General features: G+C 41.6%; 1 protein-coding gene across 1 annotated transcript; it reads left to right on the top strand.

The window, feature by feature from the left end:
* The first annotated feature begins 34,333 nt into the window (after positions 1–34,333).
* tmem74 (transmembrane protein 74) lies at positions 34,334–39,163 on the top strand. The gene is made up of 2 exons (XM_072570994.1): positions 34,334–34,520; positions 35,270–39,163. Exon 2 carries the CDS (start codon positions 35,612–35,614, stop codon positions 36,407–36,409), a length of 798 nt encoding a protein of 265 aa, XP_072427095.1. The 5' UTR covers positions 34,334–34,520; positions 35,270–35,611; the 3' UTR covers positions 36,410–39,163.
* The last annotated feature ends 32,926 nt before the right edge of the window (positions 39,164–72,089 follow it).

The raw sequence follows: 72,089 nt of genomic DNA, 5'->3' as shown, positions 1-72,089 counted from the left end.
CCTGACTCCCCAAAGCCTGCTGCCCATCTACAAGGCACAAGTCAGGAGTGTGTTGGAATACTCGCCACTTGTCTGATTAAGTACACCTCCAATGACTCTCCAGGAGTTTGACACAATCCAGGATAAAGAGGCCTGCTTGATTGGCACCACATCCAGAAGCAATCATTCCTTCTCCCACGGACGATCAGTAACTGCAGTGTGTACTCTCTGTAAGATGCACTGCAGAAATTCACCAAAGCTCCTTACATAACACCTTCTAAACACAGGACCACTCCCATCTAAAAGGTTAAAAATCACATGACACCAAGTTATAGTCCATCAGAATTTATTTGGAAGTACAAGCTTTCGGAGCACTGCTCCTTCATCAGGTAGCTATTGGGGCAGGATCATAGGACACAGAATTTATAGTGAAAGATCAAAGTGTCAAACAACGGAAGCAATGTATTGAACAAACCTAGATTGCTCTTAAGTCTTTAATAATTTAGAAATGTGCAACCCGTCTGAGCTGAGATGTCACTCTTTTTTAATAAAACCTTATGTTATCTCGGGAATGTGACTTAAAAGATGTTCCGGGATTTACATATTAATGAATCAAAACTTGCAACCCTTTCCAAGTGACTAAAGACTTAATAGCAATCTAAGTTTGTTCAATACATTGCATCAGTGTTATGTCACTTTGATCTTTCACTATTAATTCAGTGTCCTATGATCCTGCCCCACTAGCTTCCTGATGAAGGAGCATCACTCCAAAAGCTTGCACTTCCAAATAAATCTGTGGGACTGTAACCTGGTGTGGTGTGATTTTTAACTTTGTCCACCTCAGTCCAATACCGGCACCTCCACATCATAGCTCCCATCTAGAAGGACAAAGGAACCAGATACACAAAAACATCAGCACCTGCCAAGTGCCCCTCCAAGCCACTCACCATTGTGACTTGGAAATATATTGGCGTTCCTTCACTGTCACTGGATCAAAATCTTAGAACTCCCTCGGTAAGAGCATTGAGCATCTACCCACAGCACCTGGTGATTCAAGAAGCAGCTCATCACCACATTCTCAAAGGCAACTAAGGATGGGAAATAAATGCTGACCCAGTGACCCACATTCCATGAGTGAATAAATAGGATGAAACTCTTTTAGGGATCAATAGGCTCTTTGTCCGTTAATGTGGATATGTTAAATCTGTGTTGACCTTTGTTCCCAATTGCTTTGGACATCCACAAATCAAGAAACCATAAATTTTTTATGATTGATCTGGCTCACACCATGATCACTGGTCTTTCTCAAGTGACATAAACTGGATTTACAATAGGAATTTTTATGCTTACCATCAAGTTGCATTCTCAAGGGGTGTCTCAAGGTTTTTCACACAATTTTGGACTGCTGACCATGGAAAGAAATATCAAGGATATTTCAATTCCAATTCTCTGTGAAATGTTATTCTTGCAAAGCTCCTGGAAAAGCAGATGATCTTAGAGGACAACTTCAGGATATCTTCATTTAGTGTGCTGTCACTGACTTTGACTTCTCACCAGTACTTCTACAAAAAAGTGTGTACAAAAAAAGAATAACCGCGATATCAGTCATTGCCTTACTTGCTGCTTGTGGGAGCTCACTTTCGTAAGTGTACCTTGCCTTAAAGAGAGATCACCTTTAAGGACTTCATGTGCTGTATGCATACTAAGTTGTGACTCCGCCTCCCAGTAAATCTGCTTTGTGTTTAGAAGTTGCCTGTATAGAAATCAGTTCATTTGCTACTTAAGCTGTGCTTTACTGTTGTAAATAATCTACCCTTCAGAGTTAATCCCTGATGTGTGATTGATTATTAGGCCATTATCATTAACATGGATAATGAACAACATATGAAAAATATCATATTAATGAGGCCATTCGTGCTTGAACAGTTACCAAGCAATTATTCTACAGGTGAAATCCGTCCCAATAATAGTTCAATGCACAGTGCACAGTCGAAGAATTCATACTCAATGGAAAAAAGGCTGTAATGCTGAACTTGCAGCAAAACTCAGGGATAAGTCTATGAAACAGAGAACACCTGCTAAATCACCCTTCTGTACAAAATAACCAAAATCAATATCTGTTCTCGGTTAAAACAAATTCCAATGAGGGAAATTTTTATTGTTGCAATTTGATGAATTTACCTTTAGCTACATGCATACAATTAATTTCACGCCTGTTTAATGAGCACTCAGCTAATCAATCTTAAACCAGAATATGCATCATTTTCTAAAATCAAGATTGTTCATGCTCAATAAACATTCATTGTTAATCCATTAAAACTGGTGATGCACCACCTTACATTTTGTTTGATTCAATACAGTGGAAACAAGGGAGGCTGGGATTGTTTTCTTTAGAACAGCAAAGGTTAGAGGGAAATTTGATAGAACTGATCAAAAATTATGAAGGAGTTTGTTAGAGTAAATACGATCAAACTAGGAGGGTTGATAACCAAAGGAGACAGTTTTAAGGTAAATGTCAGGTCTGAATGTAAGAGCCAGAGGGAGAAGGTTTGTTCAGGACATGAGTTGTTGTGACCTGCAATGTGTTGCCTGAAAGGGCAGTGGAAACAGATTCAACAGTAATTTTCAAAAGGGAAGTGGATGCATCATTAAAAAGGAAACTCAAGTCTATGGGGAAAGAAGTGGGGAATGGCACTTGTTTTCTAGCCCTTTCAAGAGCTATATAAAAAAAAGCAAAAATAAAAAACAGCTGTTGAAGTTGGGAATCAATAGGGAATGTAAAAATTGAGATTGATAGACTTCTGTTGGGTAATGTTGTTAAGGGGTGACAGAATCAAAGTGGATAAATGGAGTTCACATGAAGATCGACTATGATCTAATTGAATGACAGAACAGTTTTGAAGGGCCGAATGGTCTCTCACTCCTAGGGTTGGTTTTATGAGGCTAATTATAGCTGCAGTACTCACTCTGGCAGATGTCCCTGACATCAATTTGCCAAAAATCTCTTAACTGCGAAAGAAATCCTAACTAAAAATCCACGGGCTGTCTGGATTTTCCATAGTGCACAGGGACACAAAGCCCACGCATATGTGAGAACAGGTGCTATCAGCAGGAATGCACAGTTTCATGGTTAGTGAAGATTTGTGTTCTGTGAATGAGCACGTGGCCTGTGCTGTTTGACACAGTATTGTCAGTGTCTGCCAATTCCTGACTCCTACAATCTGTCACAAGTGGCATACCCTATTTGCTTAAGCCAGGAAGGTTTGTAAAAACAGTGCACAAGAAATCATTGCATACTTAGCAAACACAGTGGAATGAACAAAGAGTCTGGGGATGTTTTCCCAGCTCTGAGTCAGAAGGATTGGGTGGGAGCCCGACTCCAATAAGCAGAGACCAGAGACTGGAGTTGTGCCTCTCAGTGTTGGGTTAATATGCATTGGATGACTTGGATCTGATAGGCGTAGATGGCCCCAGACCTTAAAGGGATGATAAGTAACCTTTGCCTTGGTTGCAGCCAATGGAAGAGGGAAGGTCCTCTGAAGATAAAACCACAAGGAAAACAACAGGTACCCACCTCAACTAGTCTATACTTATGACTAGCCCAAGGCTGCAAAACCTGTTCCAAAGCAGAACAGAAAGAGACATCTTTGTAAAACCTCTTAACAAAATAGATAGAATCTGCAAATCCTGGAAATTAGAAATAAATAAAAGACCAGGCAGCTCAGTTGGCAACTATAAAGAGAAAATAATACTCCAACTCAGGATCCTTAATCAGAATTACAGCAGTATTCCAAATATGTGTAGATCTACACTATCTTTCTTTTGGTTTTGTCTAGAGTACTGCACGGATTGCAGTTTTCCGATCTCTCAGGGGGTGGGATGACAGATTAGATGGGAGGCATAAAATTAGTTGCAATGCCAGCAACACAGTTTCTGATACCTCTCTGCATGACTGCATCTGCTGTAATTTCAGAACGGTGGGCAGGGCTGGCCCACCTGAATGGAAGAATCTCCTTCCAACAAGGCTGAGATTTTACCAACAGCAAGTGGTGTAGACTGCACCAAGAGTATCACCTACTCAGTGAAACAGGACAGACTCTTAGTGGGGCAAGTAACAGTGCCAGAAGCATTATTGCGACTGCTCTGGCAATTGGAAACCAAGCCACCTCCTAACGCACCCACCACCTCCTTCCATTACCCCTCCCACTTTTCTGCCCTCCTCAAACACCTACTCATTCACTCATCCTCTGAGGTCTGCCAACCTGTCCCAGTCAAGATGCCAAATCTCCCTCAGCAGTACTGTTCTCCTCTGGGACTTTTGCAAATCCCAGCAATGGCTTCTGCTCCTTGTTGTTCTGCTGGAATCAAAGAGTTGCTGCTTGATTAATTGTCTTGCAGACCTTGGAGATACGGCTTTCTCCCCAACAAAGCAATTAACACCCCTTGGTTCCTAGTGTACAGTTCACCCACATGGCTTCAGTACCCTGTGAGTTTGTGAGAAAGGGAAATTGTGATCAGAGGCTTGAGGGATCCATGAGAGTTCATGTTAATATCCTTGCTGGAAGGAAATCTGGCATCCTTACCTGGTCTGGCCTATATGTCACTCCAGTCACACCTTGAAGTTATTGAATCTCTCAGCTGGTCCCCTCAGTACATTATCAGGGCAACTAAGGTTGTACCTGAAGCAAAAATAAAACAGAAATTGCTGCAAAAACTCAGCAAGTCAGGTAACATATGTGGAGAGAAAACAGTAACCTTTCTTCAGAAGCAGAAGCAGCTGAGAAAGGGCAGTATTTAAGCTGATAACATGGAGTTGGGGGAAGAGAGAGTAAGCAGAGAGGTGGAGACAGAGCCCAGGGGGAAAGAAATGGTTAGGCAGTCAAAGGGACTGTTGATAGTAGGCCAGAGAAGAAGAGAAGCTAGATAGGTTGCAATGGGTGGGTAAGCAAAAGGTTGCTTCTACTGAAAAGCAACCCATTCCATGACAGAGCCTGTTAATCAATTTTAGAACATAAACAGCGTCTTCCTTGTCTACTATCTACCCCCACTGTCCCAGGTCCATGACATGGGTTTTTAGTTCAGCAGGGTTGAAGAGTGTGGCGCTGGAAAAGCACTGCAGGTCAGGCAGCATCCAAGGAGCAGGAGAGTCGATGTTTCAGGCATAGGCCCTTCATCATGACTATTATCTCCAGCATCTGCAGTCCTCACTTTCTCCTTTTATGACAGCAGGTACCAGTGTGTGGGTGGGGCGCAGATGTTGGTGAGTGAATTTCAAAAGATAATGCTTGACGTATTAGAAAACAGGAACTTCATCAAAACAATTTCAACAGAATAATAAGATAGAAATTAGCATCAAATGTGCCAAGCAGCAAAGTTTAACAATCAAACCAGCTTTTTTTGCCTTTTTGGTTTATAAGGAGAGCTGGGAACAAAAAGAATTAGCCCCAGTCAGTGATCACTAGAGGCAAGAGAATGGCGTCCTGGACTGAGCTAGAGTTAGGTTGAACTAATGCCGACCTCAGGTTGGTTCCAGTTTGCCACTCTTTGAGTGACTTTGGCAGAATTCTGATGAAAGTTGGCTTGGAAGTGATATTTCATTGGTGTTTGCTCCTCCCTCAACTTGCTTTCCCTCTCACTCTCTCCCACACTTTGATTCCTTTCCCTCTTTCTCTCTCATTCCTTTCTTTTTCCCACCACTTCAGCTCTCCCTTCACACACCTCCATTACTTCTTACCCCTCTTGTTCTGTCTGTCTTATTCTGCCCCTTTAACTTCAAGAAATATTCCAAAGGGCTTTACGCTCCACAAGTTGCCAGCACAATTACCCCACTTACAAATATTTTGTGTTGAAGTGAATGCAGACACATTTTGGATCTTCAGGACAGACTTAAATACAATTTGGTAAAAATCAATTTCCTTTTTAAAACATGCGATGGAAGAAAAATTAGTAGAATTCTCCAGGCGACAGGGTCCACCAGGCTTCGGGATGCTCATGGTTCCTGGCCTAGAGGTGCTCCAGGCTTTGGAATTCTCCCGGCCTCAGGATTTGTCAGGCTTCAGGATGCTCTGGACTTCAGGATGATCATGGCTTCTCCAATCACAGACTCCCACATTTGTTGTTGATTGGCTCATCAAACCTACAGCAGACACATCAAGGGGAGAAAGGACCTCTGATTGGAGAAGCAGCTCTTTCCAAAACCTTCCACTCTATATTGATCTGTATTTGAAACTCTGGCTTCAAATAAAACAAATTAGCTTTACTTTACATCATTTTTTCTCCTGATCTATGATTTTTTTTGCATAAGGTGATATCATTTTTAATACTGGGAACCCAATAAATGAACAGTCAATGTATCTTCACAGTAAAATAATCTTTGGGGTGTATGAATTGTTTTGGGAGGTCAAATATCAAATATCAAATATCAAATTGGTCCACCAGTTGGGCACTCTGTTCTAAAGGGACAACACAGGGACATCTTTTACTAATAAGTAGCAAAGAACTGGAATGCATCATATGTAAAGATAATGAAATTGGGTTCTGTAGGAACTTTCAAAAATAAATTGGATATGTGCATGAAAAGGAGCAATCTTCAAAGTTGTGATGGTGAAGCTGTGTTCTAAAAGTTAACTGGGCAACTCTTTCACAGATGTGGCACACATACAATGGAACAAATGGCCTCTGATGTGCCATAAGGTTCGTTGAATCTTTAACAGCTATACCTGTTTGTATTTACTCCTTTACACTTTTCAAACCAGAATGAGAGTTCAGGAGCATCTGTTAAGAGATTTATGCAATGTTTGCTGGAAGCTGCATCCGATTATTACAAGTTCAGAACATGAATATTTCCTACATACAGGCTTTGTAATACTGATCTCTTCTATCTCCTGCTGGTATTCATGCTGGTTACTAAACTAAAGGACATCTGCTTAGAGAACCTTGTGATGTTTTCTCCTTAGACTGGCCAGCTCATAATGTGAGTATTTACCATGTAAGGGCATTCTATTACTAACCCCTTTTCCGAAGAAAACAAATGTACTCATCTGGTCATTACGAACACAGGTCGGGACAAAAATACTGTGGTCCCAATACCTGGATCAATGTCTAAAAATGACATGAGTTGATACGACTTGGTCAGAATCCAATTGAACAGCAGAACAGGCTGGAGGGCTGAATGGCTTCCTTGTGTATCTATGGTACAAACTGACAAATCTATATCTAGGTGATTCATTCAACACTCCCTAAAATTATCGATACACTAATCCATTACTTTCCCCATTGGCAGCTCGTTCCACACAATAGCAATTTTCTAAACAGTGGACTCTTTTATTCCTGATGAAGGGCTTTTGCCCGAAACGTCGATTTCGCTGGTCCTTGGATGCTGCCTGAACTGCTGTGTTCTTCCAGCACCACTAATCCAGAATCTAGTTTCCAGCATCTGCAGTCATTGTTTTTACCTCCTAAATTTAAGTGCTCCCCAAACATAATTTCTCCAAGTACCTTTGGTCCTGGTCCAATGGGATGAATACTAGAAGATTTGTATTAAATAATATTTTCTTGGGCTTGACCTCTCTCTGTAAGATACTCTGCACCCCTTGGAGGGCGATACATTTCCTAATGAATGGAGTTAGCAAACTGCAACCTTCCTCTGGGTCCCCATGAGATTGGAGAGCGAGGAACTCTGAACGTTGTGCCTCCTATCACGTTGAATCACTGACCTGTTCTGGGTGGGTGAAGGCTGTCTGAAGATTGAGAATGAATACAAAGCTCAGCGTGGGCCCTGGTACATCCTGTTTCCAGCCTATTATATAGACCTCTATTCACCAGAGGTTCAATGGGAGAGTCAAGCTGGGCAAGAGCAAGTTGATCGTCATAAGATACGATCTGATTTAATTTCTTTGTTTCTTCTATCAAATCACAACTTACAATGTTTTAAAAATATGAAGTTTATAAGTCTGTTAAATTTTAGGATTGTGCTTTGCATTTAGGTTAGAATGGGGGAACTGATACAAATCTTGTGCCCTTTTCTGAATTTTATCTGAAAATTTGAGTGGCCATGTTATAAGGGAGGTCCAGGTTATCCTACTGGGAAAATTACCTATAAGCAATGATCGGGGAAGTTCTGTGGGTGGTGGATTTACTCTTCGTCTCAAAATCCCAGGAAGGTGTTAGGAACGCTTTATTTAATTCCAAAATATAATAAAGTTGGGAATCTAAAGGATGCCTTCATCTCCCACACCTTTCCCCTCACCTCCATCCAAGGCCCCAAAGGAGCCTTCCACATCCATCAAAGTTTCACCTGCACATCCACAAATGTCAGTTATTGTATCTGTTGCTCCCGATGTGGTCTCCTTTACATTGGGGAGACTGGACACCTTCTCACGGAGCTCTTTAGGAACTTCCCCGGGACACCCACACCACTCAACCCCACTGCACCGTGGCCGAATATTTCAACTCCTCCTCCCACTCTGCCGAGGACATGCAGGTCCTGGGCCTCCTCCACCGCCACTCCCTCACCACCCAACACCTGGAGGAAGAACGTCTCATCTTCCGCCTTGGAACACTTCAACCCCAGGGCATCAATGGGGGCTGTACCAGTTTCCTCATTTTCCCCTCCCCCTCCTTACCCCAGTTCCTACCTGCCAGCTCAGCACCATCATCATGACCTGTCCTACCTGCCAATCTTCCTTCCTATCTATCCAGTCCACTCTTCCCTCTGACCTATCACCTTCATCCCCACCTCCATCCGCCTATTGCACTCTTAGTCACCTTCTCCTCAGCCACTCCCCCCCCCCCCCCCCCCCACACACTCCCCCCCCCCCCCCCAATTTATCTCTCCACCCTGGAGGCTCCCTGCCTCATTCCTGATGATGGGCCTTTGCCTGAAACATTGATTTTCCTGCTCCTCGGATGCTGCCTGACCTGCTATGTTTTTCCAGCACCACTTTAATCTTGATTCTGATCTCCAGCATCTGCAGTCCTCACTTTCGCCCAATCTAAAAGATAGCTAATTAGTATTTTTACCTAGATACGAGATCCATGTGATTCACATTGCCATGGAAATGGGCTCCGACAGGCTTCCTGAAAAATCACTGAACTTCATATACAAGTGTAACCTGCAAGAATCTGAGAAAGAGCAAGGAGAGAACAGAGAAAGATAATGGTAGGGACAGGAAACATTACACTTCAAGCAAATAAATATTTTCAAACTGTGTTGGCAACCACGTGGAACAAAGCTAGGTGTTCACACTCAGATTGGAAGATTCTTTGACTAGAAGGAAGAATCTCTCATTTGTCTTTCATTGTGAAAGTCCATTCTGGGATTAGGAGCTTTCTGGCTGGGAAAGGGAAAAGGAAAGAAGCCCATGTTGGTAAGAATCACTATGAACTAATTTCTGATGCATAAGGAATCTTTATACTGAAGAGGTAAAGTATAAAGGTAGGAGATTTACAGGCAGTTCATGATTAGGGGGAGTACACTTTTCTTATGTTTAATATTTCTGCTGCTAAGAAAATTAGTGTTTAGTCAACATTGTTTTTAATTTGTTAATTAAAACTTAAAATCCTCTTTTGTAACTACTTCAGACGTCCACCATATATGTGAATATCTGTCTCAAAGTATTTGATCGCTATAGGGATTGTAACACATTTCTGTTACCTTGCACATTCTCTGGATGCCACAAGGGCCTTTACAGTCAATATTGCACACAGCTAAGAACCTATACACAGTAACATGATAATGACTAGGTTGTCAGTGGATATTAACTGGCTGAGACCTTGATGTTGGTCAAATCACCTGGAATTTCAAATCCAAGTTGCTGTTAGGTTTCAAGCTGGCTTTCAATCATAAATTATTTGCAGTACGGACGGAGGCCATTAAATCTAGCATAACTGTGCTGTCTAATTAGTCCTACACCCTGCTTCTATCCATAGGCCAGACTAGAGGAGTTAGCTAAGACAAACTCATAATCAATCAACCCACTAGTCACAGAACAGCTGGCCATGGAGAAACAGCCAATTTAAATCATTGCAATCTCCGAAATGAAGAAGTTGGCGTGGTTGCATGCTACAGGAGTCAGGGTCTAACTCTGTCGATTAAAATTTGGAGAATGGCTATTCAACATAAAACAGTTGAGTGTCAGGGAGTCATGCTGCTGAAAAGCTTTAGTCATGTGTGAAGCATTTCATTTATACCGTGGTCTTCTCTCTTTATATTATGCTACTTGGAATGCAGCCAGATAGTCCATTACAGTGAACAGAGGAAGTCCCATTCATTGAGACTCTGAAATAAGCTTGACGGTGTGTATTCAAAACCATAACCTCACTCAAAATATATACTGCACAAGGGTTGTTTGACAATGTTCTCAATTGTGTTTCAATTTGCGAAAGGTACAAGATGTGAGCTATTGTTTCATACTTTCTACATGTTTAAGGTGTCATTTCTGAACTGTCTTTTCTATTGCTAAAAGCAGGTCAAAATTAAATGGGGGTTGAACATTACATTTTTTTGGCTAAGAGTGCATTGTGTTGAGTTTATGAGAGTATTGTTCACTGTGAGGCCAAGCAAGTTTTCTTGCCATGTCCTACCAATGCTGCCTCATTAAGTGTTCAATTCTATCCCCATTTTACCTCACAACACTCCTAGAACAACTCATCATTAGTGAATATCTGCTGAAAGACTAGCATTCCTGGCACCCACGCCAGCTTTAAAAAGCCACTGCGTACCCAGGCAATTGTTGGAAACCCAGTGTTGCCCCTCACTGCTAGTGTAATGGCACAGCATCCACAGAGCCAGTTACTTTCGCCACATTAATACAAGATTGACAAGAATGGTTCAAGGATGAGGAGCTTCACTTATAAGGATAGATTGAAAAAGGTGGGACTGTTCTCCTTGGAGAGAAGAAGATTGAGAGGAGATTTGATAGATGTCTTAAAATCATGAGAGAGTAGATTGGGAGAAATTGTTCCCACTCATAAAAGAAAACAAAAGATTGAGAGAGTATAGATTTTAAGTGATGTGCAAATGAGCAAGAGTAAAGTGAGAAAAGTATTTTTCACACAGCGAGTTGTTAGGGTATAGAATGAACTTGCTGGAAATGTGGTAAAGGCAGGTTGAGTTAAGGTATTCAAGAGGCATTGGATGGTGATTAGGATAGAAGTAGTATTCAGGGGTACGGGAAAAAGGCAGGAGATTAGTACTAGGTAATAGAGTCAGTGCAGTCATGATGGGTATGAGTGGCCTTCTTCTGTGCTGTTTCAATTCGGCGATTCTGCAACTTAGCTGGTATTGCAAACACTCTCTAGCACCCTGTCGTCTCACACTAGTCACTGCTTATCCACGACCCACACAGTTTACCTTTCCTTCAACATATCCTATCTGAACACCTTCTCTAGCTCACCAGTACTCTGTGCCCACTGGGTAGCCAGATCTTGTCATTTTTGAGTAGGGGAACGTTATGTACAAGTAAGCAATCAGACAATTCCAAATGCAAGCTTTTATTTACAACTAGCACAGCAAGCACAAACAAAGAGACTGCAGTTCACCCCAAAAGTGCAAACATCATGATCAACAACTCGTCTATAGTCTGTGATGGTCTGCAGGGTGCAGTTCTCATTGATCGTAACTGCGTGTCATTTAGGTCCTGTCTGCCTTGTAGCATCTGAAGCAGCTGAGCTCTGTTACGCAAAGGGAGAGATTCCTCCTCCTCAATGTTCTCCTCCTCTTTCTTGGAAGACACATTCTGTTCCCCAGTTCTTCGGCATCTGTCACAGCACCTTGCTGCCTGCTTCAGTTGTACAGAACACTGAACGTCAGGATGACACACACGCTTTGAGGAAGGGTCACTGGACCCGAAATGTTAGCTCTGGTTTTTCTCCACAAATGCTGCCTGACCCGCTGAGTTTTTTCTGTTTTTTCTTCTGATTTCCAGCATTTGTATTTCTTTGGGGTTTTTTGCCTTATGCACACACACTCTGTCTGGACTATACTGGAGGTCCCGCAAGGTTGGTCTAAACAGAGGAAGCACACCTTCAGCAGCACCATCATGTGATCCACCACAGATCTAGTCACAGCATGTTTACCAACTTGGTGAAGGTGCCTTGTTAATTCAATAACTACTACAGTGCATTAAAAAGGGAGTGGCTGCTATCCTCCTATCTCTTTCCATCCCAGATCAATGTCAAACGTATCATTGAAGTCAGAGAGTTCATCATCTACTTGCATGATATTCCATGATCCCCAAGACCTGTGCAACTTTCACAGGTGAGCGGACACTTCTGACCAGCATTCACTTTCCTTTAACTCATTACCACTAACATTTGGAAATGTCAGATTTGCAAGCGCCAATGATTAGGGAAATTTTCTTTTGACCAACATTTAAAGATGAAATCCATTCACTCTACATGCGTTCCAAATGGGCAAGGAAATGATTGCAAATAAAATGTAGCTGGAGTTTGCAAATGCTTGCTTCATGTTTTTACCTCTTCAATGTTCTAGTGTCCAGCTTTCACCATTGAACTGACACCGATTCCACCTACCCTCGGCGTACTTCCAGCTATTTTCCAGGTACATTTTTGCATATACAGAGCAGCTTTAGGGAACACAGCTCATAGTGAACTTTGCCTCTAACTGCCCTCCTCGCCCCCAGATGACCATTATTACACATCTGGGTGATGCCAATCCTGCTCAGCCTGTGCAGCCTATGGTAGGTGTCACTGCTGATATACCCGCCCCTTGTAGCCTATTTTACATGGCAATGCTTTTCCACAAGCTCACCATACACATGCCACCTCTCCACATGCCATATACCTGGGCTTTTGTCCCCACCCACACCCTTCAATCCCCATCCATTTTGACAGTATTCCCCTCCTCTGCATCTGTTGGGCAATGATCAATGGACAGACCCTTAGGATTGTACTTCCTCCAGACCTCTGACTGATTTCAATGAACAGTTCCTAGACATGACCACTGCTCCTGCAGCTCCCTGACTGGTAAGACGACGCCCCTGACTGCTGGTGTTCACCTTACAGGATGGATCTTTGCCCATTTCTCAGATCCCTGACCACAAATGCCTGAGGAAATGACCGACCAGGTCAGAGCCCCTGCTCTGTGAGCAGACTGTATTGGGATCCCTGCGATAATCAGTGGCCTCCCTTAATTGGAAGTACTTAATTTCTGGCATGGCTATTTGTTTGAATAAACATAGAGTGTGTTTGTTGCACAGGCAGCTAGCACACATTATGGGTATTAGATTGTATGAAATACAAGATGTGCTCCCCACCCCCCTCCCCACCCCACACTGCATAGCTTCCACACAACTATGACAAGCAGCCTGCTTTTGTATCTGTGCTAGAAGGACCATCATTGGCTCTGGCCAAAACATTAACAGGCATAGCACAGCCACCAAGCCACAGCTGTAGCGAGTATGTAGTTATGTGCCAATGAGTGAGCACTAGCAGGGCAAGCAATCTGCCCTGACATGCAGCCTGGTCCAATGTGTGAGCTGGGTGCCTGACTATGCCTGCAAATGTTCCTTGCAATAGTCTTTCAATGCTAGTGATTGGTTCATCTTGCAATGCAAGTCCTGTGTGGAGAAAGTGAGGACTGCGGTTGCTGGAGATCAGAGTCAAAAAGTATGCACCCTATGTGACCTACAACTTGAGTGGGGCAGTGCCATGATGGATATAAGGGATTGCCAAAATGGTGGATGCCAATGTCCATAGATGAGGGGTGTGTGTGAGACTCATGCCCATTCACCATGCCCTGAGATACTGTTTGGCGCTGAGCAGCTTCTAGCCAGTGCAAGTTGAAGTCGCCAGGTACCTGCACTGAGTTCCATTTCGTGAATTCTCAACATCTAGCTTGTTCAAAATGTTTGGTAAGATAGAAAGCTGAATATGAATGGAACAAATTGTGGTGTAAATAAGGTTTTTAATGATCTATCATTCATCTTAATTGCCAACTTGCCACTGCCTAGTGAGAAACTCATCTCACTGCCTGGCTAATTCATAAAAGAGCCTGTGAGTTGTTCCCAATGACAAGATGGGTTTCATTGAACTACTCATCTGCTTCTGCCACAAACTTCATTATAGCCAACACTGCTCAGGCCCTTATATGATTTGGCCCTTAAAGAGGTTACCATTTGGATACAGAATTGGCTCGAAGGTAGAAGGTAGAGGGTGGTAGTGGAGGATTGCTTTTCAGACTGGACCCTATAACCAGTGGAGTGCCACAAGGATTGGTGCTGGGTCCACTGCTTTTCATCATTTATATAAAAGATTTGGATTTGAACATAGGAGGTATAGTTAGTAAGTTTGCAGATGACACCAAAATTGGAGGTATAGGGGACAGTGAAGAAGGTTACCTCAGAGTACATTGGGATCTTGACCAGATGGACCAATGGCCCGAGAAGTGGCAGATGGAGTTTAATTTAGAGAAATGTGAGGTGCTGCATTTTGGAAAGGCAAATCAGGGCAAGATGTATACACTTAATGGTAAAGTCTTGGGGAGTGTTGCTGAACAAAGAGCCCTTGGAGTGCAGGTTCGTAGTTCCTTGAAAGTGGAGTCACAGGTGGATAGGATAGTGAAGGCAGCATTGGGCATGCTTTCCTTTATTAGTCAGAGCATTAAGTATAGGAGTTGGGAGGTCATGTTGCGGCTGTACATAACATTGGTTAGGCCACTTTTGGAGTAATGCATTCAATTCTGATCTCCCTGCTATAGGAAAGATGTTGTGAAACTTGAAAGAGTTCAGAGAAGATTTACAAGGATGTTGCCAGAGTTGGAGGGTTTGAGTTATAGGGGGAGACTGAATAGGTTGGGGCTGTTTTCCCTGGAGGCTGAGAGGTGACCTCATAGCGGTTTATAAAATCATCATGGATTCATTAAATAGACAAGGTATTTTCCCTGTCATGGAGGAGTCCAGAACAAGAGGGCATGGATTTTTGGTGAGAGGGGAAAGATTTAAGAGGGACCTAAGGGGCAACATTTTCACACAGAGGGTGGAGGGTGCATGAAATGAGCTGCCAGAGGAAGTGGTGGAAGGTGGTACAATTATAGCGTTTAAAAGGCATGTGGATGGGTATATGAATAGGAAGGGTTAAGAGGGATATGGGCCAAGTGCTGGCAAATGGGACTAGATTAATTTAGGCTGCACATCTCTATGACTCAATGATTTTTAAGAAATCAAGGAGGGAGATAATTGATTAACTAATCAAAATTAGTGAATATAAAGCTCCTGGAGATAGGTGAATTGTTTCCAGACGTATTATATGAATTTAGAGAGGGGATAGCAGAGACATGATTACATATAGTTTAAAATTCATTAGCTAAGGGAATAAGGCCAGGGGACTGGTGGGCTTCTAATATCATGTTTACATTGGAAAAAGGCAAGTCAAACAAATCGAGAGAATTAGAAAAGACCAGAGAACTTACCACCTGTGATGGGCAAGATAATGGAATCTTTACTCAAAGTTGTAACAGAAAAACATTCAGAGATCAAAATCAAGTTAATGTAAATGCAAATTTCAAAAACAAAGCTTGCACTTTTTGAGCTTGTTGAATACTTTGAATAATCAACCAAAAGAGTTCAGAAGAGTAATATGGAAGATATATTTGGATTTTTATATAGTCCTTTGATAAGATGTTGTTGACTCATGACCAAGGCAAAAGCATAAGGGATCAGGAGAAGTAATTGAATGGATAAAATATCTGGCTCTAAAACATATAACAGGGTAGAAGTGAAAGTCAGTGATACAGACTGCAAAAAAATATAAATAAGTGTTCCACAAGGTGCTGAGACCACTGTTGCAGCCATTTACGTAAACAAGTCAACATATTTGGTGATACCAAATGGATTATACTGTTAGTACAGCGGAGGACAACAATAAAATTTAAAAGGCACAAATAAACTGATGGAATCAGCATGTTAGTGAAAAATTAACTTGATTACCAATAATCACATGATAGTTCATTTTGCTAGGAGCAATAATGAAACCACATATTCTTTGGTTAGAAAGATTCTAAACAGGGTGAACTTTATTTAGGAAGGGCATAAAAACAAGAGCGTTAGTGTCTGGAGGAACTGCAAAGCAGGGAAAATCTTAAATTTGTGTTAGACGACATTTGGAGCAATTGATCAGATCTGATCTAGAAATTACAAAAAGAAACGCAGGATGAATGGGTAGAAAATACTTAGAAGCATGATGGGAGAATTGAGAGTCCCCCATGGCAGAGTCATCCAAAACCAGATTCAGTTTCCATGATTTCACTGCCTAGTTCTATGTCCCTTCCAGCTCTCTCTCAACTAATTCTAAATTGCCAGAATGGTTGACTGGGTGAACAAAAATTTCTGTGATTATTTCTGCGGAAGGCTGAAGATATTGGGTTGAATCTTACCAGAAATCTGTCAATTTTGGTGAGTTTCTTGGAGGGTTTATCTCAATGAAGCTGGGTGGAATTTTTTCATGACATCTTCTCAACTCACCTCATTAATTATACACCACACCTCTATGGCACCCTACTTCTTGTATTCTCCCATTTGCAGTGGGCAGAAATATTTGCCACTGCAGTAATATGACCGGATCCCTATTTATGAAACCCAGCTCTGCAGCCAATCAAGCTGCTAGTTTAGAGTTGTCCTTCGCTGTGTATAGACAAAGAGGTCAACCTCAAACCAACATCCCTCAGGGCACGTAGGGAGCATGCAGACACCTCAGGGCACATGCAAGTGCACATTCCTACAGCAATTGCTACTTAAGAACCAAGCAACACGGCTTACCCATCCTTAACCATGTCACAGCTTACAACCCTACTTTTTCCCCTATGTCCAGTGTAGCCTAATATGTTTTCCTTGTGCAATGTGGGATTCTCAATGTGGAAAGTCTTCAAATGCTTCAATACATTCAGTTTTATTCAGCAACAGCAAAAACAAACAGAAGCTACGTTTGCCTCTGGGAACAGAAACAGACTGCTTGCCTTTGAGCACCAGTAAATTTAGAGTCAATGAATAATCACTGGATCCAGCTCTCATCTATGAGAAATGGGTGACAATTACATCCCGTCTGGCTTGTTGGGCTTGGCACTATTACATTCTATCATGCAGAAGGTGATTCTCCTCCTGCTCAATGTCCTCATTTGATTTGATTTGATTGGATTTATTTCCTGTAACATGTACTGAAGTACAGTGAAAAGCTTTGTTTATGAACAGTATAGGCAGATCATAACAAGCAGAATGTACAGGTCGAAGGTTATAAAAAAAACATAGACAGAGGCATACAGGTTACATTGCAAGGGGCATGCACTAGGCAAGATCAACATTAGCAGATTATCATTATTTGAGGTTAGAAAATCTATTCCACAGTCTAATAATGACAGGAAGAAGCTGTTCCTGAACCTGCTGGTGCATGTGTTTAAGCGTCTGTATCTTCTGCCTGATGGAAGAGGTTGTAGGAGACCATTACCGGGGTGCGATGGGTCTTTGATGATATTGGCAGCCTTTCTGCGGCAATGAGCCATGGATGGAAGGTTGACTTTCATGATGGTCTGGGTTATGTATATAACCTTCTGTAGTTTTGTATGGTCTTGGGCAGAGCAGTTGCCATACCAGGCTGTTATGCACCTGGACAGCATGCTTTCAATGGTGCATCTGTAGAAGTTGGTGAGGGTCCTTATGGACATGCCTAATTTTCTGAGCTGCTTGAGGAAGCGGAGGCATTGTTGTGCCTTTGTGACCTTTGCATCTATGTGGGAAGCCCAGGAGAAGTTGTCGGTTATCATCATTCCGAGGAACATGACGCTCTCCACCATCTCAATCTCAGTTCCGTTGATGTGGACAGAAACATGTTCTCCTCCTTTCTTTCTGAAGTCAATCATTAGTTTTGCTGACATTGAGAGAAAGGTTGTTCTCACTGCACAACACCACAAGCCCTCTATCTCCCTTCTTGTTGTTAGATATCCATCCCTCGACCATGGTGTCATCAGCAAACTTGTAGATGGCCTTCATTCAGAATTTGGCAACACACTCGTGGATGTACAGAGAGTACAGTAGGGAACTGAGGACGCATCCTTGGGGGGGCTCGAGTGTTGAGTGTTATTGTGGAGTAGGTGCACTTATCTATCTTCAGTGATTGCAGTCTGAGGGTCAGAAATTGGAGGATCCAGTTGTAGAGGGCGGAGCAGAGACCAATGTCATGGAGTTTTGAGGTCACTCTGGAGGGGATAATTGATGTTGAAGGTGGAGCTGTAGTCAATGAGCAGGAATCTGACGGAGATGTCCTTGTTGTCCAGATATCCCAGGGATGAGTGCTGGGCGAGGGATATGGCATCTGCTGTAGACTTGTTACATTGTTAGGCAAATTGTAGGGGATTGAGGCGGGCTGGGAGACTGGTGCTGATGTGGGCCATGGCCAGCCTCTTGAAGCACTTCACGATTATTGAGGTTAGAGCAGCTGGGCAGTAGTGATTAAGGCACATTGCATGTGCTTTCTCAGATATGGGAATAATGGTGGTCTTCTTGAAGCAGGTGGGAACTTCAGCTTGTAGGAGGGAGAGGCTGAAGATTTTAGTGAATACCTCCACCAGTTGGTCGATACAGGATCTGAGTGCTCAGCTGTGGACACCAGCCAGGCACATCGTTTTGCTTGGATTGACTGCCAGGGAGACCAATCTGATGTCTGCAGTGGTGACTGAGGGGACAGGTGTGTCAGGTGCTGTCGGGACAGGCATCACCGCGCTGCTTGCATTCTGCTCAAACCGAACACAACATAGAAAGCACTGAGCGCATCAGAGAGGGATGTATCCTTGTCTGCCAGCTTGTTCTGCTTCATTTTGTATCCTGTAATGTCGTTTAGGCCTTACCATGGCCAGCGGGAGTCTGTTTGATAGGGTTTGGGCCTCTAGCACTGCCTCTTGGCGTCCCTGATGGCTTTGTGGTGTTCATATCTGGATTTCCTGTATTGGTCTGGGTCATTCAACTTGAATGGTGCATGTCTGGTCTTCAGTAAGGAGTGTGTTTCTTGGTTCATCCAAGGTCTACGGTTGGGGAACACTCAGATTGATTTCTTTGGTACGCAGTTCTCTACACGTTTGCTAATGAAGTCTGGGATGGTGGTGGCATACTCGTCTAGGTTTTCAGCTGAGTACTTGAACATGGTCCAGCTCACCGATTCCAAGCAGTCCTGGAGACGGTCTTCCACAGTCTCGGACCAGCATTATACTTCTTTTTGTGGAGGGTCCTCCTATTTCAGCTTCTGCTTGTAAGCTGGGAGGAGGAATGCTATACTGTGATCTGATTTTCCAAAGTGTGGGCAGGGGATGGAGTGGTAGGCTTCTTTGATGGTTGTGTAGCAGTGGTCCAGGATAGTCGGTCCTCTGTGGGATAGCAGATGTGTTGGGGTACTTTGACAGCATCTTCCTTTCTCAGCTTTCAAACCTTCATCACAATACATGCTTCCCTTCTGCAGTTAAGCAGGACACAGGATGCTAGAATTATGTGGCACGCTCTACCCAGAGTATACTGTCAGCACCCCAGACATCCATCCGAGCATCAGAACTTCATCTTCAGGAGGCCTGTCATCTTCTCCAACCATCACCCTGGTTGAAAATGGGCTTCATTGTATCTATACTCAGCCTCAGTCAGGGAGTTGTGTATTGGAGTCAGCAAGCATTGTTAGAGAGGGCAGCCCTTTTCCCCCAGTAACCATCCTTGTAAGACACCTGAAGCAGTCAGGAATATGTGTTCTCAAGGAAATAGGCATCAGGGCAACTTCTAGGGTGAAAACCTCGAAGACCAATGATGACAGATGGCCTGTACATTGATGGAATGGAACCATTTTCTGTTGATAAATTCAGGTGCGTTATAACCTGGGCCTCGCAAAATGGCATGTGTATATTCTGTTGTGCTCTGCACTTGTGGAAAGCCAGTCAAGTTGCCAAACTTTACTGCCCAGGTTGCAGCACCGACCTTGTCAGGCACATATGTGATGAAGTGGTGAGGATCTGGCAGCAACAGCATGAATACCAGCCCTGATACACCTGTTACTTGAGGATTGAGTTCTCCCACACAGTTCCCCAATGGTTCCTTGGAAGTAACCAATTGCATTAAGGTTTCACGCAGCTGTCACTTTAATGAACTTTGGGATATGATGGTCACCCACCCTTTCAGATCGTAGCACCCAATCCCGTAGTAGGCACAGTACCATGGCAGTGACAATGATAGATTTGGGATCTCCTTCACCTCCTATGTATCCTGGGGAGACCTTCAGCTGCAACCACTTTGCGTAGGGGCTGTTCCACATCTGCAGGAAATTGCTGCTGGCCTGGACTTACCAGTACATCTGATCGTCCTTCATTTGTCTCTGTCTTCCTGGTATCACGGCAACAGCAACAATGACCCCCTCTATGGCTGCATCCATTAGTCACGTTTGCAATAAATCTTTGAGGGGAGCATTAAAAAACAGAATAGGAACTCATCCATGTGAGCATTCAGCACGTACATCATTCACAAACAACAGTTTCCCAGTATCCACCATATAGTGGGAATCGGAGCACTTTGACAAAGAAGGCCATGGAAAACCTCTAGTGGAACTTTGATTTTGGAGGTTATTCTGGTGAATGCAGCATTATTCATGTCACAAAGAGATAGGAGGAGATTGTAAGTGCTGCATGGGATCAGAGGCCTTCCCCTCTCAACTACATATCATACAAAAAGCATATTGTTGCATACAAGAGCACTTTTGAAGATGTAATTTCAAGTTGAGAAGGAATAAATTCCTTTTCCCCATGCAGCCGGGGAAGTGTTTCTTTTTAAATCAACCTGTTTAGAGATGTTACTACACACCTCTGGTGCAAGTGGAACTTGAACCAGAATCTCTGGGTCAGAGGTAGGGACACTGTTTGCCTGTGATTATTTTTGCATCACACTTTTGCAATCTGCAATGACATTTGAAATGGTGAAGATTGCTTGCAACCAGCGTTTAAATGTAACACAATACATTTTGTGTGCATTTCACATGCATCATGCTATGATTACAGATGCCTTCGACCTGTACTGTGATATTCACCCTATCCATTAGACTTGACTATTCCAATAAAATTCTGGCTGGCATCTCAACTTCTAGTTTCTGTAAACTTGAGGTCAGCCAGAATATTTCTACCAGTGCCTTAAGACCGAGTCTCATTCTCCAATCACTTGCTAACCTATGCTGGCTCCTGATCAAGCCATATTTTGCTTTTAAAATGTTCATTCTTGTTTTCAAATCTATCATGGAACTAGCCCTCTTTAATCCTGTAATCTCCTGCATCACCATAAGTCTCTGTAATATCTGTTCAATTCCAATTCTGATTTCTTGGGGACCTCTAATCTCAGTGCCATTGGTGATGGCAAATGGTGTACCATTGGTGACCATGCTTTTAGTTGCCTAGGCCCTATCTATCTCTAAAATATTTCACTTCTCAATCTCTCTTTCCTCCTTTAAGATGCTCCCTCCAATCTACATCATTGACCAAGCCTTTGGTCATTAGGTTTTATATCCCCTTATGTGGCTGTATATCAAACTTTGTTTGGAAAAACATCCTGTAAAGGGACCACCTTGAGTTGTTTGACTAACATCAAACGTCCTGTATGGTTCTAAGCTGTTCATGTTGCTAAATAGGAACTGGAAATGTTTGTAATATTCAGCAGGTCAAATAGCTTCTGTGGAGAGACAAATTGAATTAATATCGTAGTAACATTGATGACATTTTGTATCAGTTCTTCTAATTCCAGCAACTCAATAATATTAGCTGCTGTGCTTCTCTAACCTATAACATGTTGTATTGTGTAATTAACTATAGCATGAAAGTTGGTTGTTACCTCCTTCATCAGATATTTAAAAAGAACAAAGTGATACCAAATATAATGTATTGTGTTAAGGACTGCAGCAGGCTGCTCAAAGCACGTGCTGTGATGAAACAATCCATAAAGTGAGAGGCCGAACTGGCATTAAAATCAAATTGTGATGACCACCACTTGAACAAAAAAATGTCCAACATCTGGATGTCGCCCACAGCTGTGCATACGCCCTCTTGTTTAAGCTTACATTACTGTCAATTTTCAGTGACAGTGAAATAGATGATTGTTGAATGCCATTCTGCATTTAGCTTAAAGAAACAATCACAAATTGTGACAGCTCTTCATCATGCTTCGCATCTGCTAAAGATCTGATTAAATCCAAGTAACAAAAGCTGATGGACAAATAAGCAAGAAATGACTCTGAGCTGGGTTTTCTGAATATATTTATTAAGGAGCTTTGATGAAACATGATAACATTACAGAAGTCTTGGTTATATTGTCTTGAGTTTTGCTTTCGAACCTACTTCCTGTGGTGGGGAAAATCAGGGACAACAAAAAGAAATACTTTCATTTATATAGCACCTTTGAAAACATCAGGATGTCCCAAACTACTTAGCAATATTTCATAAGCATTTAATTTGCTGTAACATAGAAGACATTGCAGGCAATTTTCACACGGCAAGATTAGTGAGCTGCTTACTCAACCAATCTGTTTTCATGGTGTTGGTTGAGTGATAAATATTGGTCAGGACTCTAGGAAGAGCTCATGTACTTTAGTGCCATGGCATATTTTATACACACCTGAGAGCATGGATGAGACCTTTGTTTAATAGTTCATCTAAAAGACAACGCCTCTGACAGCACTTCACTTCCTCAGTAGTATACTGAGAATGTCAGCTGAAGTAAAGTGCATTGAAATTTGAGCAAGAATTAGATCTATCACAGCCTTTCAAACTCAATATGAAATTCAACAATTTCAGATCAGTTTTCTTGAACAGCAACTGCTGGAAATGGTTTTGTGGTTGCCATTTACACCTCCTTTGGATCAATCTTGTATTTCATTACTTAGCTCGCCGACATTTCCTGTTGCCTTATATGGTCATCCCCTTCATCATTTAATCCTTCCTGTCTTTCACCCCATCATAGACCTCTGCATTTGTTTCTTCCCCATTTCTTCTTCCCCTGCCTCTGTCCTTTATTAACACCTGCTATAGTTACAGCTTGTGTACAGTTCTAATGCAAAACATTGCCTTGAAATGTTAATTCTGTTTTTATCTTTATTGCTATCAGACCTGCTGAGTATTTCCGGTGTTAGATTCTTAGAGTCATATAACATAGAAATTGACTTTCCAGTCCAACTTGTTTGTACCAACCAAACATCCCAATCTGACGTAGTCCCATTTGCCAACATTTGGCCTATATCCCTCTAAACCCTTCTTATACATATACCCAATCTAATGTCTTTTAAATATTGTAATTGTACCTGCCTCCACAACTTCCTCTGACAGCTTGCTCCATACATACACAACCCTCTGCATGAAAACGTTATCCCTCAGGTTCTTTTTAAATCTTTCCTCTTTCACCTTAAAACTATGCTGTCTAGTTTTGGATATCCCCACCCGAGGAAAGAGGGTGTTTTCTGTTTTGACTTTAGATTTCTGACATCTGCAGGATTTTGACGTTGTTATTCTCACTGGCCCTCAAGAGGTACCCTGAAGCGAGTTGTGAATAACGCATACCTTGGTGTAGAATTTCAATGTGCTGCACTGGAAACTTCTTGTTTTTATATTTACACATGGAATATGATATCACTGGCAGGGTCAACTGTTTGAGAAGGTGTTGGTGGGCTGTCTTCTTTAACTGCTGCAGTTCATAGGTTATCCTTGTTTTGTTTAGATGGGGTCATAAACGCAGACATTTTAGGGCCAACTTGATTATAGCTAACAGATACCGCCTCAGGCAAAAGGCTTTCAAGTAAAAAAAAACCCACTTGTACAATGAAAGGGGCGTGGCCATTTTCCCAGCTCAGCTTTTCTCTGGTTTGGTTTGGTTTGGTTTCAGCAAGCAGTCAGTTTTTTGAGGCTGCTGCTCAAAGAAACAGCTACATGGAAGAAGATGTTCTCTCTGTCATCTCTCCCTCCTGTAAGACCCTATGTTTGGTTTTACCTTTTTTTTCCCAAGGCGTGTTTATGGAGATTGTTGCAGGAATTTGGAACAGCAACATTAAATTGGGATAATCTGTTGGGTTTCTAATAGGTTAAGTTATTCTATACTCTGTTCTCTTTCGATAATTTTACAAATAAATTCTGTTTTGTTTTAAACTAAGTAGTTGGGCCACCTGCATCACTCCTGAAATATCCACTTTACACCTGCTTAAAACAATTAGAAAAGTTAGGGTCCAGGGTACTTTCTTGAAATATTTTGAGGGGCTCTGGCCTAGTCCATAATATAGGTGGACACACAATGCCATTTGAGAGTTTCAGGATTTTGGCCATGACAGTGAAGGCATAGAAATATATTCGAAGTCATGATGGTGAATGGCTTGGAGGGGAATTTGCAGGGGATGGTGTTCCCATGTATCTGCTGCTTTTGTCCCTCTAGATGTTACTGGTTTGGAAGGTGCTGTCTAAGGAACTTTGGTGAATTCTGCAGTGTATTAGGTAGCTAGTATACACCACTGTTCGTAAACATTGATGGTGAAAGGACTGAATGTTTGTGCAAATATTGCCAATAAATAGGGCTGCTTTACCCTGAATGGTATCAAGTAGATTGGAGATGAACTCTTCCAGGCAAGTGGGGACTATTTCATCACATGTTTCTTGGAGATGGTGGACTGGCTTTGGGAAATCAGGAGGTGGGGCTATTTGCTTCAGGGCCCTTAGTCTCTGAACTGCTGTTGTAGGCACAGTATTTGTATCATCAATTCATTTTCTGGTCACTGGGGGCCATAGCTTTATTCAGTGACTCCAGATGTTTCTTTGTACTACATGGAAAAAATCCAGTTGTCTGAAATCAGGCATCTGTGATGCTGAGGGTCTCAGGAGGAAGCCAAGATGGATATTTGTGGAGCAATCTCCTCCAATGAGATATTTCTCAATGGATGTGACAGGACTGTGGAGCTTAGTTCTGATCCTTTGGTAGTGAACTCACTTTGCCCTATCTATCATTAGTTGTTTATATTTTTGGTGCACAAGTAGTCCTGTTTTGTAGCTTCACCAAGTTATCACCTTACTTTCTTGATATCCCTGTTGATGCCCCTGGCATGCCTCCTTACAAGCTTCAATGATATAGAGCTGATCCCTAACTTGATGGTAATGGTAAAGGAGGGGGATTATGCGAAGCCATGAGTTTGCAGATTGAGTTTCAGTCCGATTTGCTGCTACTGGTGGCTGATAATGCCTCATGGGCCTCAGTATTGGGTTGTGAGATCTGTTTGAAGTCTATCTGATTTAACACAATGACAGGGCCACAAAACATGATGGATCTGTTTCTGAAAGTGATTACTGGACTTCCTCTCCAACAAAGATTCTGCGGTGTTCATTCTTACTGATTTTGTCATGGACAAGAATGAGGTCAAGTATGTTTTTCCCTCTTTTTGGTTCCCTCACCAGTCCAACAGCTATGTCCTTCAAGGTTTGACAAGCTTGATCAGTAGTGGTTCTGCTGAGTCAGTCTTTGTGATGGATATTTAAGTCCCCACCCAGAATACATTATTTTCCCTTGCTACCCTCAGTGCTTCCTACAAGGCAGAGCAGTATATGGTAATGAGGTTAGTTTCCTTGCCCATGTTTCATCTGATGCCAGGAGACGTCACGGTGCTCAGAATCAATGTTAAGCATTCCCGTGGCAAATCCCTGCCAAACGTATACCACTGTGCTGCCTGGATCTGCCCATTTTGGTGTTAATGCCCAGATGTTGATGAGGAGGACTTCTCAGGGTCAACAGAGCTATGTCTGTCATGGTCATTTATGATGCCTAGGTCCAGCTGGTTTAATTTCTTTTTCACACTGTCTCATCATTTCAGAGTTGGCAGTTAAAAGTCAACCACATTGATGTAAGTCTGGAGTCACATTCAGGGCAGGTTAGATAAGTATGGCAGTATTTTCTTCTCCAGAGGACATTAGCAAATCATATGGGCTTTTAATGAGAATCAGTAATAGTTGCATACTCATTGTTAGTGTTTTGATTCCAGACCCTTATTGAATTCAATTCCACTGTCTAATACTGAGGGACCTGAATCCACAGCTCCAAGTCTTTTGATTACGAGGCCAACAACTATACCATTATATCATCACCTAACTTAATAGACAAAGCAGATAATGGACTATTTTAATTTCCATCGAGTTAAATGGTGATTGAATTTGTACAATGGATAGACAATCTAATTCATAAGCTAAGATGGACCTAGACAAGAAATGTTAAAATTTGCCATTTCTGGGGAAATCTTAGGGGAGAATACCTGTTACAGTTCTAATTCTCACATTTGTTACTAAATACAATGGTTAACAAATCTAACAGAGAGGAACACTAAACTAGGGGATAGGTTTGAGCATTTTCCAACGTGTAAATTAGATCAATACAGCTGTGCGTGCGAAGGTCTCAATACAGGGAGATATCTACACCTGGATGATATTGAATGTCAGATAGTATTCCATGAGAAAATGAGATCAGCCACATTAGTTCAAGAAGCATCAAACAGTTAGAAAGTTGGTGAGGAAATCTGAATTCAAGCTGAATATTAAGGCTGTGAATCAAATTTCAGATTCAGCTTAACAGTGTTTGAGTACAGTGCTCAAGAATAAAGCACACAGTCGATTAGCCTTTGTGAATCTCTCATTGATTTAGCTCAGGCCAATCTTAACTCACATCATCTTAGTTTATTTTCTTAGAATTTAAAGACAGATTTTCGTGTATCATTTCAGTTATTAGGATGCTCGCTGGCGTGGAAACCACAAAAGACAATTTGTCATATTTGCAGCTGCAGACATTGAGATAGAAAGAAGCAATATCTGGAGTATGCTTATAATGTAATTTAAAGAGACATTGCATAGAGCTGAGGGCTATTTGCCTACTGTTCACTGAGCACAGGAACATTAGCTACAGAATCAAATCATGGCTCATCTGCAAATCAAATCCAGTTAGCTGTCTTTACTCCACATCCCTTATCCAACAAATGTTCAATGATCTGAGTCTTGAAAGCTCCAATTAATCCCCAGGACCCAGAGACATTTGTGTGTGTGTGTGTGTGTGTGTGTGTGTCTGTTGGGGGGGGCACGTGTGATGCGACTTCATTTCTCTACTAGTCCTTTGGCTCTAATTTTAAACTGATGACCCCCCATCTTCATCCTTAATTTCCATTAAATCAGAAACAATGGGCTGGAAATTGAAACCTGAGACCCCTAAAAAAGGGGGCAGGAAGCATGTACCCATTTTTGTCCAGGATATACTGACTGCTCTCTGAGCTTTATACACACCAGAAGCAGCAATAGACCTAATGAATTTGCAAGTAAGCAATGAACGTATGGTTCGGGTCCCTGGAACTAGGGTAATTTGCTTCCAAGCAATCATATTTCACTGAGGGCTGCACTCAGTAAAATTCACCCTCCTGCTATGCAGCCAGCAATTACTCTTACCCCACTCCTTACCAATCACTATCATGACCAGCTGTCTGAACTCCACTGCCTATCTGTTAGCTTATTAATCATAGAACCTTTTTTAATCATTGAATCCCCACCGCGTGGAAGCAGGCCATTCGGCCCATCACGTTCACAGTGACTGTCCGAAGGGCCTATCCACACTCACCCAATTTCTGTAACCCTGCATTTCCCATCACTAATCTACCTAACCTACACATCCCTGGACTCTACAGGGCAATTGAACATGGCCAATCTACCTAACCTGCACATCTTTGCACTGTAGGAGGAAACCGGAGGAAATCCATTCAGATACAGGGGAATCAATCTTCATAACATTGGTGGCTCACTATCAGGGGCACTTCAGAGATCAATATTTAGATATCAGGCAACAAACTGTCCCACTGCTTTTTTCAATTTCCTAGATGACGTTATTCACATCTTTTCTGTCAGGTCCTACTAACATTTTAAACAGATCAGAATATTTCAATAATTAAGGGACATAGTCATAAAAGCAATTTGTAGCAAATTTAGATGGGAGATCAGTGAAACGTCTTGCATTCAGAAGGTGGTGGAGGATTGACAATATGTCGTGAGAGAAACCCTTGCCACATTTCAAAGGGACAAAATCACTTGCCGTGCACAAACCTACAAAACTAAGAACTGGAAAGTGTGATTAAGCAGAGTGGTTCTTTGTCAGCTGGCACAAACACAATGGAGAGAGTGAGGTCTGCAGATGCTGGAGATCAGAGTTGAGAGTGTGTTGCTGGAAAAGCACAGCAGGTCAGGCAGCAGCCGAGGAGCAGGAAAATCGACGTTTCAGGCTGGAGCACTTCATTAAGGGCTTCACCCCGAAAAATCGATTTTCCTGCTCCTTGGATGCTGCTTGACTTGCTGTGCTTTTCCAGCAACACACTCTCAGCTCTGACACAATGGGTCCAACTTACACTCAGTGTGCTCTATTTGAGCCTCTGTGCACACCATTTCAATTTACTCCATCATCATATCCTTCTGTTCTATTGTCTCCCTTGCGGCTATCTATCTTGCTCTTAAATGAACCTACACTATTCCCCTCACCCAAATGCCTTTGGCAACATGTTCTACATTATTCCCACTCCTTGTGATAACATGTTTTCCCTGAACTTGATGTCGGATTTAGCATTTACAATCACTTGTTCATAGAAATGTAGAAACCTAGAAAATTAAAGCCGAGTAGGCCATTTACTCCATCTAGCCCACTCCACCATTTGACATAATCATGGCTGATCCTTTATCAAAATGCCATACTCCAATCTATTCCCATACACATTTAACTCTAAAAAACCATACATTTCTCTCTTAAACATAATCAGAATCTTGGCCTCCATCACCTTCTGTGTAGAGAATGCGACAGGTTCACCAATTGCTGGGTGAAGAGATTTCACCACATCTCAGTCTAAAATGGCCTCTGATGTATCATAAGACAGTGACCTCTTAGTCCGGATCCTCTGACCAAGGGAAACATCATCCCTGCACTCTGTCTGTTTAGTCCTGTCAGAATTCTGTATGTTCTTCTAAATTCCAGTTGACCAATCTCTCCTCATATGACAAGTCTGCCATTCTAAGAATCAGTCTAGACAATCTTCACTGCATGACCTCCATGTCAAGTATAATTTTCTTTCAGTAGAGACCAAAACTGCATACTCGACTCCAGGTGTGATCTCACCAAGGGTTGTTATAGCTGCATGTTACATTTCTAACTTTCTCCAGGCCCACTGGAAATGTTGCAGTTTGACATGGTAACTCTGTTTTTCTCTCTGCAGATGCTGCCAGGTCTGAGGAACTTTTCAGTATTTTCTGTTCCAATTTATTTCACTTTAGGTTTTGACTGTCCCATCAATAGAAACATAATCTCCATATCTATCCTATCATAACATTTATAATTTATAAAACCCCATCCTATTTATTTTTTCTTGATCACACCCATGCTTCAAAACTTTACATCTAATTAGAATATGGAACAGGCGCAGACCACAAGAATGATAAATAATATTTTGTCATTTTTTAATTAAGAAATTAGGGTCTAGAAATGTTTTTTTTTCATGCTGATTGGATTATGATGTTCCTTATTTGTTAGTCAAATAGGCTTTGTGAGTTGGGATCATCAAGAAGTCTGAGATCATTGGCTCAGATGCAGAATGCATTATACAGTGCAGGATTAAAAATAACAGGAGCTGTGTAAAAACAGATGATCTCTTCGATGACGCTTCTGTTGGTTACTGCAAGGATTCAGTAACACAGAAATTCAGTGGGCATCTGACTGTCAATTAAATCAGTAGCAATGTCTGGCTGTTGATGCTTGACTAAGAGTTGGATATGAGTTGATACCTCTTACATTCACTGTTGAATTACAGCTACTGCATGTGCTATTGGCTACTTCCGTTCAGGCATGTATACTGTATGCATTCTGTATTGAGTACACTTGAATTCTAGTGGGCTGCTTCACAAGACTGTAACCTTTCCACAACCCAACAACTTGCCTTCTCTTTTTCTCCCTGCTCCTTCTGATCCAAGGCATCCAGTAAGTGTAGACTTTATTCTGTGTAGAACTATGTAGTGTGAACAGACTCTATCCTAATGCACAGGAAAGGCATTCGAACAATCATGCTCGCTCCAACTCTTCCTGCACTCTTACCTCATGGCCCTGCATTTCCTTTTCTTCTCAAGTATTTATCCACTGCCCTTTTGAAAGTTACTATTGAGTCTGCTTCCACTGCCCTTTTGGGTAATGCATCCTGGCTCATCATTGTGTTAAACAATTCTCTGTATCTCTCCTCTGGCTCCTGTGTCACTTGCCTTAAATCCAGTTATGGACCCTCTACCTGTGGGAATACTTTGATGCTCTGTATAATTTCTGCACAGGGGCTGTGTTTGCTGCCTAGCTTGATACCTGCACTGGACACAAGGAATGTATTGTTTAACCTTTTAGAAAATAGGGTGCTGGAAATTTAGGCAAGCAAAATATTGTGGATGTAGAAAATGTACAATAAAAACAAAAATATTGTAACTATTCAGCAAGGCAAGAGCATCTGGGCACAGACAGCAACTGTGGAGAAAACAGAGTTAATTTTTCAAGAAGTTGGGTTTCAACAGAAGTTTCATAGAGTAGGGTCAGTAAGTCAATCACAGAAATTGCTATTCATACATTTTTCAATTCATTCATGAAATGTGAGCACCGCTGGAAAGGGCATAGTTTGCTGGTCTTGTACTGTCCTTGGTGGCCTTTGAAAAGGTGGCGGTGAGCTGCGTTCTTGAAGCACTGCAGCCACCTGGAGTGGAGTGGAGTGGGGGGGGGGGGGGGGAAATGAGGATGCCTCGGTATATTATCTATTTCAAGTCAGACTAGTGAGTGGCTCGGAGAGGAAATTGCAGGTGACGGTGTTCTAGTCTAACTGCTGTCGTTATCATTCCAGGTGGTAGAGGTCGCGAGTTTGAAAGGTGCTGTTGAGATGGGTTATTTCAAGAACGGAATAAAATTGCTTTCATTAACATGTCATTTTACAATCCCACTACGCGTGCATGTGCTATCACTGACAGATGGATTCATTCCAGTCTCTGAACCCAGGATTTCCTGCAATTCATTCTCAGAAATGCTCTGTAACTGCGATCGGAAACTGAAGGAGGAATAACATCTGGGGGAGTTTACTTATGAGCTGAAGTGTTGACTGAATTCATTGGTGTGACGGGCCACTTATTTCAACTTCTAGATCTTCCTTGCTATAAAATGGTAGTTTGATATAGGGCCAGATTTTGCTCGACAGGGAATAAAATGGTGTACGAAACTTGCTCACTAACTAGAAGATGAAAATGAATTCGAAAGGAGGTCTGAGATTAATGCTGTCGACTCAGAATATGTTACACCATGCAGCATTATCCGTGGCACTAACTGTAAAAATAGTCATTATTGCACATTAGCATTCTCTTAGGAAACTGCACACTGTACTCTCGTGAACTAATGCAACTCAATGGTATGTGTCGAATATAAAACAGCACAAAGAGGGGATAGCACATTTGCATTCAGGAATAAGTGAGTGTACAGTGACGGTAAAATGCTAATGGACACTTTGACAAATGTAACTCCCCGGGAGGACGGTGGCTCTTAGATTTGACAGGACGTTATCAAAGGGATGCTTATTACGACTTTATCCCCAGTTCGACTGGCTTGCCATTACAGCGAGAACATATATAAACACCTTTCAGCAATTCACTCAAAGCGTGAAATGATGAAAAGCCAAGGCACAGATGGTAAAGAAAATGATCAAATGATCCCATCAATCCCTCCTCCCAGCTTTAACACTCTATTGATTGAAAGGAGGCCTTGACATTTAGGTGTGTGGCCCAGGTCAAAGCGATCCGTTTTTTTGACGGGTCCATCAGTTCATTCGCTGAATTGGGGTAGGGTTGAACCTTTAGCTGTCAGCAGCGATTTCGCCTCCCTCCCCCCCTCCCCCCCCCCCCCCAACCCTCTTACATGGCAGCTTCTTCCTAAAGTGAATGAAAGCTTGACTATTCCAGGAAAATCTTACGAACTGTTCGGAGCCACGCATAACGTTAGCTGCGGCACTCTCGCCTTTGATTCAGAAAACTATGGCTTCCATTCCGAATTTAGGACTTGAACACGAAAATAAACCTACGGTCCTGCACCACCAAATCTGCCAAAGGGAGGCGCCCTCTGTCCTATTCAGTAGAAGTAAAATATAGTACCACTTGGAAGAGTGTTTCTTGGAAGAGTCGGGGAGATCTCCGCAAACTCCTGAGAAAAGGCATTAACAATTGTCTCAAGTTGATACAAAAGATTCTATGCCAAAATTCAATGAATACAAGCAACTCCGTGTTCTGAAAAACAAATTCCCAAGCATGAGGAATGAGAACAGATTATCTGATTACTTCTCACATCACTGATTTTGGAATCTCTCTATGTAAGTTGCTGTTGCATCTCCTAGAGTACAACAAAGCCTCCAGTTCAGAAGTCCTTAATTGTTTGGAAATAATGGAAAGTGACAGTATAGATACAACGTGGACGAGTGATAGAAAACTACTGGGGACGAGAACAGATTCCCCAGAACTTGTTATTCGGACCATGGCTCTCTTGATCTATATTGCTGACAGATAGTTGGGTGTAAACAGCACAACTTCTAAATGTGTGCATACTACAAAGCTTAGAAATATTGTGAACTGTGAGGTTAGTAATATAAAAGACAAAGTTGTCAAAGTACCAGCAGACCATAGGGAAGTTTTCTCAGCAAAGAGAGAATCATGGTGGTTTAACCTGATCGTCAGTACACTTCTGGTGAGGACAGAGTTTGAGAAGGAGAGTGCTTCACAGTAACTTCACCCAGTATGGAAATTGAATTTATGATGTTGGGCTGCTCTGCATCACAAACTAGCCATTCAATCACCTAAGGTAACCCACCCCTATAGACTTCAATCGGACATGAACAAGTTAGAGGACGGACGTGTGCAGGTGAAATGTAGTGGAGAGAAGTGTGAGATGGTACATTTTGGTAGGAGCAACATGGTGTGACAATATATCAAAATAATTTTTAAAAAGTGCTTTTATCGTGTAAGCCACTATCATGTGGAGAAATGAGTGCACAGGTACAGGAACACAATGCTGCTACCCAAAACAGTAGCAACAAGCACAGTTTCCTTCACAACTATAATTCTGAGGGATCTTTGTGATTGAAAACTTCCCTTCCTTCTGGAAATTGACTTCTCCCTCTCCCCTGGCCAAGCATGAATGAGTATCAGGAGCCAGGCAGGAATGTGAGAAGTCACTGAGGCAGAATGGAGGATTGGTCATTGCTTGTTAAAAAAAACAACTAATTGCTATGAAATAAAAGTGCATCGTTCTGCATATGGACTGGTGGCCTTTTTTGTTGCTGAAATAATTACTTAGATAAAGCCAAGGATGCAACTTTAAATGAGATGCAGGAACAGAAGGCCTTTGGATTATATATGTATAGGTCATCGAATGTGAAAGGGTAGGTGTGTTAAGTGGTTAAAAAGGTGTGCAAGATTCTGAGCTTTGTGGAAAAAAAGGGTGTAGAATACCAAAACAAGAAAATTATGCTGGATGATTATAAAACACTGGTTCAGCGACAGCAGGAATTGTATGGGCAGTTCTAGGCATCTCAGTTTAGGAAAATTATGAAAGTATTAGAAAGAGTGCAGAAAAGATTCATGAAATGAATCCTTAGATCTGGAACTGTGGTTATATGGATAGGTTGGAAATAGTGGGTGTGTTTTACTGAAGAGGTGAAAGGGAGATTGGATGGAGGTATTCAATATTAGAGGGGGTCTGGACAGAAGTGAGAGAAATTCTATTCCTATTGGTGGAAGGATGTAGAACCAGAGGATAATGACTTATTGAGATTGGCAAAAAAACCAAAAGCAACATGAAGGCAAGTCTTTTTACACAATGGGTGGTTAGGATTTATGATGTAGGACCCGAGACTATGGTGGAGGTAGATACAATCAAGGCATTTCATAGGGGGAATTATGATACCGCCTGAAGGGAGTACATTTGCAGAATGGAGAAAGGCCGGGGAAATGGAATCCATTGATTTGCTCTTACAGTCTCCATTGGTATGATGGGCCGAAGGGTCTCCTTCTGTGCGGTGACCATTCGATGATTCTGTGCCGAAGCGGTCTGGAATGGAAAGGCTTTAAGAACACGCAATTCTCTGTAATTACTAATGACTGCATGCGGTTAAGATGAGATCCAAACTGCTTTTTAAAGCTGCTGCTTTATATAGCTGAATGCGTTGGCTCCAGGTGTCGTTTGCTGCACGGGCAGCCGGGGAGGGAGGGGTTGGATTGCGGAATGGTAAGACTCCAGTTCCCAGAGTGCTCCGCCTGTTGGAGATCTGGATTCCCGAGTTTCCGCTGCGAGTACAATCCGGGATTGACACATCATCAGGTCCAGAATGTGAGCGGCGCAGCCCAGTGCAGGGAGGGATCCCGGTCAGACACTGATCCGCTTTCAATTACACAGGGAAGGACAAGCCTGGAGCGAAATATCGCAGAAAGCCTGGACCAGGTATGTCAGGGGGAAAAGAAATGCTGGTTATGATTGCACTGCTTTCACCGGTGCGAGTGCAGGATCGGTGCTAATTATTTTCAGAGGTATTCTCACTCTTTCCTGTTCTTCGGGGGCACAGAGAAAGAGAGAGAGAGAGACGAATAAATATAAACCACCGCGTGTGACTAAACTGAACTACATTTTGTCTATGATAGGAAGAGTTCTTGGCAAAGATTTTGTTGGGCGTTGGTTTGAAGTTTACTCGCCTTTGACGAGTAACAATTCTGTTTTTTTTTTCAAAAATGCACAGTTTGGCAGGAGGGGAGAAAGTTTCGGTTCTCAATTTTCTGATGTATTTATACCTGGGGATTGCTATGCACAGGCTTTAAAATCCCAGCTCGCTGGAAATACAGCATTTAAGAGAAGTGAAAGGGAGTTCACCATCTGCTGCCCAGGGGTAATTTGATTTTATGCTAATGGATTCTATTCCTGACTGCAAAGAATTTAAAGCGACGTGATCATGGGAATGAGGTTCATTTGTTAAAAATACAGGGCTCTGATATTCATGCAAGTTAGAACACTCTAAAATATAACACATTCTCCGCCTCTTGCCCTGAGCAACCAGAGAAGCGTTAAATGAGACTACAGAAGCGCGCCCAACGTGCAGTCTAGACTGATGCACTCTTTTTAAGTAGCGTACCTACGAGTTTTCGAAATTCTTATGTTATTTTAATAAACTTGCCTTTTTTTTTAAAAAAAATCAACAGATATATGTCTCCAACTGGCTAATTCCGGACTCAGCTCCAGACCACAGACGCAAATTAAAAGCTATTCCCTGAGAGCAGGAAGCTGTTTGTGTTCTAACGACGAGAGACAGAAGCAGAGAGATGGGAGACGCACTGAAACACGTTGACTCTGATGTGACTTTGAGCTTCATGAGGAGGTTGTGGCGCTCACTGGAGGCTGTTGCTGCCTGAGGGTTTGTTTTTCCAGTCTGTATTAAACTGGAGAGCTGTGTGCTTCCCTGTGCAGGCAGCTGCTTTCCATCAGAGATGCCTTAAAAGGATACCCGTGGCTGGGAGGTGGAGGGAGAGACCTCGCTTTGTCAAATGGCTTCCGTGGAATTGGTTTACCTGGGCGAAGGCAACAGTCAACCGTGTGCATGGAAAGAACTGGAGTGGGGATTGCACGCGTCGTTCCCGTGCCTCTCCGGTTCAGCACCAGGGACAGCTCCATACGAGTGCTACAGCTACAAACACGGGCAGCAGCACCACCCGGCCGGCAAGGACATCAAGGTGTGCTGCTGCGACCAGCAACTTGAAACATCTTTCACTTATGTGGACGAAAATGTCAACTTGCAACGTGCAAGTCCGACTCTGTCCGACAAAAGCTACACCATGCAGTCCTACCACGGCTCTTCCAGCGACATCAGAGCTATCCCCGATGGTTTGCAGGAACTCTCGACAGAGTCTGATGATGACAGCTCGTCCGAGAGCTCGGACACATCCGTGGACTATGGCTTTATCAGCGCCCTGCTCTTCCTGTTCACTGGGATCACGCTGGTCATCATATCCTACGTGATCCCCCGCGACGTGACTGTGAATCCAGACAGTGTTTCAGCCCGGGAGATGGAGAACCTTCAAAAGGAGAGCGCCCGGATCGGGGCTCACCTGGACCGGTGTGTCATCGCGGGACTTGGCCTTTTGACCCTGGGGGGAATCCTCCTCTCCACTTTGTTAATGATATCAATTTGCAAAGGTGAACTATATCGAAGGCAGAGGTTCGCAGCTGTGGGAAGATCGGGAAAAATCTATGGGTCTTTTAGCTTTCGCCTGAAATCTCCAGGTCCCAACACTTCCATCCAGCGGTTTCCAATGGATGGAGAGGACACTATGACCATTGATTAATGGCGCTGTACATTGTAAACTTGAAAAGTGTTTACCTTGTTCATCATACAGGTTAATGTTCTAAAATTGTCCAGCGTGAAATAGTCCTCAGCATCCCATTCCCCGCAACGTCTCATGCAACACTGACAGAGCAAAACGTCTGTCAACAATTTCACCACATAAATTTCTAAACTTGGTAAGATTCACAATCCAACAATCCATCCTGGCCTCCTGTCACTTTATGCATTCGGATCTGTTTGTAGGAACACACAAATAACAGAAAGCCATCAAATCTTTCCAGCCTGTTCCGTGATTGAAGTCAATCACTTGTACCTCAAGCCTCTGACCTCACTCCCCTAAAAATCCACTATATTTGCATAAACTTCAATTGATTGCCAACAGCCGCAGGTTTTTGTGGGAGAACATTCAGATTCCCACTGCTTTTAGCCTAAGGAAGTGGTTCCTGATTTCAATTCCTGGCTGTAATTTTAAAGTTTTACCCCATTTTCTCGCGATCCCCAGCAAGAAACATACTGTAACTATATCTATTCTCGCTACAAATCCTTTCTGAATTGAACTGCAATTTGGCCAACCCTCAAACTTCCTAATTTATGCAAAAGCAAAATGGTTATTTCTTCTTGTTACTATTTAGAGGTTTAGTTTGTGACTTATCAAAAATGTTTAATTCATCAAGTGCTTTTAACTCTGGTACAAAAAGGAAATGCTGAAATCACTCAACAAGTCCGGCAGCATCTGTGAAGGGAGTGGGTGAGTTAATGGTTCACTATTGATCTCTATACTATCCATCCAGCCCCCAACACAGACTTTGGTGCCTTGGTCTAATCCAAATGATATCCAGCAACTCTCCAACATTTTATGAACTCTGGATATATAAAAAAATTAAAAGCCACTCGATGTAGTGACATTAAGCCATTTATTGGATAGCTCGTTCAAAGAGCCGGCATGGATATGGTGGGCCAAATGGTCACGTTCTGCTCTGTAGGATTCTATGATTCATTTTACAGACTGCAAAGTCCTGGTTTCTCAAGGATGACTTGTGTATCACTGATTTGAGCTATTCACACCATAAGTGTCTGCAGTACCTCTGGTGCAAGAGCAACAGATTAATTCATTCAGTCTAGTCCACCGAAAATATAACCTTTATTAACAGGGATCTTGAATACATTTGATTGTGTTCTAAACACATTTTACACTACATGACTCCAGAAAAGCCATTGCTACTTGATCAGGATTGCAACATTAGTATGCTGTTTTGTTCTAAATTCGTGCTTATAGATCACTGTCCTTTGTTAGGACAAATATACAAATTAATGCTATCTGAAACTTGCAGTATGTACATTTGTTTTTAGAGATAAAACAAACTGTTCTTAAAATGTAAACCAATGACTATGCTGTACCTTCTCCATTGTCTTTACCTAATCAAATGTCAAATATCACATTTGGGGATTGAATTCATTCAAACAGCACAATGACAGAAAGATGACATTTGCAGCAAGAAAAATCTGTCAAATCTTTATTATGTCACCCCATTCTAGTCATGCATTCTCCAAGCAGTTTTGATTTTCTTATGGCCTCTTGGGTGACACATTAGTTATGACCAGCAACAATAGTGTGAGGGCTTTGAGGACATTGGGTGAGTTTTGCATTACTTCTTTAATAGAGCACCTTGCATCTCAACATTTGGAATTATAAAAGAAGAGTGACACAATAATATTTAAAAACATAATTTTATGCAAAATCTAAAAAAAATCACAATATTTTTGTTATTCTAATAAAACTTGTTTCCTGACTCTCCTCCATTTCCTGTTTTACCTGCACATTTCCTTGTCCTTTTGCTTCTTACCCATAACTTCCAGCTAGTATTCTAAGAGTTGATCATTTTGCAGATACCTCAGGTCTAAGCTCAGCCTCCCAAATTTGACAGGACCTGCTCATTTTCAATTCCCATCTGCTTTTCTGCCTCAGTTCTATGCCTGCTCCACCAGAGAAGTTACAACTGGACACTTGTCCAGCACCCCCTGCGTGGAATTCATATATTTCTTAAGAAAACTGTTTGAGGAATGAAACAGATTTAAACTTGTTTGTGATTTCTACTCTTTGTGTCCTGTACCATGGCAGTGCATTGGCAGATTAATTACACAGAGTCTTTCTAATTACACTGAAACTGCAACTTGTGCCAGCTATGAAAAATTATTAACTCCACCAATTACATTGTATAAGTATTAATTGTATATTGACTTATTTAGTGTAAGTATTTAATGCCTTATTCAAATGTATCATGTTTATTCTACTGATATGTTCAATAGTTTAACAAAAAAACAATTGGTTTAAAATAAAGTGCTCTTTCAATGGTATTCAAATTGCTTGCAAAATATAAGTGTCTTAATTTCAATAGCCTTAAATTCAAAACAGTGCTGCCTTACTCCATAGTCAATAGGCAATAATTAGGTTTCATTTGGAGTTCTATATTTAATTCCTCTGCACTACAATCAGGCCAGTATTTTCCTGCTTAAATCCTTCAGGCAAAATTATTAATAATATAGGACTTGCTTTTTTGACCTCAGAATATCTCAAAGCATTTTACAACCAAGGAAATATATTTAAACTGCAATTAGTTTATTATGCACACAGTAAAATCCCACAAACAACAATATTATAACTCCCCTGTTCTTCTTCCAATATTAGCATATCTTCCTTTGAGACAGCAGATCTGGCCTTGGACTAATGCTTCTTCTAAAGGCAACATCACGGAATTGAACTGGGAGTAAATGATATGCTCAAGTTTCTGGAGTGAGGCTTGAACCCATGACTTTCTGATTCAGAGGCCAAACTGTTAACAACTGAACATAGCTATTATATTCATTTATCTGCCAATGACTAGAACATAAACAGAAAATGTTTTTTAAATGATTTTCTAAAATATAGACTCCTACTTTGATGGAGAATTATGCTGCTGGATAAAGTTATATAAATAGATCAGTTTACTCAAGTGTCCAGTCGCTTAACAATAATTTACCAAATCTGATTTTACATTGCTCTTTAATATTCTAGATTGAGATCATCACTTGTTTTAAACACTGTCTGAGAAACATCTGTCTACATTCATAGGCAACATTGGTTTTAAAATTTACAACTTATTTTACAAAGTATGCATGAATAGAAGAGACATTTTACTGTCTGATTTACAAGCACAAAGCTGGGCTCTTGTGACGGATTGCCTTAACATCACATACGCATATCTTTATGGTACCAACAGATGCTCAAGCCAAAGATTCAGTGGATAATGTAATGGGAGATTCTGCCAGTCAGCATATTTTCATTACTTTGATACCTAAATTATGTTGTGTAAAACTGTCGTCATAAATAATATATCATATGGAATGACAGTTCTCCCACATAGAATATTGCTCTTTTTACAGTGTGCAAATCATACTACTGTTTTTTTTCACTTAAACAATATTGTATACTATTTAACTGATTAACTTTAACCCTTGCATTACCATGGAGCTGGATGTATATGAATAAACCTTTAATTTGGAATTGCTAGAAATAGTTTTATCTACTTAGTATTACTCAGAAATTTTAAATATTCTCTGTTTTTGTTTAAACTCTAAGTTTACTCTTTTCATAATTGATATAATGTGCTTCAACTTTGCCCTACTTTTAAAGGTTATTTTTATGGTGCTTTTTTTCATCTTTTTCTTTGTTCAAGTTGTTTAGTTGAGAAATGAGAGGCACCTTCAAAATATTCACAGAATCATGGCATAATTAGAACCCAGAAAGAGGTAATTCAGTCCTTTGAGCTTGTGCAACCTTGCTGCAGGGGCAACTCAGTTATTTTCACTCCTTGCCCTCTGCCCATAGAGCTGCACATTTATCTCCCTTCAAGTCATGATCTATTTCCATTATTAAGGTCTTAATTACAGTTACTTTCACCACACACTGGGCAATATATCCCAAAATGCTAACTGCTCAGTGTGAAGCAAAACCTTTCCTCATGTTATTTTTGGGTTTTTTTGACAATTATTTCAAGACCATCCAGACCATTCTATCCAGACCATTCTACTAATTTCTTCCTATGCTGTCTGTTTTTTAACTACCTTGATTATGAACACCTCTGCAAAAGCCCTCTCAGCCCTCCCTTCTCTCAGGAGGACATCCGTGGCCAGTGCAAATGCTTCCACTGATCCTGAATCAATGTTCAATCTGGCACTCCCCTCATCACCCAAAAATATTTTAGAAAATGCATACTTTAGAATAATCACATATATTCACAAAAATATTTGATTCCCAAACATCTGCAGCCTGTCCTGCCTCCAGCCTTCAATCTGGTTTTAGCAGCCTCCAGTGGCACTGCTTGGTGCTCAAGCTGCTTCTCTCAAATTTGCACAATCCATTTATGTCACACTTCTTGTGAGACCTCAACCTTCATCACAAGGTTTCGATCAGGACAGCCTGCGCCTAGTATCACCCATTTTCTCCCCCATATATGCCAAAAAGAAATTCACATTGATAATTATTCGAAACTACATCAGTTTATGATAAAGCTCATGAAGAATAAATATCCATATTCTGCATTCATAGATAAATTAGATCTACTTACAAGAAAAAAGAATATATTCCTGAAAATGAGTTTTATATGATTATCTCCATTGCTCCACTCTACGCACCTTTCATTTTGCAACAATACACATATATTAATGAGTAGTTTAATACAGATGGCTCACATGACTTGATACTGTGCTACTTTGTCTGCATTTTTCTGCAAGTTGTTGATCAAGAAGATTTAGAATGTAATACTTTGTAATTTCAACAAGTACAGAAGCAAGTTCTTTCAGGATAATGTTTCATGGAATTTCATGTTTTATTGAGATGGTGGATAGTCTTTCCTGCATCATTGAAAAATTAAGGTAAGTTTTGATCAATTTTAGCTTAGAAATGTTTCGCTGCCTATTGGCCATAGAAATGTGGAATGTCAAGAGAATGCAGAGAGCCATAAGTGGGTTAGAGACATTTACCTCATCCTGTTCTTGCAAACCAAATTCAATGCATCTTGCGGCGATGAACACTATGGAACTCATTTTGACATGATTCATTGTTCAGCACACAAATCTGAAGCATCAATAACCTGAATCCTCACATCTGAGTAGGACTCCTTATCTCAGGCCCAGATCTGACAAAAATTGTCCATCTTAGTACAATTTTCTGAATGAACAACTGTGTCAAGAGCTTTCCCAGCTGAAGCAGTGTAGTAAAATTCAGGATACAATATGGGCAGTGACAGAATGGAGATCAATGCTGAAACCACAACCCTATTTTGTGGCATTATGTGTACAGTGCTCCATAAAGGTCCAAATGTATTTTGACAGTTGTTGAGAAAAGACAAGTGAGGGAGTAGAGAGACAGGACAATGGGGGACAAACCGTGCCAGGTGTGTAAGGTGGTAGGGTAACTGGTCAGTGAGGCAGTACCTACCAGTTGGGAGAAGGGGTAGGGTGCAAAATGGGTGATGTGGTTAGGGTGTCACGTGGGTGAGGGAGAGGCTAGGGTGGATAGGATGTGAGGCAGAAAAGATGTTGAGCTCAGAAGATCTGAGTGGAAGGAGAAGTAGGAGTTCAGATTTGAGTCAAGGCCCAGAGTGTGTGGGGAACCAGGGGCTGTGGGTAAAGAGAACAATGGGACACAGGGTGTCAGCTCTGGGGAGACTGTCAAAGAATGGGGAGCATTGGGTCATGTGGGAAGGGATGGGAGTTATCTGATCAGATTATATTACTTACAGTGTGGAAACAGGCCCTTCGGTCCAACAAGTCCACACCGACCCTCCGAAGAGCAACCCACCCAGACCCGAGCCCCTACATTTACCACTTCACCTAACACTATGGGCAATTTAGAATGGCCCACTTCACCTAACCTGCACATCTTTGGACCGTGGGAGGAAACCGGAGCACCTGGAGGAAACCCACGCAGACACAGGGAGAATGTGCAAACTCAACACAGACAGTTGCTCGAATTGAACCCGGGTCTCTGGCGTTGTGAGGCAGCAGTGCTAACCACTGCGCCACCGTGCCGCCGTGGGAAGGTGTTGGGATTTGGAGCAGATTTGGTGTTTGGGATGTCGGAGGTCAAGGTGGGGTGGAGGAGCAGGGTGGTCAAGATTGGAAATGGAGTTGGATCCACAAGAGGGTGTTGGGTATTTGTGGTTCATGGTGATTCAGGGGTGGGGTTAGTTTTATAGTTAGCCAGGTGGTCAATCGGATTTTAATTCTCTAAACTAAAACAAAGAATTGCGGATGCTGGAGATCTGAAACAAGATTCATATGAGAAATGCTTCTTCCTCCTTTAAATAAGGACCAGATCTGGTTCAGTGTGTCAATATGACCAATTCCTCAGCATGTGCACATACATCCAACAGTGTTTTCTCAAATCCTTTTTCACACCTGTAGCCTCCAAGAAATATCTTGGCTTCTCTCAGTTGTTTCATGGAGCTGTGAATGCCCAATTCATTCAGCTGAAGCTGAAGTTTCAAAATAACCTTAAGGATGAAGTCTTACCACACAATAAGAGAAACCACAAACTTGAAAATAGAAATGCCTTTTCAAAGAATTTGTGCATCTATTAATGAGGTATTGCCAGTTGCTCTTTTAGGATAATCTCATCACAGTTTTCCATTAGTGCATCGTGGGTATCAAACAAACGATGGCAAAGAGCTGTCAAGGTTTCATTTTGACTTTTTCATCTTGTTTTGCCCAAAAGATTCGCTCTAAGATTAGGCACATGGTTCATCAGAATTTCCTAATAACATGTTGACGGTGAGAAATACACATATACACATTGGACCAGGTCAAAGAGCACCATTGCCTCCAAGTGATACTTGGCATCATTCTTAACAACTTCATTCAAACAAGGTTCATGGATCCAGAGATCTATATTGCCCATGAATCTCTTTTCCCTTCTTATACTTCCATTACATTGGCCTTGCTGTATTGTTTGGCTGAAAATACACAGAAACCTGACAGTGCAGAAAGAGTCATTCGGCCCATGGAGTCTGCACCTACCCTCCAAAAAGCATCCACCTAGACCCATCCTATCGCTTTAATCCCACAGTTACCATGCTAACCCACCTAGCCTGCACATTGCTGGATATTATTGGCCAATTTAGCATGACCAATCCAGCTCACTGCACATCTTCATACTGTGGGAGGAAACCAAATCACTTGAAGGAAACCCACATAGACACAGGGAGGACATGCAAACTCCATGCAGACAGTCGACCACAGCTGGAACCAAATCTGGGTCCCTGGCACTGTGAGGCAGCAGTGCTAACCAGATGCCGAATCTCCATTTCGTAATGACTGCAGTACTTTTCCAACCTTCAAATCAGACTGAGAAACAAATTCAATGGTCTCTGTGTGACAGCACAACAGGACAGTTCTCACAGACAATTCTGAGTCATGTGGTAACCACCCAGTCAAAGCAGGCTGTATTAGGCCTGATCTTCATGTACCTTTCCATATTCTTTCAATTGCAGAGGATGTGGTGGAGGCTGGTACAATTGCAACATTTAAGAGGCATTTGGATGGGTATATGAATAGGAAGGATTTGGAGGGATATGGGCCGGGTGCTGGCAGGTGGGACTAGATTGGATTGGGATATCTGGTCAGCATGGATGGGTTGGACCAAAGGGTCTGTTTCCATGCTGTATATCTCTATGACTATGACTCTATGCTCATTGTCATATCCAATTAATCCTTAATGTTTAACCTTTTACTAGCCTGGTTTGGAAGATACCATTTTTAAGTTCAACACAACACTTGGCCACTTAAGTTTTCAATAGATGATAACATCTCTTCTAACAGGAGTAGGATAATGTCTGTCATGATGTTCTATGGTGTAAGGAATTAAGTGAGCAGTTTCCGCGCCATGCACAGAAAATGGGTAAGTGACAGGTTATTGTTATTTTGGCAACTTGGTTGCATCTTTCCAGATAGATAAACATTGCTGTTGCATCACAGCGATGAGTGGGTTCACTTGTTATATACAGCATGGTATGTTCAGGAGTGCTTGGGTAAAGATCCGGACTTCACACTATAGGTTAATGCCCAGGTATCACAGAGAAGGCATGTTTCAGCTTTGGCATATATTTGGCTGTGGCACTTTGAAGAATTGCTCATCACTTGAAATCAAAGCCATTCCTCCCCATGAAAGGAAATAGTTAATGGCAGGCATTTTCATCTCCTTTGGGGACTTGTTGTCTACAGCATGGTGAAAGGCAGCAGCAGTCACTCCTCAACCACTGAAGCTAAGGCTCAGCCTTCAGTATTGTCATATCCCCAAATGTAAATATTCCCTTCCTGGTAGCCCTTCCTGTCAACCATGGAGGCTTTGAATATCCCCTAGTTTGCCATAACCAACAACTGCTGACAACTATGACAGCTGCCTGGCTCAGTGCATTAAACAGTAAGGCAAGTGAGAAATACTGAGATCCTATGTGAGCTAATTGAGGGTCCAAAGCACAAAAATGCTAGGCAGGAATGCTGTGAGCATTGAAGTAGGCACACATTGAGTGATCCTTAAGAGAGCAAGTGAGGATCCCTGAAATGTATGACCTGTATGTTTGTCCCTGTGTGCAAAGTCCTCAGGCAGCAGCAATACAATGAGAGGTGTTGATGTACTCCTAAGTGCAGCACTCAAGTGCAGAAACATTCTGTAAGAGGATTGGAGATGTCCCATGATGATGTGGTGAGATTGACACTTCAGATCGCAATAACGGTTGATGGGGAGTGTGTGTGACCTCTGCCCTTGGAGATGTTAGTACAAAGTGCCCAAGATAGAGGTTCAGGAGAGTAAGCAGTGAACTGGAATCGCCAGGTACCATCCCCCCCCCCCAACCCCCCACCCCCCCATGCCTGCCGCACCCCCCCAACTTCCATGTCATGAAATTTCAGCTTCTAGTTTATTTCCGGTGGGAGGGAGCATGAAAATGACACATAAATGAGGTGAGATTTAATAATAATGAGGGTGATAATGAGCGATAATTCCTGTTAATAGGCATCTCACTGCTCACTAACAAGAATCTTATCTTTATACCCAGAATATGACTGGAAAGTATGACTGTTTGGTCTCAACATAGGAAGGGCCTCAAGCAACCTCTTAGGTGATTTTTCCAAATTTCCCATATCATTCATGGGGTAGCACAGTGGCTCAGTAGTTAGCACTGCTGCCTGACAGCACCAAGGACTTGGGTTCGATCCCCACCCCGGGTGACTGTGTGGAATTTGCAGATTCTCCCTGTGTCTGTGCAGGTTTCCTCTGGGTGCTCCAGTTTCCTCCCACAATCCAAAGGTGTGCAGGTTAGATGAATTGGCCATGCTAAATTGCCCATAGTGTTAGGGGTAAATATAGGGTTGGGGAATGGGTCTGGGTGGGTTACTCTTCGGAGGATTGGTGTGGACTTGTTGGGTCGAAGGGCCTGTTCCCATACTGTAGGGATTCTAATCTAATCATTCAAAGGCTGGAAAGATTCTGTCCATAGATATATATTGTTGCACAGACACGCATACACATATTGACACAGACACACACATACAGGTACACACAAACATTGAGGCACACAGACACATTGACACACCCACTTCAATAATCAGTAATGTGCAGGCGCCTTTGTGTAAGTGTATTGAAGCTGATTGGTCAAAGCTGAGTGTCTTTGTGAAGGTATTCCTAACTGAAAATTTAAACAGAAACATGAGTAGGTGGTGGTGACACAACTCTGAATTTCCATATTCCACCAATCTATTTTAACAATAACTGGAGGAGATAGACAGTAAGTTTTGTAAAATTGAAGGTATAACTTCACTCACTGGAAATTTATATTCATCACAAACACAAAAAATACACAATTATAGAATCTGAGAATCTGACAGCACAGGAGGCATCACTTGGTCCATTGCGTCTGTGTCAGCTTGTTTAAAGAGATATTCATAGACTCTATTCCCTACTGTTTCCCCATAACCCTGCACATTTTTCCTTTCAAGTAATTATCTAACTCCCTTTTGAAACTTACTCTTGAATTTATTTCCACCACCTTTCAGGCAACACATAACAGGTCATAGCAACTGTCTGCATTGAAAATATGATCCTCATTTTCCCTTTGGTACATTTGCTAATTATTTTGAACCTGTTTCCTTTGGTCAACACCGCTCCCACCAGTGGAAACAGTTTCTCTTTTTTCACTTCGCAAGAGCACAGCCTCAACAACACTCACAAAGTTTCTCATCATCCAGAACAAGACTTGCACTTGATTGACATCACTCCAACACCTCCAAAGTTAACTGTCTCTATCATTGATGGCCAGTTGCAGCAGAGTCTATCATCTGCAAGATGCATTGCAACTTCAATAACACCTCACAAATCCAGAAATTTTGCCACCACAAAGATAAATAATCACTTTCAAGTTTTCTTCATGTGACACAACATCGGTGACTTGAAACTAAATCACCAATCCTTTACTCCTGCTGGTTCTCTCCCGAATAGCACAGTGGGTAAACCTAAGCCATGTTGACTGCAGCTTTCAAGAAGGCAGCTGAGCAGTACCTTCTCATGGTCATTTAGGGATGGGGAAAAAAAAATGCTAGTTTTGCTAGCGATGCTCACATCGCACAAAGCAACGAAAACAAATAAACTATCAAACCACTCGCAATTTGGAACAGCTCTATTTAAGTCTCCCCTTAACCTTCTTTATTCAAAGGAGAGTTTCCTCAGTTTCTCACATCTCTCTACATAACAGAAGTCTCTCATCCTTGGAACCATTCCAGTAAATCTCATCTGCATCTTCTCTAAGGCCTTGACATCCACCCTGAAGTGTGGTGTGCTGAGACTGATCCCAGTGATTTATAAAGGTTTTGAATAATGCCAGAAGAAATATTCCTGATACCAGAATCAAACAAAATAAATGACTGGTTTCTCCCCTTTGCATGACCGATGCTGATGGAATCTACATTAGACAGATATTTAAGTGAAGCATACTATTTTCAGAAATAAATTTATTCCTTCTTTCATCCTTAGTGATACTAAGCAGCTTGCAGTCTGAAAAAAAATAAAAGACTTGATTAATGCTTGATTTGAAATTGATTTGATGTCAAGCCTTTGATCTGAGGTAACTATATAACAGATAAGATAACGTGCTGAGTAGCATTATTTGTAATAGTATAAATGAAGTGATTATCAGAAGCATAATACAGGTTACCTTACAGATCCTTCATTAACATTTGACACAGAACAGCACGGTCCCTGATACAGCTAATCAACTTACATCAGAACAGCTGAAAACAAAATTCCAATCAATTGCAAAATAATAGGAAAAGGTACCAGCCAAGAACTGAAAACAGTCGAACGTTTACAACAGAATTTACTTATGAGTGTAACGGAGGTTGTGCCAAATAAAATAATTGTTCCGATCACGAATTAATTTTGGATCTTTAACAAAATCTCACACTCCAGTTCCCTAACAGCTCACTGTGAAAGCGTGCTTGCATATCATTCTGATTCATTTGGAGTGTGCAGTTTGAATCTCTTTATACATGGTCTCAGGAAAGGCACAAGAAGCTTCAAAATTCCGGCTGAAAGTGGTACCAACCACTTTGGTGCTGATCATCACTTCACACCTTTACTGGAAGAAGCATCTGCAATATCAGTTCGAGACCAGGATCAGGCTTGGGTGTGAAAATGATTATGGTTCAATATGCATACATGAGTGAGTATTGGCCCATTTCAAAAGAAGATGAAAGGCATCCATTTCTGCACATCCTGCATCACAGTGATAGAGCAGAAGAAAAAAAGTAACAGAGCGGAAAATATTTAAAACAATCCGCATCACCTCAGGTAAACTAACAGAACAAAGAGAATAAAACCACAAATAGTAATTCAAAGTCAGTTAATGATTGTAGCATGGAAGGAGGTCCTTCAGCCTGTCATGCTCCTGTAGTTTCTCCAAAGGCAACGTCTTCTGCTCTTAGGTTATGGACATCGGAGTGCATCTGGGAAAATTAATAAACAGTGAAATTCACAACTAATCTTGGAGGAACCGGTTTGGGCGAAGTTCACAGCACAGAATCAGATAAGTTAATTGTTGTTTTAAGTCTGTCCAAGAGAAAGGCTGTATTAGTGAGTACAGTGGGTTCTTTCTTGATTATATGTTTTTGGAGATAAGTGTCTTGATTTAACTTAAATATAAGCCATAGCTATTAATTTAACCTAGTGCAGTGTTTTGTAGAGGAATAAGACGGTATTATTTTCTGGGTCTGTAGATTGTGAAGGAGCAAAAATAGCCTTTGCAGTGATATGTACTTCTTGTCAGATGTGGGAGTTTAAAGAGAGTTTAAGGGTTACTGCGGATTATATCAGCCATAAATGCTGTTGGATGCAAATCTTATCAGATTGAGTAGATTGGTTGGAGAGACAGATAGAAGCAATGGGAAATTTGCAACAGCAACAGTATGTGATGGATGGCAGTTATAGGAAGGGGGGGGGTGGAAGTCTCAGATGCAGCCACATAGATGGGTTAACTCCAGGAAGGGTGAGAGAGGTCGGCACCTAGGGCAGGAGTCTTTTGTGGATATACCCATTTCAAACAGGTATGCTGTTTTGGAAAATGTAGGACTCTCAGGGGAATGTAGCACAAACAGCCAAGTTTCTGGTATTGAGACTGGCTCTAATGCAACGAGGGGTACATCGGCTTCCAATTGTGTTAGGGGATTCTGTAGTCTGAGGTACAGACAGACGCTGCTGTGGCCAGCAGAGAAAAAAGAAAAATGTTGTGTTGTTTTCCTGGTGCCAGGATCAAGGATGTCTCAGAGAGGGTGCAAAATGTTCTCATGGGGGAGAGGGGCCAGCAAGAGGTCATTGTCCACATTGGAACCAACGACATTGGAAGGGAAAAGGTTCAGATTCTGAAGGGAGATTACAGAGAGTTAGGCAGAAATTTAAAAAGGAGGTCCTCAAAGGTAGTAATATCTGGATTACTCCCATTGCTATGAGCTAGTGAGGGCAGGAATAGGAGGATAGAGCAGATGAATGCATGGCTGAGGAGCTGGTGTGTTGGAGAAGGATTCACATTTTTGGATTATTGGAATCTCTTTTGAGGTAGAAGAGACCTGTACAAGAAGGTCGGATTGCACCTAAATTGGAAGGGGACTAATATACTGGCAGGGAAATTTGCTAGAACTGCTTGGGAGGATTTAAACTAGTAAGGTGGCGGGGTGGGACCCAGGGAGATAGTGAGGAAAGAGATCAATCTGAGACTGGTACAGTTGAGAACAGAAGTGAGTCAAACAGTCAGGACAGGCAGGGACAAGGTAGGACAAATAAATTAAACTGCATTTATTTCAATGCAAGGGGCCTAACAGGGAAGGCAGATGAACTCAGGGCAAGGTTAGGAACATGGGACTGGGATATCATAGCAATTACGGAAACATGGCTCAGGGTTGGGCAGGACTGGCAGCTTAATGTTCCAGGATACAAATGCTATAGGAAGGATAGAAAGGGAGGCAAGAGAGGATGGGAAGTGGCATTTTTGGTAAGGAATAGCATTATAGCTGTGCTGAGGGAGGATATTCCTGAAAATACATCCAGGGAAGTTATTTGGGTGGAACTGAGAAATAAGAAAGGAATGATCACATTATTGGGATTGTATTATAGACCCCCAATAGTCAGAGGGAAATTGAGAAACAAACTTGTAAGGAGATCTCAGCTATCTGTAAGAATAATAGGGTAGTTATGGTAGGGGATTTTAACTTTCCAAATATCAACTGGGACTGTCATAGTGTTAAAGGTTTAGATGGAGAGCAATTTCTTAAGTGTGTACAAGACAATTTTCTGATTCAGTATGTGGATGTACCTACTAGAGAAGGTGCAAAACTTGATCTACTCTTGGGAAATAAGGCAGGGCAGGTGACTGAGGTGGCAGTGGGGGAGCATTTTGGGGCCAGCGACCATAATTCTATTTGTTTTAAAATCAGGATGGAAAAGGATAGACCAGATCTAAAAGTTGAAGTTCTAAATTGGAAAAAGGCCAATTTTGATGGTATTAGGCAAGAACTTTTGAAAGCTGATTGGAGGCAGATGTTTGCAGGTAAAGGGACGGCTGGAAAATGGGAAGCCTTCAGAAATGAGATAACAAGAATCCAGAGAAAGTATATTTCTGTTAGGGTGAAAGGGAAGGCTGGTAGGTATAGGGAATGCTGGATGACTAAAGAAATTGAGGGTTTGGTTAAGAAAAAGAAGGAAGCATATGTAAGGTATAGACAGGATAGATCGAGTGAATTCTTAGAAGAGGATAAAGGAAGTAGGAGTATACTTAAGAGGGAAATCAGGAGGGCAAAACAGGGACATGAGATAGCTTTGGCAAAGATCAGCAAGGCAGCCTTTGTGTGGAGCCACAGAAAATGGGGGAGATACTAAATGATTATTTTGCATCAGTATTTACTGTGGAAAAGGATATGGAAGATATAGACTGTAGGGAACTAGATGGTGACATCTTGCAAAATGTCCAGATTATAGAGGACGAAGTGCTGGATGCCTTGAAATGGTTAAAGGTGGATAAATCCCCAGGACCTGATCAGGTGTACCCAAGAACTCTGTGGGAAGTTAGAGAAGTGATTGCTGGGTGTCTTGCTGAGATATTTGTATCATCGATAGTCACAGGTGAGGTGCCGGAAGACTGGAGGTTGGCAAACGTGGTATCACTGTTTAAGAAGGGCGGTGAAGACCAACCAGGGAACTATAGACCGGTGAGCCTGACCTCAGTGGTGGGCAAGTTGTTGGAAGGAATCCTGAGGGACAGGATGTACATGTATTTGAAAAGGCAAGGACTGATTAGGGGTGGTCAACATGGCTTTGTGCATGGGAAATCATGTCTCACAAACTTGATTGAGTTTTTTGAAGAAGGAACAAAGAAGATTGATGTGGGCAGAGCAGTAGATGTGATCTGTATGGACTTCAGTAAGGCATTCGACAAGGTTCCCCATGGGAGACTGATTAGTAAGGTTAGATCTCACGGAAAAGGGAGAACTAGCCATTTGAATACAGAACTGGCTCAAAGGTAGAAGACAGAGGGTGGTGATGGAGGGTTGTTTTTCAGACTGGAGGCCTGTGACTAGTGGAGTGCCACAAGGATCGGTGCTGGGTCCTCTACTTTTTGTCATTTACATAAATGAATAGGATGTGCGCATAAGAGGTACAGTTAGTAAATTTGCAGATGACACCAAAATTGGAGGTGTAGTGGACAGTGAGGAGGGTTACCTCAGATTACAACAGGATCTGGACCAGACGGGCCAATAGGCTGAGAAGTGGCAGATGGAGTTTAATTCAGATAAATGTGAGGTGCTGCATTGTGAGAAAGCAAATCTTAGCAGGACTTATACACTTAATGGTCAGGTCCTAGGGAGTGTTGCTGAACAAAAAGACCTTAGAGTGCAGTTTCATAGCTCCTTGAAAGTGGAGTTGCAAGTAGATAGGATAGTGAAGAAGACGTTTGGTATGCTTTCTTTTATTGGTCAGAGTATTGAGTTCAGGAATTGGGAGGTCATGTTGCGGATGTACAGGACATTGGTTAGGCCACTGGTTGGAATATTGCATGCAATTCTGGTCTCCTTCCTATCAGAAGGATGTTGTGCAACTTGCAAGGGTTCAGAAAAGATTTAAAAGGATGTTGCCAGGGTTGGAGGATTTGAGCTATAGGGAGAGGCTGAACAGGCTGGGGCTGTTTGCCCTGGAGCGTCGGAGGCCTTATAGACATTTACAAAATTATGAGGGGCATGGATAGGATAAATAGACAAAGTGTTTTCCCTGGGATCGGGGAGTCCAGAAGTAGAGAGCATAGGTTTAGGGTGAGAGGGGAAAGATATAAAAGAAACCTAAGGGGCAACGTTTTCACACAGAGGGTGGTACGTGCATGGAATGAGCTGCCAGAGGATGTGGTGGAGGCTGGTACAATTGCAACATTTAAGAGGCATTTGGATGGGTATATGAATAGGAAGATTTGGAGGGATATGGGCTGGGTGCTGGCAGGTAGGACTAGATTGGGTTGGGATATCTGGTCGGCATGGACGGATTGGACAGAAGGGCCTGTTTCCATGCTGTACATCTCTAAGACTCTATGACTCTATGAGCGTTAGTTGGAACATTTGTGGTTTGCAACCCTGCACAGCCAGTCTTAGTACCTACCAGAGTTAACAGGTTAAGAAACCATCTCTGGGTCTGGACTGAGACTGCAGACTATAGTCAGACAGCTTGCAGCTTGGAAGGATGGGGCTACTGCCCCTATAATAGGGGGCATATAAGGGAGCCGCCACTTTTGAGATACTCTTTTATGATGTATTAACTTTAATAAGTTCAACTTTGTCCACAACTGCCACAGCACCCTTATTAAGGTGAAATGTGAAGCAGGAACAACTGATGGAAAGGAGGTGGTGGGAAGGGATGTGTTAGTTGGTGAGAAATGAGGCTCCTCAGTGACCACCTACAAGCCAGTTGCCAGGAATCTAACTCCAGACACTTGCCTCAGTGTGGAGCCCATCCTTCACTGGGAAGGTGACAGTCATGTCGTCAGGCAGTCCACTAATAGACATTCATTATACAGATTGCTAACTGTAGCTGCCAGGTAGGCAGGCAGTACCAGATGGCTAGCATCTGTGAGACTGGTAGCCACAATAAGCTTGTGGCTCCATGAAGATTGCTGACAGATAGGAACACGGTTAGACTCTCACCCAGAAGTCCTCCTCTGAAATTTCTGAAGCTTCTTGAAGCCTGATGCTTAGGGTCTACTATAATTCTCCCCGTGTCTGCGTGGGTTTCCTCTGGGTACTCCGGTTTCCTCCCGCTGTCCAAAGATGTGCAGGTCAGGTGATTGGCCATACTAAATTGCCCGTAGTGTTAGGTGCATTAGTCAGAGGGAAATGGGTCTGGGTGGGGTACTCTTCGGAGGGTCGGAATGAACTTGTTGGGTCAAAGGGTTTATTTCCACATTGTAGGGAATCTAATCTAATCAAAATTCTCCTCTGCAAGAGCTTGTATACTGGTCCCACTCCGGTCCTTTCTCAGAAAGCTTTGCAAATCTTTTCTCATCAGATAATTGTCCAGTTCCTTCTTGAAAGCTGTGATAGGATCTGCCTCCACCACAGTCTCAGGTTGTGCAATCCTGATGCTAACTGTTGTCCACACAAAAACCTTTTCAGTCATCTTCCCTTTGCTTTCTTTTTGCCATTGACCTTAAAACTGATGATCTCTTGATCCCTTCACCAATGCGAACAGTTTTTCCTCATTTATTTGGCCCAGAACTCTCTTGATTTGAAATCCTCCATCAGGTCTCCTCTCGACATTCTCTTTCCGAAGGAAAGCAGCCCCCACTTACCTAACAAAAGTCAAAGTGAGCCATAGAGTGAAACAACATGGAAACAGACCCTTCTGTCCAACTCATCCATGCCAACCACTCATCCCAACCTGATCTAGTCCCATTTGCCAGCATTTAGTCCATATCTCTCTAAATCCTTCTAGTTATATATTCATCCAGCCTCCACCACTTCCTCTGACAACTTGTCCCATACATGTGCCACCCACTGCATGAAAAAGCTGCTCCTCATGCCCTTTTTAAATCTTTCCCCTCTCACCTGAAACCTATTCCCTCTAGCTTTGGACTTGCCCTGTCTTATTCCTCCTATCCTTGCCCCTCAAATACTGTAAATGCTGGAAATCTAAAATTAAAACCAAGTCTTGGAGAAACTCAGCAGGTCTGGCAGCACCTGAGGAGAGAAAAAATAGTTCTGAAGAAGAGTCAAACTGGACTCACAACACTGACCTGTTTCCTGCTCCAGAGATGCTACCAGTCCTGCTGAGTTTCTCTGACACATTAGGTTTTTATTATAGACTTCTCCAATCCATTCATGTAAGTGAAGGCCCTCATTGCTGGAGTAAGCTTCACAAATCATTTCTACAACTTGCAAGAAATTATGACATCATAATTTTGTAAACTCCAAAGAAATTTATTAAATGTCATAGGATTAACTCTTTTTCTTTCCCAGCCGCTCCCCACCCTCTCTCTCTGTCAACAAGGAAAGTTCCCATTGTATTTTCCGGGGCTGTTCAGCCAGCAACTCCCTCTGCCAAGGACACTTCTTGATTGCAAATGTTGAATCCAAACATTGCTAATGTTGACAGGGAAGTGTGATGTAACCTTATGACCCACACGTAAAGCAAAATTCGGAAGCTAAAACAGTACGTTTTAACAGGCAATAGAACAAGACGACTAATCGATCTTCTGACTGAAATAGGTGGGGGTGTGGCCAAACATAATTGAGGTTATGACTGGCTCAAGCCTCTCACAAATAAGGTGTACAAATGGACTCCTGGGAGAGAAAAGCAGCATATCAATGGAAGACAATTGCATGAGGTCAACAGATGCTGGCTCCAATCCAACCAGCTGCCCTCTCAGGGGAGTGCAAAGATGCTGCATTCCTGGAGCCTGTCTTACATGTGTTCCTCAGCATTCTGAGGAAGAGTCACCGGACCTGAAATGTTAACTCTGATTTTTCTCCACAGTTACCACCAGATCTGCTGAGCTTATCTAGCAGCCTCTCTTTTTGCATCTCAAAAGAAACTGATTTCTGCTGTGTGATCTTGCACTGCATTGATTACTGGGTTTCTTACATTTCAACAGCAAACGCACTTCAGAAGTATTTAATTGGCTGAAAGGAACATTGGGGTGTCCCAAGCTCTCAGGAGGTGCAATATAAACATACATTCTTCCTCCGTTAAACAGAAGAATACTAATGAGCTCCAGAACCTTCCAGATTCAATGTGGGAAGAGGTGTAGAAATACTTTCTTAAACAGAAGAAGGCTTTTGGAGCTAGATTTTCTTCTGGCAGGCAGTTCTGGCTCCCAGCCATCACCACATCTAATCTGTACTGGCAAAGCCATTAAATTTATATTTCAATTTTCTTGTCAGTGGTGTTTAGCCGTTGTAATACCTAAAACAGTGATCAGAACAGGGTTAGAGGAGGATAAAGAGCAGGAGCCTCAAAGCTGAAATATGAGCCAGATGTGAAAGTCTCCCGAGGCACAGCTGAAATTACATCCCACTGCGAACAAAAGGAAATGAGTTTATCTAAACTAAATTAATTAGCACAGCAATAAATCAAAATGGCTTCTCCTCCCTTCTTATCCTTCTGTTTGAAATCAAGGTCTGATGGTAAATACTGCTGACTTTATTAACATATTTAACCCATAAACTGCTGATTTCTTGGTAGGCAGAGTGTACTAATAGAGAACCTTCTGCAAACAATAGCCACCAGGAGGCTACTTGCAAGATAACAAAATCCGTTAAATAAAAAACAGAAATGTTGGAAATCCTCAGCGGATCAAGTAGCCTGTGTGGTGAGAAAAATAAAGCCAATGTTTCAGGCATTCTGTGTTTAAATTATACAACAGCTGAGCATCATTCACTGCTGTTTGGGCTAGAAAATTCCAAAACATCACAAAAGTCTGAGTGAAGAAGAATTCTCTTCAGCTTGGTCCTAAATAGTCAACTTATGATTATGTCCCCATGTTTTATACTCTCCAGCAGAGGAAACCACCTCTTAGCATTGACCCTGTAAAGCATCTGATTGCATTAAGTTTATCTCTCAATTTTTTTGAACTCCAAGGAACATATTAGGCTCAAATTTGCCTAATAATAAATCCTCACATCCCAGGAGTCAATCTGACAAACATCTTTAAGCTGAGTATATCCCTCTTTCAATCAGAAGTACAAAGCAGTACACAATACCTCACGTGCATTAAAGAAACACTAAAGCCCTATAAAGTATCAGAAAAACTTCCTTTTACAGTCTAACCTGTTAGAGCATATGAACCCACAGGCAAAAGTATTCTGTAGAATCCCTACATTGTGGGGACAGGCCATTTGGCTCAACAAGTCTGCACTGACCCTCCAAAGAGCATCACCCCTGCCACCCGTGTAACCCTGCATTTCTCATGGCCAACACACTTAACCTATACATCCCTGAACACTATGGGTAATTTAGCATGGCCAAAACATCTAACCTGCACATCATTGGATTGTGGGAGGAAACTGGAGCACCTTGGAGGAAACCCATGCAGATAGTTGCCCAAGAATGGAATTGAACCCAGGTCCCTAGTACTGTGATACAGCAGTGCTAATCATTGAGCCACCGTGCCACCCAGTTATGTGCACTATAACAATAATACATCAGTAGCTCCCCTTGCTCCCTCAACATATAAAATGATCTATTTTACATAAGTTTCAACTTTAGCTTTATTAATGCTTGTTTGATTTATTATCGTCACATGTACCAAGATACAGTGAAAAGTGTTGTTTTGTGTACTAATCACACAGATCATACCATACAAAATGCTTCAGGATAGTAGAACAGAGTACAGAATATAGTGTTGCAGCCACAGAGAAGGTGCAGAGAGAGAGAGAGAGAGATCGACATTAACATTTGAGAGGTTTGTTCAAAAGTCTGATAACAACAGGGAAGAAGCGTTTCTTGAATCTGTTCAAATATGGATTCAAATGTTTATATCTTCTGCCCAACAGAAGAGGGTAGAAGAGCATGTAACTGGTAGGAGGCATCTTTGATTATGTTGGTTGCTTTCCTGAGGCAGCAGGAAGGATAGATGAAGTCAATGGATGAAAGGCTGGGTTGTATGATTGACTGAGCTGTGTTCATGAAACTCTATTGTTTCTTGCAGTCTTGGGAAGAGCAGTTGCCATACCAAGCTGTGATGTACCTGCATAGGGGGCTTTCTCTGATGCATCTATAAAAATTGGTAAGAGTGTTTGTGGACATGTCAAATTTCCTTAGCTCCCTAAAGAAGTGGAGACGCTGTTGTGCTTCCTTGACCATTGCATCAGCATAAGTGGACCAGATTAGATTGTTGGTCAACATTACTCCCAGGAACTTGACACTCTCCACCAACAGCATCATTGATGTTGATAGGGGCATGTCCTCCACTCCACTTTCTGAAGTCAATGACCAGCTCTTTCACTTTGCTGACAACGATGGGGAGATCTTTGTCTTTATACCAATCTCTTTCCTGTATTCTGTCTCAATGTTGTTTGAGATATGACCTACGACAGTGATGTCATCAGCAAATTTGTAAATGGAGTTGGTGCGGAATTTGGCCACACGTCGTGAGCATATAAGGAATATTGAGGGGGTGGAAGACATATCCTATTGTAAGAATTTTCAACGACTGTGGTAAAATTCTAAGCAATTCTTTACTTAAGATTTTATTTGAAAATCTTAAAGACACAGGTGGAACATGGACATATGGTCTGGCACTCCTCCCTCTGTTTCTTTAAAGCTTCATTCGAATCTCTCCACAATAACTTTGGAATGAGGTACCAGGAACTGAATGAACAGAGAAAGAATTAGCTATTATACATGGTCCTAGGACATCCCAAAGTCCTTTCCAGCCAATAAACCATAATCACTGTTATAATGTAGGGAATATGGTAGTTAATTTACACACAGCAAGCTCCCCCATACAGTAATGTGATCTTAACTGGGCCCCCTGTTTTAGTGATGGTGGTTGAAGGATGAATATTGGCCAGGACACAGAGGAGAACTCTCCTGCTCTGCTTCAAATAGTGTCATGGGATCTTTTACATTGATTTCCCTAAGCAGTGCAGACGGATGCGTGCAATTACTGTGGTAACATTCCCAATGCACCTAACCGTAAAAGCAGATTCTAAACAGGAACACAAATGGTTTCAGGCAAAGACAAACTTGCCAGTAATTATTTGTCAAATAATATTTTAAAGCTCCCTGTAATTCTAATTGCAGAGCTAAAATCTGCCATACACCTCAAGTTGTTGGGGAGAAGGAGAAATCTTGATGATCATTGGTTGAAATGAAATACATGCGATTTAAATTTCAAATAAACATGTTGGAAAAGCAGACTTAATGAAGACGACTCTGTAATAAATTAGGAAAGGGCATTTTAAATTTAAATTGAAGGATAACAACTCATGAATGAAAAAGAAAGTCTTACATTTCTATCAAGCAACCCAGTTTCTCTCTTTTCAAATGCTGCCTAAACTGCTAAGTATTTTCACCATTATTTTGTTTTTATTCCAGATTTCTAGTAATTGTAGAATTTTTCTTCAGTTTTTTCTTGCATTTCCTGTAGCTTTGTTTACAACCTTAGGATGACCCACAGCAATGAAATCTACTTTTGTAATGCAGTTCCTGTTATAATGCAGAAAAGATGGAGCCAATTCACCAATCAGCTCTCACGAATAGCAGTATGGCAGTGACGAGACAATCAGCAACAATCATGTTGAAGTTGAAGTGTTGGCCAGGACAGGGAGAAGAACACACTGCAGTTCCTCAAATATTGCCATGGGGTTTTTTAGATCCAACTGAGAAAGTAGATGGGGCCTCAGTTTTGTTGGAACGATGGCAGCTTTGGTAGTGCAACACAGGATTTTCAATCCAAATAATAGGTCAACATTTGCACTATTTGACCCAGAGGCAAATATGCTTCTAATGTACCTGAACAAAGCACACAAATATCTCCCTTCTGGAGCCTTGCATTTTCTGTGAACTTTCCGATACTTATTAATCCTACAAGCTTTGCATTTTTATGTGTTAAAACCAAAGCAACAAGGAACTAGATATTTTAAGTACATTTCCATCACTAAGTGGGTGGGCAGCATATTTAATTTAGTAGAAACTGACTGTCTTTGTCCAGCAATTTGACATTATAAAGCACTGAAACTCGGAAACATGCGAAAAGGAATGTGTAATTATCTTCTTGTATAAAATTTAGGATAAGATGACAATTCAGAGAAATGTTTTCAAATCTTTAAAACCACGAATGAAAATGTGAATACTTCACCAGCTAGAGAATGCAATGAAAAGCAAAAGGCTCAAGGACATGTTGCATAACAGTAAGCATACAATAAAGCAATCATTTCACAAAGCACTTACTTTTACCTGCACACAATGAAGTCAAACATAGCACTAATCTGAATCACACAGATGCCTGGGCATGTACAAGGCAGGAGGAGAGACTCCAACCTCAGTTCACAGCTTCACCAGACGTAAGCACCTATTGTAAATAGAGCAACAGCACCATGAGCCCCTTATACCATGCATAACATTCCAATTCATTTGCCCAGGCTCTCTGACAATTTGTGATTTTAACAAAATCTATTCACATAGCACCTTTAATGGAATAAAACTTCCCAAAGTGCTTCATGAAACAAGACAAGGATAGAAAGTCAGATCAGGCCACTGTGTTCCTCAAGTCTGCTCTAATAGTTATGAGTCACCTGATTGTGGCGTCAAGTCTGCTTTCCTGTCTGATCGCCTGAGCACTCTTGACTCCAATTCTGTTCAAAGATTTTTACAATTTGGTTTTGAATATATTGAATGCCTTTCAGCCTCCATTTTCTGAGGCAGAGAATTCCACAGAGCAACAATTGTCTGAGTGAAAATATTTCTCCCATCGCCATTTTAAATAGGACACACCCAGTTTTTAAACCACATTTCTTGACTCTAGGCATCTGCAAAAGGTTTAACATCTTCGTTAAACCTTTCTATCAAGTCCCCTTGAAATTTTATATGTTTCAATCAGATCACTTCTCATTCTTCTGTTGTCTGAGCCTTTAGGACCCATCAGATACTTGGACCAAAAGCTCATAAATTAATTTACCCAGTCAAATCCCTATAGACACAAGTTGGACACAAACTGTTGCAACTTTTTTAAAGAACAAATAACAGTAAGACTTTAATACTAAAGAAAGTATTCCTAATCCCACCCGATCCCCTCAATCGTACAACAGTTTCCAGAGTCTCTTATAACTGAAGTCGGGTTTGTGAAGTTGTTGTCCTCTGTCCCTCTCACTCTAGGTGGTCAGTCAGTCTGCACCTTCACCTCCAGAAGGCCCAAGAGTTTGATCTGCAGGTAAGCCCCACTTTTATGCTTTTTTTTGATGGTTTTCTGGAACTTTCTATAGTACTGGGAAACTCGCTTAATGGTTCCAAACATTGTCATTTGTTTGCATGGCTTGTTAATGTTTGTTTCTTTGTGTAGCAGGGCCAGGCTACCCTTTTGTTTGGTTTTTGGCAGAATATATGCATTCCTCTTTTATTTGATTGACATTGTTGGGGATATGTCTGTCCAGCATAACTGTTGACGAGAAGTGTCCTTTTACACAACGCCAATGTCATTAGCACTTGGCTGCTATGTTTGCACTGTGTGTAGTTTTAGGTTTTGCAATTTGCAGAGCCTTTCTTGGTCAATGTCTCCCATACCCAGCATCCTTTGCTGTTTTGTCAATTTGGCAACCGACTTGTGTTTTAGCAGCCATGAGGCTGCTACACATCTAAACTCCAGGAAAACCAGTCACAGCCTGTCCGACTTTCCATCATAAAATAACATCCCATTCCAGCAATCAGCTGAATGAGCCTTTTCTGGATCTTTACACTGACTTCAGAAGAATCAAGCTGCATAAGGAGATGTAGATGACCAAAATCTTAGTCAATTTGATAGGTTTCAATGAACATCCTGAAGGAGGAGAGAAGTGGAGAGATTTAAGAAAGCAATTCTAGATCTCAGAGCTCAAGCAGTTGGAGGCATGGCCATCAATACAAGATTGATTAAAATCAGAGCTGTTCAAGGGTTCAGAATTGGAGAATCCAGATATCCTTGGAGGCTTGTGAAGCTGGAGGAGGCAGGATTAGATAGCAAGATTGTCAACGGATATGAACAAAAAAAAATTAGGAACTAAGATCAAGGCACTGCCGGTTGGTAATGTTGGTCAGTGAGTATATAAATAACTTGGAAATGAGACTTGGTCCTTACTAAGAACGAGCAACACGAGTTTTAGATTATCTCAAGTTTATCGAAAGTGCAAAGTGGGAGAGGCCAGCCAGAACAGATTTATCAAAGCGTAGTGATTCAAGGAACTGTAGTTCTCAGTTCTCACCACCTCCTCTAAACTCTCAGCAGATTGGAATAGCAACAGGCCTGTAAACATTTGGAAGTCTGTCTGGGACAGTCAATGTCTGCTATAATATTCATGTGATAAAAAGATGCATTTTTTTAATCTTATTCATTCAAGAACATGTGTCCCATAGGCAAGGCCATCATTTGTTGTTCATCTCAATTACCCTTTACAAGGTGGTGATGAGCCATTGTCATGAAGAATTGAAAATCATATGGTGTACTTACACTCACAGTGATATCAGGAATGGCGTTCCATGATCTTGACACAGAAACTGTAAAGGAACAGCTATATAGTCTACAAGTCAGAATGGTGTGTGGCTTCAAGGGGGTTTTGAAGGTGGAAGTCCCATGCAATTGTCCCTGTCCTTCTGAGTGGTAGAGATTATGGGTTTGGTGGAAGCTGCTGAAGGATTGCCCACATCTCTCATCTGCATTTGGTGAGATTATCACTTCTGGGATTAAGTTCTCCTCTTCTGGATTCAGCTATCCTGGGTCAAATCCCATTAACTAGTTCAGCCTTGTACCAACTTCCTGGATAAAGGATCATTCACTGCATGGAGAAAAGTGAGAACTGCAGATGCTGGAGACCAGAGTTGAAAAATGTGGTGATGGAAAAACACAGCAGGCCAGGCAGCATCCGAGGAGCAGGAGAATCGACGTTTCGGGCATAAGCATTCCTGAAGAAGGGTTTATGCCCAAAACATCAATTCTCCTGCTCCTCGGATGCTGCCTGGCCTGCTGTGTTTTTCCAGGACCACATTTTTCAACTCATTCACTGCATGTAATGGGTTGCAGATGGAATCATTTAAAAGGACAGATGATCCCAAAGACAGATTAAGGCTCACAGCTGAGTCCTTAAAATGAATCCTCACCACTGCACATCAATGGTGCAAGATTCATCTGGTAGGTTTACTGCCACCATTGTTTTTCAGCATAGATACCTATAGGATATGTTTGGACCAGTGTGATAGAGTATACCTTCTTGATAGTCTAATAAGAGGAGCTAGGCGAAAGTGAGGACAAAGATGCCGGAGATTAGAGTCGAGAGTGTTGTGCTGGAAACGTACAGCAGGTCAGGCAGCATCCGAGGAGCAGGAAAATTGACATGTCGGACAAAAGCCCTTCATCAGGAATGTCATCCTCTTAATAAAAGGAGCTGTTGTCTTAAATGAGATTTAGTTTATTACATGTTGGCAACAAGTATCGTTACCTTGGCTTGACAGACCTTGCTATTGAGACAATGAGGATAATCTCCAGATTAGACTTTACTGCTCTGAGATCCTGTTCTTCTGCTAGGTTCATGGGACAGCATCATATTCAGCAGCGTTGAACACACTCCTCGGCATTATCCTTTCATCTTTATACAATACAACTAACACCCAGATATGTGCAGAATCTGATGCAGAGGGAGAGGTCTTTAGAATACACCTTCCTCCATTCCTTTATCATCACATACATCAGGTTATTAACCACATGGTGTTCACGGTAAGCTGTAGAAACAAGGCTAATGTGCCTCCCTGCCATCATTTAATGGGTGGTGAAGGAGGAGAGTCTAAAGGTCCTAGTGGATGGGCTGAGGGGGTCCAGGTCAGGTGGTGAGACAGTTGTAGGCCTTACTCGCCAAATGTCTCTGCTCAGCTCTGCTGCTACTTCATCTTCATGCCAGAACTAGGTGGAATAATCTCACAATTGGAGCGTGTCCCCATTTTGGTGGAATACCAGGAAGCACTTCTTTTCATAAAGGATAGTAGAAGTATGAAACTTCTTTCATAAAAGGTTGTGGAAGCTGGACATCAATTGAAGTTTTCTAGAATGAGCTTTACAGACTTTTGTTGGGGATCACAGCTTACAGGACAAAAATGGGGAAATAGTGAAGTGCAGATCAGAAATTATGGAATTCAGTGCTGGAACAGACTTGAGGGACTGAATAGTCTCCTCCCCTTTCGAATTAACAAGAGAAGCACAGACACAATTTGGGAAATGTGTATAAAATGTAATTATTTCTTGTGAGATAATTAAAATAAGACTACAACTCAGGGATATCTTTGGAAGGGCTATCTTCAAATGACCATAATTGTCATGGTAGAATAAGTTTTAGAGCAAGTAATTTTCCTCAACTATGGACAAATATCAGTGAGCCTGAAACAGTTAAGAGAACAAGACAATTATACGCCCGAAATCTCCTCCACTTTTATACAACCCAATTATTTTGAAATAAAGCATAAGGGTAGTGGTTATTTTTATTGCAATGAAAATTTTACAGTTGTTCAGACTTAAATTAAGCTCATCGTGAAATAAATGTCTTGTACATGCAGAGTTGGAAACGATGCTACGGTTCTGATGATTCTTATAATTATTGAAACAGCCCTCATCAATGTGTTATAGCAAATGACTATTTAGACACTTGACAATTTACTTTGATATTAGTGTGGACTATCTATAAAGTGCTCATTGTGCAGCCAGGCCTTGAGCTGTCAATTCCTAAGCTCTGGAATTCCCTCCTTGAACCTTAACACCTCTCTACCTCTTTTTCCTACTTAAAGATCCTCCTTAAAAATTTAACTCTTTAAACTCAACTGCTTATATACCTATTCACATGGCTCAGTGTCAAATTTTGTTTGAGAATGGTCACATGAAGCACCTCAGAATGGATTACCATGATCAAAGGTGCAATGCAAATGCAAGTTATTGCTGTTGAAACAGGAAGAAAATGACACCACTTATTTTTAGCTCTCGTGAATTAAGACTGAGTAGGAACCTATTTGAAAAGGTTTCGTTCATTACAACTCCAATATCAGTGCCTCTAGATATTCATTTAATACAAAATGTCACCAAATTATAAAGTTTGCCGGTCAAGCCTTACAAAAGGTGCAAGGTAAAAACAATGACTGCAGATGCTGGAAACCAAATTCTGGATTAGTGGTGCTGGAAGAGCACAGCAGTTCAGGCAGCAGCCAAGGAGCATTGAAATCGACGTTTCGGGCAAAAGCCCTTCATCAGGAATAAAGGCAGTGAGCCTGAAGCGTGGAGAGATAAGCTAGAGGAGGGTGGGAGGGGGAGAAAGTAGCATAGAGTACAATGGGTGAGTGGGGGAGGGGATGAAAGTGATAGGTCAGGGTGGAGAGGCACTGTCCCCATGACTTGTCCGGACTTGACCTACCTGCCTTTCTCCTTTTCCACCTATCCACTCCACCCTCTCCTCCCTGACCTATCACCTTCATCCCCTCCCCCACTCACCCATTGTACTCTATGCTACTTACAAAAGGTGCAGCCCGTCACCGTGAGAATGGAGGAACTTCATAACTTTTTCTGGGGGCACTTAGAGTAGTAATTTCAGTCTAGCATTTATTGAGCTGCCTTCTTGGGTACAACCAAGTGGCTTGATAGGCCATTTGACAGGCCAGTTGAGAGTTCAACCACATTGCTGTGGGTCAGAGTCTAAGGTGAGGACAGACCAGAAAAGTGCAGTAAACTTCCTTCTCAAATTGCAGCCTTCAATCACTTTCAAACCTCTTACTTATTCATTCGCTCAGCACCTGGGCATGAGAAGTATTTGTTTCTTATGAGGACAATGTTTGCGAACACCAGCTGAATGCAGCCACTCACAGGACCTCGGTTAATCTCGAACATTATTGCACTTGAACACAGAGAGATCTTTCACCTTGGCGTGCAAGTGCTTACAGGGGTGACAGTGAAACAAATCACCATTCCTTTAACATTAATTTCTGTTCCTGCAAAGGAAAAGAAAATAACTGCGACTGAGAACTGTGATCAGAGAACAATCTGCACAGCCTGCTGCACTGAATTGGCGTGGTCAGTAGGCATGCATGAGAGGCTGTAGACAATAGTGGAGTGGAGTTGAATAAGCCTGGCACTGAAAGCAGTGAATGGTAGGCTGGGGAAAGCTGGAGTTGGAGGCTGCCAGATTTAGGGGAGGTCAGATATCTTAAAGGTTGGTAGGATCGGAACGGTGATAGAGAAACAGGGCTCAGAGGAATTTGAAAATGAACACGAGAATTTTGAAAATAACAACAATGTAGCATTCTAACACTGAAGAGAAAAGACAGCTATAAATTGTCATTGCCTGATCTTGAGAACACAGAATTGCTGTTGCAATCTGACAAGGCTATCACACTCTGCTGTGGTGAATGCAGCAAAATTATCGTGCGTTTTCCATTTCAAATTTAAAGGAAGCATAATACTTGCATTGATAGCCTTTAAATAAAAACAACCTGTACTGGAAAGGCTCATAACTGACCCTACCTTTAACAAAATTACTTACAATCCCTCAGAGATCTGAGATGTAATATCAAGAAAAGCTCACCCATCCCTATCCAGAGCCACTGGTTTATTAAAGAAGACAGTCTCATCAGCAGAGACCATGTGAGAATGATCTATTCCAAAAAAAAATGTTCTCTGTAGTTATTGCAAAAACCCTCCAACTGAACATTCAGTTCCACCTGGGAGAAAAGTGACCAAATTAACTGCATGCTCCTCTGAAAATATGTTCACGTCACAATATAATTCCATGTCTAGAATTAATATCGACTTGACAATTTATGCAGCTGTGCATCTGAGAGCAGGACTGAACAGAGAGGAGTAGATGTACATTTAGACTCCTCCAGAACAATTGGTATAACCTACCAGAAAATTGATCTCCTGAAGCAGCATTTGTTTGTGGAAAGTGTAGCTAATGCAGATTTAACAGAAAGATTGCAAAATCAAGACTTCACACATAAAATGGAAAAAAATAGGAATGACAGTTGAAATGAATACCCAATCGTTGCCCTGGATCCGAGTAATGAGTAACTGACTCAGTTATTTCAACCTGAACTATCGAATCGGGTGATTGATTCGGCTCAAGTGGATTGTCAGTTTGAGGTGTTATTGAGCGCAAAAACCAAATAGCTCCTGTCGTTTCACAGTTTCATTGTAGCTGAGCTCTAGTTTCAGCCATGTGTGTTCTCTATTCTTAATGCTCTACTGCTGATGAGTTTAGGGGTGATATACTCTGCACCAAGCTGCCTGATGAAAATATCAAGCAAAATCGAATGCCCTTAAATAACATGTTAGAATGACCGGGAATTAAGATTAGCTAAGAGATCAATTCCATTTTAATTAAGTCTGAGTTGCTGGATGAAGTATTCATCTGGAAAGGAATTGATTGGGTGCTATTGTGCCATTTCTATCAGAGTGAACAGAATTCTTTATTACAAAATTGTCAATTAGACTAATGTTACATAATCCTCACTATAATCTTTTATATACAGCAAATGGAGAAAAGGAAAAAAAGAGTCTAAATTTTTTTGCAGTGAAATCATTTCTCCAAAAGTTTACAGGGATACAGGAACAAGTTTTTGGTTAAAATTATAGAGAACATTAAGAGGCCATTCAGCCCCTTGAGCTTATTGTACTTTTTAATTGTATCATGGCTGATCTGTTTCTCAACTTCTCTTACCACTTTGATGTGTTTAACTTTCAGCTGATTGTCAGCCTCAATATTGTTTTGGGGAGAGAGTTTCAGATTTCCATTACCCTTTATGTGTTTCCTTAGATTATGTCTGAACAGCTTGACTTTAATTATAAGGCTCTGTCCCCTTGTTCTGAGCTCTGATTCAGTTTCCATTTAACTGATTAACTCTGCTGATCATCTTAAACTCTTTAATTAGTTCATCCCTTAATCTTCTTTACTCAACAGATTACAAGGTCAATAACTTTTTAACTGATTTGCTTTCATCAGAAGCATGCATCTTTTCTTAAACTGTTACGGCAAAATGTGCTGAGTTTAAAGAGTGCTGCAGATCTCAGCTCTAATTCTGAATCAATTGGATAGGCACTTGTGGAATAGCCCCAGAGAAAAGATTGTAGTCAAGCAAATAAAGAGCTCCTGTGTGTGTACGTTTATTTAACACAAGCAAGAGGTTGTGTTGTGCTCCCGTCTCCCTGAGGTTATTCACACAGTTATTGAATTTTTGCAATGAGACAGGAGACTCTGACAAAAACAAACTCCTGGCTTCAGTCTAGAATTTTAAAATTAAAACAAACATGTTACATAATGCAATGCCTTTTAAGTGCAATGACTGTGGCAATGCTGACATCGAGGCAAAGGTTATCAGGAGCTGTTGTACTGTTGCAATAAGATTTACAACAGTGTTGTGGGGGTGGGAGTGGGGTCAGTTTGTGTGATGCAGTTGGGGAGTGGGTGGGGAGGAGTTGCAGATTGGGCGGAGTCTGAGGAGAACACTGGGAATTCAGAGTAACAGAATAAGCTCTCATGGCTCATTAATAAAGGGAATTTATTAAAGGAATGCCACTGAGATCAGTCAGCATGAGAAGTGGGAAACCCAGTGGTGTGGTAATATTAGACAGAGCAGTATTCGGAAGACCAAAGTACTTTTCAACATCCATATCACTGGCAGAGGATTCCTGGATCAAGGGATCTTTGGGAGAGGACATGTTGGGGGTTTGGATCATTCAGGTGTGATTGCTGAATACTGATAATGCAGTTTAGGAATCTGTGAACTGATACATATAAAGTCTCCTCAGAATTGGCCAAGGGCAGAAGGAAGTTCGAAGTCTCACTAAAATATAATTAGAGTTTTGGAGCAGTGGGTAAGGTTGGTATTTGGTAGGATTTGGGAGAGCAGCAATAGAACTGAGGGAGGGATGGCCCAGGAAAACAGAACCCAAACTGTTTGTGATTTTGTTGAAATGCTAGTTCTCCATTATCTTCCCATCATCCTTCAGCCAACTTTCCCAACATTCACCAAGCTGTTTTTACATGGTCAGGTGACCCTACCATTCTTCCTATCACCAATCAGTTTTCCCCCACATACTTGGACTTTCCACAACAATAATCATCTGTATTTCTAAAGCAACTTTGGCTTAGTAAAACATTCTAAGCAGCCTCACAAGACTGATTGTCAAACAAAGTCAGCTACCGAGCAACATGGGGAAGTCTTAAGATAAATTACCAAAAGCTTGGTCAAATAGGTTTTAAGGAGCATCTTAAAGGAGGAAAGACAGTCGAGAAATTTGGAGAGACAGTTCCAGAGCTTGGGATCTAACAATGATGGAATACTGAAATTGTTGAAAAGCTGGATTCTGGAGGCTGAACAGATGTTAGATAGAGTTACATAGAAACATAGAAGATAGAAGCAAGAGTAGGCCATTTGGCCCCTCAAGTCCTGCTCCACCATTCAGTTTGATCATTGCTGAATAATGAGCTCAATACCCTAATCTCACCCACATATTGCTTGATCCCTTTAGCCACTTCCTTCTTGAAAACACTTAATGTTTTGGCCTCAGCCACTTTCCATGGTAGTGAATCCCACAGGCCCACCACTCTCTGGGTGAAAAATATCCTTATCATCTAAATCTTAATCCTTAAAGTATGATCCCTGATTCTAGACTCTCCTACTATCAGGATCATCTTTCCTGCATCTAAAATATCTAGTCCTGTCAGAATTTTATATGTTTCTATGATATCTGGTCTCATTCTTGTAAATTCCAATGAATATAATCACAACTGAATCTATCTCTCCTCATATGCCAGTCCTGTCATCCTAGGAATCAATTTGGCAACTTTTGCTGCACTCCCTCTACAGCAAGAACACCCCTCCTCAGATAAGGAGACCAAAACTATACACAATATTCTAGCCTCACCAATGCTCCTTATAATTGCAGAAAGACATCCTTCTTCTTAGAGTTGAATCCTCTTGCCATGAAAGCCAAAATATAGATTGTGTTTTTTACTGGCTATTGCATCTCTGTGGGTACTTTCAGCAACTGGTGCACAAGGACACTTAGGTCTTGTTGAACATTCCCCTCTCTCAAATTACAACTATTTAAATAATAACCTGCCTTCCAATTTTTACTGCCAAAGTGGATAACCTCACATTTATCCACATTATATTGCATATGTCTACTCACTCAGCCTGTCCGATGGATAGCACTCTTGCTTTTAACTCAGAAGGTATGGGTTCAAAGATCTGATCACAAAATCCAAGAGCATACTTCCACTCTGGCAGTGAGGGAGTGTTGCATTTTTGGGCGAATTGTCTCTTTAATAAGTTGTTAAACCAAGGTCCTGCCTATCCTGTTAAATAGGTATAATACATCCCAAGGTGCTTTTTTTTAAAAAAGCGTCATGAAGTTGTCCCTGGTATCCTGGTCAATATGTACCCATCAATTGACACTAAATTCCCTTGCTTTGCTGTATTAGTCTGTCAATGGGTTCTTTACTACTATTTACCAAAAGCTCAAGTTCACTGGGATTCCTACTGTCCCACCCATTACAAGATCTGTAGTGATTATACAAGGTCAGCCAGATGGAGCTCATAGAATATGAGTTCCCTGATTGGGGATGCTAATCTGGTCCAGTCAGGGAGCCCTGGCTGACAGATAGCAACAGGAGTGCCAGAGATTATCTTCACTCTGTTAGCTGGCTGTAACAAAGCTGGACTGGTGTCAAGTACTATGCACGTGTGAATAAAGGGTGACTTGGCAACTGGATACTGGCCTCTATGGAGTTATATCAAGAGTCAATCTTATTTGCAGCCCAGTGAATAGGGCCGTAGCCATCTGCTCATCATGTGAGCTTGATGCTGAAATAGGCTTTATTAAAATTCCCCTGCATGGTAATAGCTGTCCTGATTATACTCTCATTGACTGTGTATCACAGGACCCTCTCTGCACCTTCTCTGTAGCTGTAATAGTTTATTCTGCACTCTATTCTATTGCCCTTATGTATGATTTGTTTGGTTAACACACAAAATGATATCTCAGTACATACGTCAATAATGAATCAGATCAAAAATACATTAAAAGGAGCTATGTAAACCACTTCTAGCATTGAACAGTGTCTAGTCTACCTCAGATAACCCTGAATGGAAAGGTGGTTCAAAGATTTGAACAATGGGGTGAAGTTAGTCACCTCACGCTGCTACCTTGCAATAAAGGTGAGTACTTTCTTCAGTAACTGGATGCTGCCTTCTAGCTAAAAAGTTGTTTTGCCTATTACATAAATGCATAAAATGAAATATGATTTTCAGTGCCAGTGTGATGCCTGTTATACAGGTAATATGCCAACAATTGGTGGACTGTGTAAAATTATACTTTCCACTGATCATTCACAGTTGGCAGCATGCTCATCACACTCAATCAATTCATGCTTCCAAGTCTCAGAAGAACACAACCACCATCAGATTGAATTATTCAATTGGAAAACATTTATTGAATAATCCAGATTATGCTAAGAGATATGCAGGCTCCGTACATTAATACAGAGTTCATGGAGAAAATAAAGGACACATGGAGATTGCCAATTTCTGCTGCATTCCCATAGCACCACCCTAACCAATCAGTGTCTACCTGTCTAGTCTGAAAATTGAACTTGACAGTTAACTGTTCTTGCCATATATCCATGCCAATGATGTCCCAACCAATTAGCACCCTTTTCTCATGCTGTATACATTTTTGCCCCTTTGTTCAAGTCTATTTCTCCTGTCCTAGTCCAGGTGTATGTAAGAATGTAAGCTTAAACTTCTTATCTCCTATTGACAATGTTTAATTTCTGTATTACCAAGCAATTATTTAGATCCTAAATCAACCTAGCACTGGAATCTGTCCAGAACAGAATTTCAAAGTGTAATGGTTTCAAAATTTCCAGATGCAACAATGAGACACATGTCTTCAATTTCCTTTTGTTTATCCTCCTCTTTCCTGGAGTATTCCATAAATTCCATCACATTTTCTCTCCCTCAGTTCTGATGAAGAGCCATATTTGACTCAAAATGCTAACTCTGTTTCTGTCTCCACAGAAGCTGCAAGACCTGTTGAGTATTTCCAGCATTTTCTGTTTTTATTCCACGTATTGGTAAATCTGCCAAATATGAGACAAGGTAATTCAGTGTTGGAGGAAATCTCAGCTAGTTTTTACTCTGATAGAACTAGAAGCTAGGAAAGAATCCTCATTGATCCATTCAGAAGTCTTTGTCAATCACCAATGATTATAATCCAGTAGACCACTAGCTTGGAGGTCCATTGATTGTTGAGGAGGTGAACTGTGCTCTTGTCTTAACTAATTGCAACAACTTGGCACGTAGGGCAATAGTTCTGGGCAATATTTTAGATGAATCATCCTGGTCTAGTCCTGTAAGGAATTCTTGTTTAAATGTTCATTCCAAAACTTGGGATGGACAATGTCATTTATTTTCTGCTCATTTCCAAACGGTAAAAGTTAAAATGACATAATCTTTCTGCTTTTTCACAAGTCAAAAGGGCCATATCTACTATGACTGTCCCCATGTCCAATCCCTATCAATTGTATGTCTCAGTAAGTTAGTTCCAAAGTTATTATCTGTTTCTTTCAAATCTCCAGTCGGCATTGGCTCACCTTACTTGAGCTTGCAGTCCCTCATCGTGTGTTGTCTGGCTATTTCTCTGTCTTTAGTTCCTCAATTCCTCCGATGGAAACAATTGTATCAGCCGTTATGATTCTGTCATCATGCAGCTCTTTCCCTTTCACGTTATTATTTGATTTTGAAACTCACAATGGATCTGCTCTTTAAAAGTGTTTTGCCCTCCCTACCCTTCTCTCTCCATTTTCCTTTCCAGCTCCTATGCTGCTGTTCACTCTTCTCCCATCTT

Source organism: Chiloscyllium punctatum, chromosome 5 (genome assembly GCF_047496795.1).
Source record: "Chiloscyllium punctatum isolate Juve2018m chromosome 5, sChiPun1.3, whole genome shotgun sequence".
NCBI classification, from domain to species: Eukaryota; Metazoa; Chordata; class Chondrichthyes; order Orectolobiformes; family Hemiscylliidae; genus Chiloscyllium; species Chiloscyllium punctatum.
This window is presented reverse-complemented; position numbering and strand designations above follow the sequence as displayed.

What these genes read in the sequence shown, in the direction of transcription:
- tmem74 (XM_072570994.1), top strand. Translation starts at nt 35,612, where the DNA reads ATGGCTTCCGTGGAATTGGTTTACCTGGGCGAAGGCAACAGTCAACCG.